The 70,643-nt window shown below is 53.7% G+C and overlaps 1 protein-coding gene, 1 long non-coding RNA gene and 1 other non-coding gene across 5 annotated transcripts; 1 reads left to right on the top strand and 2 right to left on the bottom strand.

Moving 5' to 3' along the window:
* Nucleotides 1-1,210: 1,210 nt before the first annotated feature.
* On the bottom strand, nt 1,211-1,287 carry LOC133086090 (small nucleolar RNA SNORD112). Its single transcript, XR_009699870.1, has one exon. It is a non-coding gene; the product is annotated as a small nucleolar RNA SNORD112 (small nucleolar RNA).
* Nucleotides 1,288-13,739: 12,452 nt separating this feature from the next.
* On the top strand, nt 13,740-17,765 carry RTL1 (retrotransposon Gag like 1). The gene has a single exon (XM_061182904.1). It carries the CDS (start codon nt 13,740-13,742, stop codon nt 17,763-17,765), a length of 4,026 nt encoding a protein of 1,341 aa, XP_061038887.1.
* A 15,155-nt stretch (nt 17,766-32,920) lies between these two features.
* On the bottom strand, nt 32,921-67,042 carry LOC133084520 (uncharacterized). 3 transcript variants are annotated; one of them, XR_009699452.1, is made up of 6 exons: nt 66,956-67,042; nt 64,335-64,440; nt 57,784-64,114; nt 57,541-57,690; nt 48,461-48,533; nt 32,921-33,279 (listed from the first exon to the last, which is right to left on the bottom strand). It is a non-coding gene; the product is annotated as an uncharacterized LOC133084520 (long non-coding RNA). The 3 variants fall into 3 exon arrangements; XR_009699450.1 differs by lacking the exon at nt 32,921-33,279 and adding an exon at nt 34,782-40,619; XR_009699451.1 differs by lacking the exon at nt 32,921-33,279 and adding an exon at nt 43,354-48,132.
* Nucleotides 67,043-70,643: the final 3,601 nt, after the last annotated feature.

Raw genomic sequence — 70,643 nt, 5'->3', positions numbered from 1 at the left:
ATGCCAGCCTGGCCCCCCGGGTGTGCATCTGCAGTGTGACAGCGTTCTGAGGACTCACCCAGCGCCACCGAGCATACGGCTCAGTCCTCTGAAGCTGCCCACGGGCCCGGGGGAATATGAGGCGGTTTTCAGTTAGGGGAAGTCGGATCCAGGCAACATGGGAGCCAAGGGCACTGGAAAGGGACAAAGGAAAGGGGGTGATTAACATGTGGCCAGTCTCATGAATTCGAGAAAAACGTAAAACGTTCTCCTAGACGAGGCAAACATGTCAATGAGTCATCACGATTCCACAGACTATGCTTTGCTGAACTTTAGCATGAGGTGTTGGGGGGCAGGGGTGCCTCTAAATTTGGGTTCACCCTAGGGGACATTTCAAGCCTTGTCTTAAGCGCCGAGGAGAAGCTGGCTGGGACGGCTTGGCCGGAGCCCTGAAGGGTAAAAGGCAGGGCACACGCAGAGAGGAGAAGGTAGCTGGTAGGGGCTGCCGTGTGCCTAGCACACGTGTGTGTGTGCATGTGTGTGTGTGTGTGTGTGTGTATGCATGGGGAGGGGGCACGAGGCTGGGGAGTTTCCAGCCAGACCCTGAAGGGTCTTACATGCCAGGCTAAGGCTCTTGGACCACGTCCCAGACACTCCGGGAAGTCAGATGGAGGATTTAAAGCAAGACAGCGACAAGGTCAAAATGGCATGTTAGAAAGATCACTCAGTGAAAATAAACTTTGCTGCAAACCATTTAATCTAGCTATCCCACCTCTAAGAAGCTGGACGAAAAGAACAGTCAGGGACGTGTTTACAGATTCAGCTACAAGAATGCTCACTGCAGGGTCGTTAGCAATAACAACAACAACAAAACTAAAACAGGACGGCTTAGATCTTTTTTAGCAGGCGTCAGTTCAGCAAAATCACATTAATTAAAACCTCGGTTCGTGACATGCTCTCCTCATTTATCTATGCCAGGACCTCTTTTATTTTATGTATCTTTCTTATTTATTTTCTTAAATAATATAATGAGCACACATGGACCCGTGACCCACCCCGATGACTAGGACTTTGACCAAAGCATCTATATGCTCACACTGGCCTACCCCAGCAGACTTCCAGCTGGGATTTTCAACAATAGAGGAAGCTCTAATCAACAATGGTGCAAACACACCCCGGAATATTAAACAGCTCTTAAAAAGAATGAAACAGCCAAGACCTATTGTCTTTTAATGGACCTCAGTATTTTGCGCAGAACTGGATTAATCATGATCCTTTGTTCACAAACACTTTCTCATCATTGGTCCAGGCATGTCCCGCTTTTATTTTGCTAATTTATGCATTCATATATTCATTTGTAATAATGTCATAAACACTTGTGAGCCCACTCCTCAAATCCAGACCTTGGCAATTACTTACACCTGCTTCCACAAGCCAGCCCCACCGGGTAAGGACCCGGAGCTTTACTGACAGCAGCGAGGTAGTTAACTCAACTTCGGTGTGTCCAGATTACAGGCTACTAAGGTGTTGTTACAAGGAATGGTGTTTATCTTTTATGATCTCCAAGCACATTCCTGAGTGAGGAAAAACAAGCTGTGCAAAAAGAAATGTACATGGTGATATAGTTTCCGTTAAAAAAAAAAAAAAAAGAATCATATACTGGAGAGGTCTATTTAGACACATATGCAAATGCACAGGAAAAAAAAAAAATCTGGAACCAGACACCTGACTCTGACAACAGGAGTTAAAATGGTGGTGATTGGGGGGTGGGGGGGAACTGGGATGGAGGAAGGAGTTGACGATGGCTTTAGCTTTTATCCGCAGTGTTTGATTTTCGGTAAAGAGTGTATTAATTATCAATGCATTTCTTGCATAACTAAAATAAACATTTTGTGTGTGGGTTTTGTTTTGTTTTGCTGTGTTTGTGTGTGGGGTTTCTGTTAGCTTTTAGCTTTTTTTTTTAACAAATACAAAAGGAAGAGCATTTTGACTGCTGGATCAGGAGTGGGCATATCTCCCCCAAACAAGTTCTGCAGACACGAGGGATTTATTGTATCTCCCAGAGCATTCTTTTCTGAATTTTCTATGTTCTAAAACTGGAGCCCTGGGCCTCCGCGTGGCGTGTCAGTGACATGAGGCCAGCAGGTGTGTGCCTGCTGGCTGTGACTGCACCACCCACAGGCCCCAAATCCCTCCAGAGCCACGGAGCGGGTGTCTGCAAGGCACCCATCGGAGAGGACTTTCCTTTCTGGTCTTTAAGAGGCCCGAAAGCTAATGCCCTGGCCCGTGTTCTCAGGGATTAGCTAACTAGAATGAGGACTCGGGAGAATGTGACACGAGACAGTCCTGGGCGAAGGGTACACGGGAGCCTCTGGGGAGCCCTGTAGCCCACGTGCACCGGCAGCCTCCCAGCCGGGCGGAACCCACAGCTGTCACATTGCCCACGCCCCAGTTCTAACCAGCAGGGTGTGTGGCTAACATGTCAGCTCCCTGAGAATGGGGTGCAGCCTTGCAGGCCCTTGCCTGCCCCCCTTCACGTCCCGGGTAGCACACCGCACCCCGACTTCCCATCAGAACCCCTTCTCTCCCCCAGGCACCCCAACCCCTGCTTGCACACTAAGCTTCAGACCCAGCTCCACAGGCCCCCTCCAGCTGTCGCAGGCACGGACTAATAAGTGTGCGACTGGGAAGACCCTTTATCCGCAGATAAAGACATCAAGGCTCGGAGAGCCCAAGAACACAAAACTAAGCCAACTTGAAACCCAAAGCAGCCTGAAATCAGGTTTTGTCCTGGCCTCCCTCTGCACAGATTAGTTAGCTGGTTAATGTCTCCCCCTCCCTAAGCTAACACAGGCAGAACCTTCTGGAGTTCTCTCCCCTCTGCCAGGCAGACACTTATTTCCAACCATGACTTTGGGCGGAAGAAATGTGAGCACAGGTTAGCCAGCCCTCTGCCGGCTCTTAATCACCTTTCCCGCACGTGAGCCTCTGCTATTTATTACGTGGTGTTTTATTTTGGACAGGGTTTGGTCCTGGTGAATGCTTTGAGATGCTCGTCATAGTTTTGCAGATACAAAAGATTTTTATGATAAATAAAAATAAAATACAGTACCCAGGTTACCTGTGTCTGCCTCCGGACCGGGGTAATTCCACCTGAAGACGTTCATTCCTCAGAAAGGCTACATAAATCCCACGATGCCAATAAAGGGACAGGGTTGACTCAAGAAAAGGCCCTCTGGACCCAACGCTGACCTGTCTAACCCTCCCTGTTCCCCTCTGGACTCTACAAAAATGAGAAGGGCTTTCAAAGGGACAGTTAGGGGACAGATCCACCTGAAATAAGAACCATTCTTGCATACGTTGAGCACCTACTATGTGCCAGGCATTTTATATTTTACTTCATTAAAAGCATCAAGGCGACACTTGAAGATGGCTGTCCCCATCCTACCAGAGCAGGCGAGGGGAATTACAGTCCAAGGCCACCCACCTCCTCCCAGGGGAGCCCACCCTCTCTGCCCCCCGAGCAGGCCCCTTAAGCCCCCATCACAGATACCCCAGTTGTAGGCATCCCTCTGTATTACAGTGAGAGATTTTTAACACCTCCCTGGGGGGATGTATAATGGACAGACAAGAGTAACAGTGTCGTTCTGGATTTTTAATTATATTACTATCTTAAGGTTGTGTGACACCCCCAGTCTTTGAGGGCCCTACCGCCCAAAGAGGCTGTCAGTGTGACAGAGCAGGGCATACGTACCTGGTCTGCATCAAGGTCAGCCTAGGAGGGCCTCATACTCCTCTGGGCAGGTGTGCCATCCTGGGGGCCAGGGCTGGGCCACACCCTGGCCTCAGGAACCCACCGACCCACTGCCCGCCGGGGGGCAGTGAGCCTCAGCTGCAGAACAAAGGGCTTGGGTTAGTTCCCTCCTGAGGACTCTACACGTTTACAAATTGTTCAAATGTACAAATCAGGGATTAAAAAAAATCATTTTTCAGACCTTTCTATTCGATCCTGGGCCAGGCATCTACTCCCTTCCTGGAGAAAGCCGCCATCTCACCTCTCCGCCACCTGGGAGGGGAGAAGAGAAAATGCCCACCAGGTCCCCTGGCAGAGGAGCAGGCCACCTCTCTGAGCCGCTGCCCCGGGCCTCACTTGCTGCCGGCAGCCCTACTCTACTGTGGGCTAAGGGGGAGGAGTGAAGGAAGGAGTAGCCAGTGCAGACTGACATCAGGGGCAGAACAAAACACCACAGGGGTCCAGCGAGAACAGGGGGCTTGCCGAGAGCTCAGGAGTCACAGAGCAAAGGCAGGACCCAAGTGCCGCCAGTGTGGACCTTAGCTGGGTTGACATGCGGGCCCTGAGACCGACGAGATGTGCGGCCTGGGTCAGTCCCAGTTACAGAAGTGAGATCGACCCATAGGGTCTGAGGTTTGTCTCTGGGCCTCAGGCTCCTCTTCTGCAAAATGGGGATAAAAACTAACACCTTCACAGGGTATTCTGAGGACTAAAGGAATGAACAGAGTGCCTGGCACATAGTAAGTACTCAAGAAATATCACGGAGGCACCCAAACGTAGCGATGGGGGGACTGTATCACATGACGTGATATAGTCCCATGGGAAAAGCAGGACAGAGGCTGGAGTGGACCGTGGTTGCTACTGTGGAGAGTGCATGCACCTCCCAAACCTAGGCTTTCATACTTAAAGAAACCCATTTATCCAATAACTTTCTAGAAAGAAGCGAAGTTCCAGTTGACGGGACAGGAGCAGAGCCACTGATCGCTTGCATCAAAGGTAAGACTTGGGGTGGGGATCTCATGCTGACCTCCCCCTGGGGGGCCTGGGCAATGAACGGGGCCTGGGCCAGCGCTCAGGAAGAGAGGTTAAAGGGTTTGCTTGCCTGCAAGAAAAAACCATGACATGGACGACTCAGTAGCTCTGCTCAAATACTTGAGCGGCTATAATTAGCAGGTCCTGGGCCAGCTGTCCTGTCCCTCTGCCCACAACCACGTTAGCCAAAATGAGTTGGGGATGACCGCGTGAGATTTTCGGGGAGACGGAGGGGAGACACTGAGGTCCCCATTCCTTTGGTCTGGGCTCCTGTCGGGCCATGAAATGAAAGGGGCCCCTCCAGTCCTCAGGGGCCCCAAATGGCCACTGCCCACTGCACCCAGGGCATCGGCTCCTGCCCCTCCGTCCACCAGTGGAGGGAAGAAAGCCTGAGCCTGGCTTTGAACACTGCCTCTGCCTCTTCCTTCCTGAACTGAGCTCTCTGAATCCCAGTTAAAGCTGTGAGACCAGAACATGCCTACTCCATAAGGAACAAAGTCAGTATTAGGGGCCCCGTGCCCAGGGTCGTGCCTGACACAGAGCAGACACTCGGGAAACATCCATTTTAATAAATGAGTGCTAATTACCCCCATCTGGAGGACACGTGCCTTCTGCACCCTACACCGCCCCCCCGCCCCCCATCCCTCACTAGCTCCAGTCACGGGCGGCTTATTGCTGGGGCTGTTCAATGGCCTGGATCCGAGCGCCTTCGTCACCGCTAATTACGGCTCCTGGGCAAGCCGCTTCACCCTCTGGACTCTGGTTCACTCACTCGCAAGGCAGGGCGTCATCACCTCACAGGGTTAATGGGAAAATTAAAGTTGACACCATGCGTGAAAACACTGTCTGAATCTGCCTGACCATTACAATTATAGCGGGTGTTCTAAAAGTAATAATCGTAAGAGTCCTAATGAAAATAACAGGCCCTGACTCGTTGGTAGCATTTCACAGTTTATAAAGGGCTTGCTGTGCCCACCTCCCCTGGGAAGGCCGTGCTCCTTCCATTGTGTAAATGCGGAGACTGAGGCCAGCCTCGGCCTCCCACTCCAGCCCAAGCTGCCCTGCATGTCCCCAGACTCCATGCTCCTAGGCCTGCAGCCACAGCACACCAGGCACAGAGGGAGCCCACCGGAGACACGAAAAAGTCCACCGAGACCCCTCCCAGCCCAGCTGTCAAACCTGAACCAACACTAGAAAAACCACCCAGCCTGTGTTCCCAACTGTGGAACTAGTACGAGAACCCCCAGTTTGTAAGAGTGGCTGGTGGAACTAACTTCCACCTGCTCAGCCAACCCCTCCCCTCACCCCTGCTCCCCAGGGTCACCCCTCGAGCCCCTCTCAGGACCCCAGAACTACAGGAGCCAAGTGAGAAGACCCCAGCCTGAGCCTCCCTGCAGATGTGGGGAAACTGAGGGCTCAGGGGAAGAAGGGCATGCTGAAAGTCAGCATGGGCCCCAGGCTGGCAGCTGGTATGGGCTCCTTCCCCCGCCCACTCGCCTTGAAAGGCAAGAGCAGCCTCAGGACCAGCTGATTGGCCCGGCCAATTGGGGCAGCCCAAAGAAGGAGGCCACTCTCCCCATGACCCTCTCCCGGCCCCGCCCGCAGGTGGCACTCTCCCCCTCCCCGGGTTATTCTGGGCAGAGCGATCCAGCTGCCCCCGGAGCTGCCAGTCAAGCGGTGGCAGGACAGGCACACTGCATCAGAGGGAACACTGCTGGGTCAGGGGCACTGCCCTCCACCTTGATGGCCTGGGGAGGCGAGGGGCTGCAGGGACCCTCTCCAGGAGACCTCCACCTAGCCCAGGATGGAGGTGGAGGTGAAGCCCAGGGGACAGCCCCAGCTCTGCCATAACTCGCTGTCTTCCTGAGTCACCGTTTCCCCCTTCTAGACACTCAGTGTCCCCAGTTATGTCTGAGGCCCGGTGGGGCCTGACCGTCAAGGACCTCTGTCCAGGCCCCAGGGGAAGAGAGGGGAGTAACAGAGACTAGCTGTTCTGGGTCAAGGTGAGAAGGGTCTCCTATCTGTAAGGCCCAAGGGGTCTTTAGCACAAGTCAGGGAGTTGAGTGCCAAGGCAGGGTCTCGGAAGGGAGGGACCCCCAACTTGAGCTCTGTCAGGCCAGCAGCCCCTGAAGGTCCCATGGTCCACTGGGACCTGGGACCCAACCCCAGCTCCTCTTGGGACCCTCGGGGAGCCACCCTCAGAAGTCCCACCACACTTCTCCTCTGCTCCCAACCAGCAAGCTGAATGCGGAGAGGGACCACGCCACTGGTCCACACCAGGGGAATCAAGAAGGACCCCCAGCCTCAGCCTGTCAAGGGCACAACTTGACCTTGACGTTAGTTTAACAGAATAACTAACAACAGCCTGTGGCCCTCCCAGTGCCCCTGTGCGCCCACCCGCATCGCGATGCTCCATTCCAGCCATGCCACCAGCAGGACTGGGGCAGTGGAGGGAGCAAGTGGAAGACACGCATTTCCAGACGACTGAGCCCCCAAGACCCGGCGGTTGTGTCCCTCGAACCCAAGTGGTTCTGAGCACAGCCTTGAGGCGGCGCAAGGCAGAGAGGGGTCTTCACCTGACAACAGCCCTGGTGCCCACCTGACGGCCCCAAAAGCCAGGGGGCTCCAGGTGTGACAGCCAGCGTCTGGGAGGCCAGAAACGGGGAACACGAGAAGCCCTCCTTCCCCTTCCCCCCTCACCCCTCCTCTTTCTCGCTGTCCTACCTTCTCAGCAACTTGGGCCTCCGCCCCCCTCCCCTGTCCTAACCTCTCCCCTAATTCCTCCACCTCCGCCCCCCGCCCCAGGCTCAACCCTGCTCCTAAACAGCCTCTCGTCTCCTCTTCCAAGCTCTATTTTTAAAATCAGATTTCCTTTACTGTGCAAGTGAGCTGACGGGGAGAGGTATTCGCTGAGGGACTGGCCCCCCCGGCTCCCCACACCCAGCCCTTCATAGACACACGTTGGCAGCCCTGACCCAATGGGCCACTTGCTCAGAGGCGAGCAAGGAGCTGACCTGACCGAGAAGGCTCCAGGCACTGAAGGTGGTGAGGCTGGGCTGTCTGGGTATGAGTGTCGGGAGGGGAAGAAAGAGGGTCCAAACCAAAGACCCCAAACCAGGTGCACTAAATCATCCTGGATTTTGGAGGGTTTTTTTTTTTTTTTTTTTTTTTTGGTAAGGTTAAGAATTTCCAAATCAGTAGACATTTCTGAAAGAAATTTTCGTGAGGCTTGAGACTTCAACCTGTATCCAGCTGCATTCGTAGGACTGAGAATGCTACTTCCAGAGAGCCCAGAGGAGAGGCAGGGGCAGCCCCTGGGCTGCATGGGGCTGTGGTGGGTGGGCCCGTGGAGGACAGGAGCCAGAAGGAAGCCCACAGTGGTTGCCCAAAGCGGTGCGTGGGTCTCCGATGATGCCCAAAGCTCTTGCAAAGGGGCAGGCAGCTGAGCCCAGCGGAGCCTCAAGGGGGATGCTCACCAGGAGTACAGGGAGACCCCAGCCCTGCCCCTCCAAGACCCCGAGCTCACCTCCAGCACAGTATTGAACACAAGGGCGTGGTCCTCATCTCTTTGCTGGTGATGTTCTTCAAGGTTGCCTCCATTCCTTTATCTCGGAGATCTAGCATAATGCCTGGTCCGGAAAAAAGAATCAGGACATGCTGCATGAATTAATGAATCATAGGTAGAGAGATGAGTTTTAAAAAAATAAAAGGACCTGGGACAATGAAATCAGATGTGTTTGGGGGGCAAGAAGTAAGAAACCCAGTCTTTGAGGACTGAAGGGTGAAAGGAATAAGAAACCGAAGCTAAGAATCGTAGATGGTGCAAAATGTTGGTTTCGTGCAAATTTAGGCTTTATACCCTAAGTACTAAAGAGCAATGTGAGGATTTTTCAGTATAACAAACACTTCGTCCAATTTGCATTTCACGCTCAGGCAATTGGATTGTATGTTATGGACATGCATGTGGAGGGTTTTAAACTGAGGAAACCATGATTAAATTTGAGAGCCATGCTAAGACAGGGAGACATTTTGTTAGTGATGAAAATTCATTAAAAAGATTTTAAGTGGGTGGTTTCATGAATAGATTTGGGGTTTGGGGGGAAGAAATCTGGACTTTATTTTGAGAAGTGACAGGATCAAACTTTTATAATCATGCTAAGGAGTTTGGATTCTTGCCAGTGGGTTTGAAGAAATGTGATGGGGAGATTTTTGCTTGTGGGAGGTAAGTCTGCAGAAAAACATAAAATATATTTTAAGGCTTTGGACTTTATATTACAGGCAATGAGGAAACATTGGAAAATTGTACAGAGAAAAGTAAGAGCCACACATTTAAGTATCATGCTAAAACATCTGGACTTTACATGTTGAAGGGTGCCAAAGTCTGACTTTCAGAGCACACCAAGGAGATCTGATTGATGCTGACAGTAAGGCTGAAAGACTTTGATCAGAGGAGTTACATGATCGACATTGGGAATACGCAAAGAAATGTGGAATTTATTTTGAGGCTCTGACATGATGAGATTTTTGCACGTGCCCAGGAATTTGATTTTAGTCAATAAAAAGTTCTAAGAGCGTGACATGCTGAGTTTTGTTGTATTCGATAAAGAGTATGCAGTGAAATTACAAAATAAAATTCACATTTGATGCTAAGATTTTGGATTTTTATTCCATAATTCCACAATCAAGAGACACTGTTAAGATTTTAAGTGCAGTGACAAGATCAAACTTTACTGACTGTGCTAGAAAGCGTGAACTTTATTTTAAGGGATGACAAGATCAAATTTTTATATCATGCTAATAAGTTTGGATTTAAGCCAATAAAGGGTTTCAAAGAATGACAGGGTGAGATGTGGGGATTTTTTTATAGACCAGTCCGAAGATAAATTACATGGTAAAACGCTGTATTTTACGATGAGTAGTTGGGACTTTATGTTATAGGCTATGAAGAAACCTTGAAAAGTTTTAAATTGGGGAGTTACACGATCAAATGTACACATTTCAGCAGAGCTACAAGAGTGGATTTTTATGGTAAAGATAATATGATCAGATTTTTATAACATGCCAAGGAGATGTGATTTTATGTGAGAGTTGAAGGCATTCAAGCATCTCTTTCGGGGGAGGGATATGATCTCAATTTTGAACCCTCATGCAGAGGCATTTGGATTTTAGCCAGTAAAGGGTCTTAAGGAGTGACTGATGAGAGTTTTGTCTCCAGGGGAATTAGCTGGTAAAATGTATTTTATGCTAAGGTGTCTGGATTTGATGAACCAGATAATGAAGGCACATCGACAGCTCAGGGGAGGCACCCCTTGGTACAAGCGCACACTGTCTCTGCTTTATGCTGAGGAATTGGAGCACTTATGGCAAGTAATATAGAGAGGCGGGGCAGGACTTTACACTTATACAGAGGTTATATGATTGAATTTGCGCAGCATGCTAAGAAGTTTGGACACTATTTTGAGGAACAACAGGATCACTTTTTTGTGTCGGGCTAAGGAATTTGGATGTCAGCCATTAAAGAGATTTTAAGAAAAATTTCTGTGTTTGATAAGAGCAGTCTGCAGAGAAATCGTATAGTAAAATGCGTATTTTATGCTAAGGAGTTTAGATCCTATCTCACAGGTGACTAGAGACATTATAAGATTTTAAGCAGAAGTTACAAGACCAAATTCATGCATCTTGCGAGGAAATGTGACCTTTTATGACATGGTCAAATTTTGATATCATGCCTAATTTAGAGGTTTGGAATTAAGCCAATAATAAGTTTACGAAGTGACCTGGTGAGATGTGGGGTTTTATATCCATGAGTTTGCAGATAAATTACATGATAAAAATTTTTATTTTATGCTAAGTGATTGGAACTTCATATTATAGGCAATGAAAAGAAAGTTTTGTAAGCTTTAAATAGAGAAGTTATGGATAACTTTTATGCCTCTTGCTAAAAGTTTAAACTTTGATGTTAAGGAGTAGGAAAAGCAGGTTTTCACAACATGCCAAGGATATTAGATTTTAGGCTGAAGTCGAGAAAGTTGAAGGATTTAATCAGGTACCTCATCAAATTTATAAATATGTTGAGAGTCTCGGCTTTTTTTTTTTTTTTTTTTTTTTTTTTTATTTAAACTAAGCGCCAGGTCTTAGTTGTAGCACGCAGGATCTTTAGTTGGGGCGTGCGGAATCTTTTAGTTGTGACATGCGGGCCCCTAGCTGCGGCATGCAGGATATAGTTCCCTGACCAGCGATCAAACCCGGGTCCCCTGCATTGGGAGCGCAGAGTCTTAACCGTTGGACCGCCAGGGAAGTCCCAAGAGTGCAGACTTTATATTAAGAAGGGGATAATCTAGTTTTTAAATCATCTTGCTAAGGTGTTCAGATTTTAGCTAATTAAGGGTTTTAAGAGACATACTGAGATTGTGTATTTTACATTTTAGTCAATTTAAATTTTTAAACTGTAAATTTTAGCCAATAAAGGATTTTAAGGGTAGTAAGAGACCTACTGAGATTTTATAGTTTAAATTTTAGCCAATTTAAAATTTTTAATTTTAAAATTCAAATTTTAGCCGATTTAATTTTTTTGGTTTTAAATTTTGGCCAGTAAAGCACTCTAAGGGTTTTTAAAGACATACTGAGATTTTATATTTCAAATTTTAGTCAGTTTTAAATTTTAGCCAATAAAGGGTTTTAAGGGTTGTAGGTGACATACTGAGATTTTATGTTCTAAAATTTAAATGTTAGCCGATTTAAATTTTTATTTGAAAATTCAAATTTTAGCCAATTTAATTTTTTAAATTTAAAATTTTAGCCACTAAAGTGTTTTAAGGGTTTTAAGAGACAACTGAGATTTTATATTTTAAATTTCAGCCAATTTAAAATTTTTAATTTTAAAATTCAAATTTTAACCAATTTAAATTTTTTATTTTAAATTTTAGCCAATAAATCATTTTAAGGGTTGTAAGAGACATACTGAGATTTTTGTTTTAAATTTTAGCCAATTTAAATTTTCAATTTTAGCCAGTAGAGGGGTTTAAGGGTTGTAAGAGACATACTGAGATTTTTATTTCTAATAGATGAGTCTGCAAATGAATTATTGTGTCAAATTTTGTATTTCAATTAGAGACTTGGAATTTTACAATAATACACAGTTAACAGGACTTTTATGAAGAGGAAATGAGTTAATTTATGCCATGTGCTATATACATATTCTCATAATGGAGATGATGGTGATGGTGATGGTGATGATTTTACCTAAAAAAATGTAATCTCTGCCTCGAGGGAATGACATGATCAGAATTTTCTATTATTCTAAGGCCTTAAATTTTAGCCAGAAAATGATTTCGGTGAGTTTATGTGTCAGGAATTTTTATGCTAACAGGTTTGGATTTAATATCGTAGACAGCAAATAAACAGCGAAAGGTTTTAATCAGAGGGACTGCAGGATCAAATTTAACTGTCATGCTAACAAGAATGTATTTAATTTTGAGAAACAGCAGATCAGAATTTCGTATCGTGTTGGCAAGTCTGGATTTTAGCCAATGAGGAGTTTTACACAAGGGAAGGCATTTTTTTTCTAATAGATTGGCCCGGTGGCTAAAAAGAAAACTGAGAAGCAACAAAAAGCGTTAAATGCATAAAGAGCAGTAACTGTAGAGCTAATTAATTGGATAGCCAGAACTCAACCTGCTCTGCCCCAACAGAGAAGTGTACAAATAACCCCAACCAAAACATCTCCGTAAATTCAGCTTTGGCCCACTAAAACCACCCATGATCAGATTTTCAAAAATCCATCCTAAGTCACTCAGATGTCAAAGTTATCTGATGCCCTCCCCACACCCCCGACCCCTTACTGAATATCCCAGCTCTACTAGATATACCCCGATGTTGGCGGGGAAACCAACCAGCAACAGAGAAGGGGCATCTGCTAGAGCAAAGAGATTGCAGGGGCGTACGAAGATTTTTGCACAAGCGGAATGGAGGCCAAATGTCTGACGTTCCTGAGCTCCCACGGACAGCAAGGGCAATCTCGGGAGAGTGTAGATTTTAGGAGGGGTGGGCAAATGATTTGCAGGTCTCCTCGACAGCTCAGAGCTGGGGAGAACGCTGCATTGCAAGTTGGTGAAAGACAGGAAATCAGCAAAAACTCCGAGTCAGAATCAAGTCACAAATGCACAAGTCTCTGGCACACAGTAGGTGTTTTATAAACGTTTCTGGAAAAAAAAGAAAAGCCAGAATCCAGATCACTACTTCTGCCTGCCCCCGATGTCTGCCTCGAACCTGGGAGAGGAAATAAGAGCTATTTTGGGCGTCTGAGCCAACCGATGGGATAGCAGCCAAGTGCCCATTTTCTCCTCTTGCCCTGAACTTGTTAAACAGTAGGCATCTCTGCCGGAGATCCCCACCTCACAAGCGAGGAGGCCCAGCCTGCCAGGGGCGGCTTTGGACGGCACTGAGATGTGACCTCTGTGACTTTCTGGTGACCAAGGAAGGGAAGGGAGGCTGACCAGGCCTGTGTGCCAGGGTTGAAATGAAGCGGCTAATGCACCCCGCCAGGTGCCTGCCTGCCTGCCACGGTGGCCGCTCCGGGCCCATCAACTCCACAGAATTTATGGGCTGTGAATTTCTTACAGCCACGGGGGAGTGGTCAGGCCAGACAGGCAGAGTAAGCCTGGGAGAGTAGGTGGGAAGGTCAGGGGTTTGCAGATTTTTCTCTCCATGGGATGCCCCAAGTTGGACCCAGGGAGGCTTTCCCCAGCTTCTCTCTGCTCTGCCAAGTTGGGCATCTGATTTGTCCTGGAGACCCTGACCTCATGAGACCCTAAACCACTGCCTTTCCTCGCACCCCCTCCCCACCCCCAGGTTCTGATCTCTGCCATCCCAGTCACTGACCGGACGCATCACAACCTTACCAGTCTTCAGAGAACACTCCTTCCCATCCGACGAAATGATAGAACCCTCTGAAGACTCATTTGAGACGATGATGGAGCGTAAGAATCCATCATCAAAACAAATGGAGTCCTCCGAGGGCTCATCCAACACCACCGTGGAGACACCAGGCAGCAGAGTGGAGGCGGCGGCAGCGGCGGCAGGGCTGGCCAGTGGCCTGGCCCAGGAAATGGAAGAGCTGCCCATTGATCTCCTCCAAGACATGGAGGAGCCATCCAGTGGCCCACATAGGGAAATAAAGGATCCACCCAATGACCTACTCCAAGACCTGGAGGAGTCACGCGATGGTTCACATCTGGAAGTGGTGGGTCCATTCAGTGGGGCTCCTGGTAGAATGGAAGAGGCATCAGTCAACCCATGGGGAGCCCAGGAAGAGCAAGACGACTACACTGACCTGGCGGGGTGGGAAGAGGAGGAGCGTCCCGAAGAGCCAACAGACAGCTCGACAGCAGAAACCATGGGCATGGTGAGGTCCATCATCTCTCTGTACTTCCGGATGCAAGACCTCCGAGAGCAGCAGAGGGTGGCGGAAGAGATCCTGATGAAAGGGATCAGCGCCGGCCAACTGCCGATCCCAGGCAAATTCTCGGGCGATCGCCGAGAATACCACGAGTTCATCGTGCTCTGCCAGCTGATCTTACAGAGCTACCCAAGAATGTTCTACAACGACCGCCTGCGAGTGGGCTACGTCATCTGCCACCTCTCGGGCTTGGCCTTGGAATGGGCCAAAGATCTGGTGGAGAGAGAAAGCCCTCTGATTGACGACTTCCCGGCCTTCCTGGAGGCCATGTCCGATACGTTCCAGTACCGCCAGGCCCTGCAGGTGGCGGAAGAGGCCATGTTCAACCTCAGGCAGGGGGATCGCGCCGCCGTCGAATACATCCACGAGTTCCAGGGCCTGGTACCCACCCTGGGCTGGCCAGACGAAGTCCTGCAGGCCCACCTGTGCCAGGGGCTCAAGGAGGAGATCAGGCACTACCTGTTCCGCGTCCCTCAGCCGGATTCGCTGGACAGTCTGATCGTCCTGGTCCTGCAGATAGAAGAGAAGCTGGCAGAGAGAAGGGCGATGCTCAGGCTGCCCCCGGAGGCCCGCCCGCGGAACCTGACCTGGATCGACTCACCTGCTCCAGAGAGGTGGATGGTTAGCAGCTGGCTGCCCTGCGAGGTCCGCCCCGCCATCAACCGTGACCACCTCTTCCTGCTGCTCATGGTGAGGGTGAACCCCTACCACAGCGTGGCCGTTCGGGCCCTGGTCGACTCGGGGGCGGGTGGCAACTTCATGGATGAGAGGTTCGCCCAAGAGCACTACGTCGAGCTCTACGAGAAGCCCCGCCCACCGTCGGTCCAGTCGGTGGACGGCTCGCTGGTCGGCCACGAGCCCGTCTGGCTCTACACCGAACCCCTGGTGTGCATCCACCAGAACCACCAGGAGTCCCTGGAATTCGACATCATTCCGTCTCCCAACTTCTCCGTGATACTAGGCGTCAGCTGGCTCCGAGTCCACGCCCCAGAGGTCGACTGGGTCAAAGGCCGCTGCACCTTCCACTCTCCCTACTGCCTGAAGAACTGCTTCCGCCCGCCCCCACCATGCATCGCTCTGGAAAGACATGCCATAAGCTTGCTGCCCGGATTGCCGCCCCTGTATTCCGACCTGGCCGACGTGTTTAACCCGAAGGAAGCAGATGAGGAGACTTCCGACCAGCCAAGCTCAGACGGATCCGATGATCTTTCTGAATCAGAGCCCTCTGAGCTTCAGCAGGCTGGAGACAGTGATCACAGCGAGACCTATTACGAGTGTCCCTCCGCCGCGCCGTGGGAACCTGTGGGAGCCGGGATGCAAGAAAGAGCCAGGCGGGAGGAATACTGGGACCCGCAGGACATGCTGACCAGCAGACACGACTACGTACAGATGATTCCAGAACTGTTCGACCAGTTACACGGAGCTACGTGGTTCACAAAGCTGGAGCTGCGCGGCACCGTCGTGGAGGAAAGCATGAACATACACCAAACAGAAGACGTATGGAAAGCAGCGTTCGGTTTGGAGCTTCAAGAGATGACGAGCTACCAGCCCTTCCTGATCTGCGCGGACCCTATCATCCCTCAGGGCGTGATTCACTTTATCCTAAAGGACATGCTCGGCTTCTTTGTCCTCTCGTACGGGCAGGACGTCCTGGTCTACTCAATGAGCCAGGAGGAGCACCTCCACCACGTCCGCCAAGTCCTGGTCCGCTTCCGCTACCACCACGTCTACTGCTCACTGGACGGAAGCCAGTTCCACCGACACACCGCCGAATTCCTGGGATTCGTCATGACCCCCAAAGGGGTGAAACTCAACAAGAGCATCGTGGGCACCGTAACAGGGTACCCCACCCCTGGCTCTAAGAAGTCCCTGCGAAACCTCATCGAATTCGCCTTCCCGTACCGGCACTTCGTGGAGCGCTTCGCCGTCATCACGGAGCCCCTGGTGCGGCAGCTCCTGACCGACCAGCCCTTCTACTGGGGGCACGAGGAGCAGGAGGCCTTCGAGTGCCTGAAGCGGGCTTTCCGCAAGGCGCCCCTCCTCCACCACCCCAAGCCCCAGAACCCGTTCTACTTGGAAACGGGCGTCACCAAGACGGCCCTGCACGCCTCCCTGATCCAAGTCGACGACCAGACCGGCAAGCGAGTCTGCTGCGCTTTCTATTCTCGAAACATCTCCCCGATCGAGGTCGAGGCCTCGCCAGCGGAGATGAAGATCCTTCCAGTACGGGCTGCCTTCATGGTGTGGTGCCGCTACCTGGAGAACACCGAGGAGCCCATCATGATCCTTCTCAACACAGAGGATCTGGCCTCTCTGAATAATGACAGGCTCACCGTACTTCTCCCCGGGCATTGGGTCTTCTTCTTCTCCCACTTCAACTTTGACGTCACGGAGCGGCCAGAACCAAAGGGCGGCCGGCCCCTGCCACCCGTGCGGAAACTTCTCCGGAGAAGGGCCTTCCAGCACCGCGCTGCCACCCGGCCAATGATGCTTTTCGCTATGGGAGGGTCCCCCGGGGATCAGTGCCCAGAATCGGGGGACGAAGAGGAGAATGAAGATGCCCTTCCTCAGGACGAGCCAAATGGGCAGAACCTCCAGCCCGAGTTCCTGGCTCTGATACCGGCTGACCAAATACTCAACAGCTTCCTTGCCCATTTCAGCACGGCCCAGATCAGGGCAGTCATTCTGCACTTCTTCCGAGGCCTCCTGTTCTGGAAGAACCTCCTGGCCGTGGCCGCCCTCCTGGTGCTGCTGAGGCTCAGAGGGCACCTCGCCCTGCTGCCCGCGCCCCCCTCGGACACGGCCCGGCCGCCGCCACGGCGCTCTCTGTGCCTGCTCCTAGACTCGTCCCTCGTCGCTGGCAGCGGCATCGCCCCCGCCATCGCCCAGCTGTTCACCCACATGCCCCCTCTCACGGGCGCCCACGCCACCCCAGCCGAGCAGCTGGCCGAGCTGTCCCCGGGCCCTGGCCAGTGGCAGCACAACGCCCTGCTTGGCCTGCGATTCACGCCCGAGTTCTGGCAGATGCTGTGCGAGCTCTTCGCCGTCAGAGTCGCCCCCCGTGAGGGGACCCACCCCCACCCGCGCCCGCACCGCTACCTGGAGCTGCACGTCGTCGACGCTGAGGATGTCGCCTTGCGAGAAGCCCTGCAAGACGACCTGCAACGTTACCGTCAGTGTGGCCTGCATGACGGCCTGCAAGACACCTCGCAGGACGAGCAGGAGAACGACGTGCAGGAGACCCTGAGCACCGACGCCTCGGGCGCCCTCGGGCCCCGCCAGCACCTCCCCGCCGACACCGACGCCCACCGCCTGCTCTACATCCGCAGCGCCCGAGGGGGCTCCATCCCGATCAACCGAGAGCTGGCAGCCAGGGCCCTGGCCCGCTTCCTGACCACCGTCTACACCCAGTCTACACCCACCCTCGCCGGGGTGAGCCCCCCCGGGGAAGGAGCCACGCTGCAGGAGCTGCCCAGCGGAGAGGAGGACGCGGACCTCGACTGAAAACGCCTCCTCTCCTCCGCCCCGCCGCCCCACGGGACCCCCCTCCAGCCTTCCCGTGCCTCAGCCGGCTTCGCTCGGACCCTGGGCCCCCTTCCTGCCACTCCTGACCCAAGGGGAAACACTTGAGAAGGGCAAACAATCAACTCATCAACCAGCAACAGTATCCGTGCCAACGGACTATCCAGTGGACTGTCCAACCATCAGAGACCCAGAGCCAGCTCAGGGCTACACAATTCCGTCTTAATTCTCCAGGTCCCAGGCCTGCAACTGGGCGTGAGATCCATGAGAGGAGAGAGCAGTGGTGAGCAGGAAATGACCCCATGACCCCAGGCCAGGTGAAGAAGCAGCACAGCGGACGCAGCCAAGCAAGCGGATGCCAGGGACCCACCCCCCTGGCGTGACGAGTGGCCACCTTGGGCCACCCTGGGACACTGACCTCGGGTGCTCCACTGACCTCTTCTACCTCCACCACCGGTGCTCCTGCCCCCCTGGGCCCGACCCCGACCTCCCCCGCCCCGCCTCCCTGCAAAGCTGTGCCCGCCCCCCCGTCTGGTCCAGCTCCCTCGACGCTGACTGTCTGACCCTGAGCTCTGGCTCTCACCTGGATGGTGCCGCTCCACAGAGGGTCCCGACGTGCCAGTACTTACCGGACTCGCAGCCTCAGGCGTCCCTGCGACTGTCCGGGACGCTGACGGGGTGACCTCGCCCGGGGGGTCTCCCTCACCCACCCCAACACTGACAGCACAGGGGCCTGAGGCCCGAGACAAGGGGAGGGGCTCCAAGAGAGACTGAGAGAGGCCCGAGACAGCCAAGTAGCTGAGAGGGCTCCTCCCAGACCACCGCTCTCTGCCACGGGGAGGAGACCCTTCCCGCCTTCCCCTCCTCACCACTTCCCACCCCCAAAATAAAGCGGAGTTAAAAGATGATCTGACTCTGTGGCTTGTTCTGAAGGTGGAGGGTGGGGGCAGGCAGGATGGAGGGCCAGCAGGTGGAGTGGGGGAGGGGCGGGGGTGGGGCTCCCCCGTCCCCCAGGCGCCTGGCACGCAAGCTGGGGGAGGCGGGGGAGGAGGGGAACACGGGGAGCTGCCTCTTCCAGAGGGTCCGGATCAGGGACCCCAGAAATCGAAGTCCCAATTCGTCCCACACGAGAAATGAGGGGTAGGCGGGCTGCGCCCTGCCCCCCTAACTCGGAGGGTCTTCGAACCAAGGAACCTCGGCTTCAGCAATTCCCCCACCACTACCCCTAGTGGAGAAGGCCAAGGTCACACATCCATAAACGTGGCAGAAAAGCTGTTCTGAGGGTGCACTGCCTTGGGAAGGCGGAGGGAGTCCCGGGGAGGGAGAACAGCGGTGACCGGCCACTCAGGGCTCACTCATCCCACAGCCCAGCCCACGCTGACCGAGGGCCCCTCTGCCTGGCCTCGGGGCCCACCCATCCGGCAGCGGCCTTGGACCTCCCAGGTCCGCCACCCCTCCACACTGGGACCACTCCTTGTGGGGGACCTAGAACCTCCACTTGGGGAGGGGCTCCAACACGGGGGTCCGTGCACGTGGGCCCTCACACACCATGTCATGGGCCTTAAGTCTGCCCTCTCAGCACAGAATCTGCCCCTGACAGTGGCACCATGAGATCACCAAGCAGATCTCAGGTTCAAAGGTCAGGGGCTCTGCAGGGGCCTGACTCCCCATCCCCCTCACAGGCCTGCCCCTCCCCATCCCTAAGGAAAGTCGTGTCCCTCCTGGACCCCGCAGAGTTCTGTGCCCTCTCCGGCCCCAGCCGGCGTTATGCCCGGCGCCCTCGCTGGTCCCCAGGAGCGACTGACTGTCGCTCACCACCCACCCATCTGTCTGAGGCGTCTACCCCTGGAGGCAGCACCGCGAGATCATGGTCAGGGTCCCCAGGTTCAAAGCCCGGGGCTCGGCGACACCTCTGGGCTTCTCGCCGCCGCCCGGCCCCCTGCTGACCGGCTGCACCCCCTCTCCCAGCCTCCTCCTCCTCCTCTGTCGCTCCGACCCATCGGAGCTCCTGTCACAAAGGAAGTCACACTCAGGGTCCCTGTCCTCCACCGCCCCCCATGTGTGGACTTCTTAGGCCGCTTATTCAGGAGAAACTTGGGAAACCAAGGCCCAGAGAGGGCAGTTGACCTGATGCTGGCTGAGAAGGGGTCAAGAACAGAGGCGGGACTGGGGTCCTCCCCGGTGGCCTCCGCCCTCTCACCCTGGGCCCCTCCATCACTGCCACGCCCTGCACACCTGCAGTCACGGACCCAGGAACGACACCCACAAACAGCCACCATCACCGAGGCCTCAGGAGCCAAGGGCACCCTACCTGTCTGTCTGTCCACCCCCTGACAGCAACTCCAAGAAGCCATGGGCAAGCCCCGTGGGTCAAGGTCAGGGGCTCATCTCCAAGAACCCCAAGACCCCCTTAGTGGCCCTGACTCCAACTTGTTGGGTGACCCTGGCTAGCAGCTGTCACCCTGCTGTCAGGGCTGTTTTCCTATCATCAAATGGGGGGTGTGGTTCGAGGGGAGGGGAGTCTCAGGGGCAACGAGACACAGTCTCCAAAGGCCTCTGATTCCTAAAATCCCCTCTGTTCCCAGAGGACGCTCTTCTGGGGGTTCCCGAATCCCTTGGCGTGAGCTCCCCTGGAGCAGAGCCTGGGGTCATGGTGGGGAGGCCACGCCCAGCACCGGCCCCTCGCCCAGTCCACCCTTGGGGGGTCCTAGAGGCTGAACCTCCAGGGCAAACCTGCTTGGTAGGGGCTGCCCTGGGCGATGGGATGGATGATGACCCCTCTCATCCCTGCAGCCCAGGACTTGCCAGGAGTGCCACTCTTTCCAGCCAGGACTGTGCAGGTAGAGGGGCAACGGGACGACCTCTCGGCTAAGGTCGAACAGAATTCGCCACCAAACAATCAGCCCTGCCCTACAGTGGGGAGTCCAGACGCCCACTAAGGTGCACACACTTATCCACGGTGACACGCCCGCACACTCACACACACGTAGAGCAGTGGGGCTGCCGGCACAGTAGTGCTGGCACAGCAGTCTGGACACAGTGGACGGCGGTGTACTGGTCTAACTGGGTCCCCCGCCCCAGTCCAGCCAGAAGGGGCTTTATCCCCATTTACAGACAAGAGAGGCAGCTCCCAGGCCAAGGAGGACAAACTACTGACAGAGCAAAAAAAACACTGGGTGATGGTGTCCCCACTTTCCTAGAAAAAGAGTTTAGAGAACACAATACAAACCTTTTTTCTCCTGAAAGCAAGAAAAAAGTTAGTATTGAATGACATGCTGGGTTATGACATCATGGCACCACAACAAAGGTGGACACTCAAGACAAAAGACAGGTTACACAACCGCCTGTGCCCAGGTCCCCCCCACCCTCCCCAAGACCACTGCCATCCAGTGAGCTCTGACAGCGTCCAGGGACACAGGGGAGCCCCGGATTCCAACCAGGTGAGGCTGCCAGCCTCTCTGCCACCTCCCTGCCCTTCCCAGCCCCCCCATCCTCCCCCCGCCAGCCCGCCCATGGCCAAGAGCTCCAGCCTCCAGGCCTGGTACACATGGGCCTGTTTCTGGAAACATGTAACAATACACACTCCCCGGCAGCTGATGGCTACTCACCACTCAGATCCTGATATGCCCATCCCTCCGGCGGGCAGCCGCAGATGCAGCCTCTGTCGGGCCCCCCGACACAGGCTCCCATGTTAGGGGGTGTGATAGGAGCTTGAAATCCCCTCCCTGCCCACCAGGGCGGTGCCCGCCTGCGCCCAAAGTAAGCAAGAAGCCAGCATCACACAGAGCCCATCCCCACATCCCAGCCCCCACTGCACGCATCCACCAAGCAGCACACGCTGTCCACTCCTCAGAGCTCTGGTTTCTATCCAAGGTCCTGAGCGGGAGGAGGCCTTTCCTTGCCCAACATCAAGGCCTCTCGCGATGGGACCTCAGTCTTCCCTGTGTCACATCTCGCTCCAACACACTGCACCTGACAAAGGCAAACATGACACTCCCACCACCACTTGAAGGCCCCGCCTTTGCTCAAGCGGTCCCCTGGCCAGGGGGGCCTTCCTGACCTCAACAAGGAGGTCCAGATGCTGCAAAGTGGGGAAAGATGCAAAGCCGGGCGGAGGCAGGGGAGGAGGAGGGTGGCGGAAGGCCCTCCTGTCCTGGCTGGGGGCTCCGTGCTGCGGGCTGCCTTGGCTGCCTCATGGGCAAACGACTCTAGTCGCACAGGGGCTTGGTGCGGTCTCCTCCCGCCACGCATGGGACCTAAGTTAGCGGGACAGCCAAAGTCAGCAGCCAGGGCCCAGGGGGACATGGGTCTAGCGCCCTCGGGCACCCAGCTTGGACAAAGAGAAGAAGGGGGCACCTGCTGACAGCTTCCAGCCGAGAGACATGGGACCCAGGGTTAGGAATAGCTGGGGAGCCAGGGATGTCTCCGCATGGGGTTTAAGGAGAGAGTAGGAGGCAGCCGCCTGTGAGGGGCCTCAGCCTCCTGGTCATGAAAGAGTCCTGGGCAGAGGCTAAGGCCCCTCGAGGAGACCCTCCTCCAGGGGCAGTAAGAAGGGGCAGGCCTGGGAAAAAAGGGCACTGTCTCTCCGACGTCCACCTGTCTGTCCTAGGAGCTGGGTCCTCTCAGAGGGCTCCCTACAGGAGAGCCCTGTCTCCACCTCTGGCCTGGGCCCACCCCTGGGGAGTGTCCCACCAGAGGCACAACCTTCCCCTCCAAGGAGGGGACCTCAGAGATGGCCCGGCCCTAGGCCCTCCCCTCCAGGAACTCGAGGACTGCAGACCAGAGAGAAGACCATGCCAGGAAGAGGCTGGTGGGGAGGCAACGAGCTTGAGGACACGCCCCCGTGCAGCCAGGGGCTCAGAGGATGGGTGGGGGATGGACTCCACAAAATACATGTGAGTGAGGGACTTAGCATGACACATGGGGGAGGGGCTCGCTGTAAAGCATGGGTGGAAGATGGGCTCCATGTCACACACGCGTGGGTGAGTAACTCAATCCGACACATGAAAGGGGCTCAGTGGGACACGAGAGGGGGAGGGGCTCAGTGGGACACATGTATGTTGCAGGCTCTCAGTGTAACGTACAGGTTGGGGAGGGACTGGTGTGACACATGAGTGAGGGAGTTTAGTGTGACACACAGGTGGAACAGAGCTGTACTGGCACAGGAGTGGAGAAGGGGCCTAGGTGACTCATAGCTGGGAGGAAAAGCTCAGGGTCCAGTGTCATACCTGAGGCAGGAAGGGACTCGGTGTCACACATGAGCAGGAGAGGGTCAGTGTGACTCAATAATGGGGGAAGGACTCAGTGTGACAATGAGTGGGGAGATTCAGTGTGACGTGTGGAGGAGGGGCTCCATGTGACAAATGGGAAGGGGAGGGGCTCAGCGTACACATGAAAGGGTTACGGGGCACAAAGCGACACACTGAATGGAGGAGCAATGTGACACAAGCGCATTAAGGGGCTTAATGTGACACATGAGTGGGGAAGGAGCTCTGTGTGACCTGAATGGTGGGAGGGAACCAATATGATACATGACTGGGGCAGGGCTGGTGTGATCAGAAGTGGAGAAGAGGCTCAGTGTGACACACAGCTGGGGTGACATCCGGGTGAAGAGGGGCTCCATGTGACTCATGAGCCGGAAGTGACTAGTGTGACACACACGTGGGGGAGGGGACCGGCATGACACAACAGTGGGCACTCACTGTTACACGCTGGTAGGGGAGAGATTCAATGTGACACGCTGGCAGAGGCTATACGTGACTCTGGTGGGGGAGGGTCCCGTGTGATGCATAAATAGGAGGGAGGCTCAGGGTCAGAGAAGTGGGGAGGGTGAGGTTTGACAAAGGGTCAAGAGTTACTCTGTGTGACACAAGAAGGGGCAGGGATTCCATATGACACTTAAGTGGGAGAGGAGCTCAAGGTGAAGCATAAATATGGGGCGGGGGCTCGGTGTGACATGTCAGTAGGCAGTGCCTAGTGTGACACATGGTGGGGAGGCGCTCACTATGACCGGTGGGAGTGGAGGAGCATTATGTGAAACATGAATGGGGTTTGGGGTCAGTGTGGCTTAAGGATGGAAGGGGGACACAAGTGTGACACTCGAGTGAGGGGGCTCCGTAAAACTTGTGGGAGGAAGAGGGGAAGGGTGTGACAAATGGGTCGGGGAGTAGCTCTGTGTTACACTTAAAAGAAGAATGGACACGTGTGACCTGTGAGCAGAGGTCAGCGTAACACATGGGAGAAGGAGGACTCCATAGGACAGATGAGCACGGAAGAGGCTCAGTGTGACACGTCAGTGGAGGAGGGGGTCTGTGTGACACCTGAGTGCAGACGGGGGTCTGTGTGACACCTGAAAGCAGGAGGGGGGTCTGCGTGACACATGAGTGGAGGAGGGGGTCCGCGTGACACCTGAGTGCAGGAGGGGGTCCGCGTGACACCTGAGTGCAGGAGGGGGTCCGCGTGACACCTGAGTGCAGGAGGGGGTCCGCGTGACACCTGAGTGCAGGAGGGGGTCCGTGTGACACCTGAGTGCAGGAGGGGGTCCGCGTGACACCTGAGTGCAGGAGGGGGTCTGCGTGACACCTGAGTGCAGGAGGGGGTCCGTGTGACTCCTGAGTGCAGGAGGGGGTCTTGTTACCCTGCGTGGGAACAGGCATAGCTGTTGCATGAACCTAGCAGTGCTTTTCAGCCTCCAACTGCCATGAAGTGCAGCCCCACCCGGCGAGAAGACGGACATTCTCGGGTCAAAGCGGGACCCCATGGGGCCACCTCATCCCTACAGACTCCCAGGCAGTATGCACCTGCCACACCAATTCTGATTCAGATTCAGAGTCTAATAGGCAATTTAACAATCCTGAAAGCTACAGAAGTTCCTTCACCAAGGGGAGAACTCCAAATAACCAAACCTAAAACATCTGATGACTGACACCCAAGGTCCCCTGAAACTGAGTCCACTCCAATACCTGAAGAGGACCTTGAAGACATCCGCCATCCCTCCCCACAAACCGGTGCCCCTCTCCCAGCACATCCACAGGGTCTTGGTGGACACTAGAGGGTCCCAGTTTCTGACTCTCCAAGACCTGGAAAATGCCCAGATGGATATCTGACAACCACCACCTGGCCAAGCAAAGACATTCAAGTCAATGGACCAAACCATCCTTGACCACCATGATTTGAGAGAACAGAAGTGCACTGTAACAGACCAAACTACAAGGACACAGCTCAGAATTTTACAATGAAATAAATTTTACTTTACAAGAAATTCACTGCCTTGTCCACCATTGTCTGGTTTTACCCTAACCTTAACCCTCCATCACAGACTTGGCTGCCCCTCCCTGACCCCCTGTGACTCCCCCTCCTCCAATGTGGTCTAACTCTGCCTTGAAACCACTCCAAGACTGAGAAGTCCACATCTTCCCCGCCACCCACCTCCTTTCTCTTACGTCATCAATTCATTCGTTCATTCATTCATTCATTTCAACTTTCGTAGAAAGAGCACAAAATTTAGTCCTTCACCCTCCGCCGAGTCCTGACATGTGACACTCGGGGAACCAGTCTGAGCATCAGTTTACCATCTAAAAAGGGGAAATATGTGACCAACATTGAAGGATCTGGGCAGGACTGGGTGATCCCCAACAAAGGGGACAGCAAGGAGGCGGAGCCAGAGAACAGGGTGCAGAGTGCAAGGAGCCCAGGCTGCCAGAGGGGCTGGACTTGTGCCTGGGGCCTGGGAGCAAGGACCCTGCAGGCAGGCTGGGAGGGCCTGGGCTCCTGGTGCCATTTCTGAGATGCCGGCCACCAGCAGGGAAGAGAGTGGGCACAGGTAGGCTCTCTTTGCAGACCTCACTCAGCAGGACCTGGGCTGAACCTCCCCACCGCCATGCAGTCAGACCCGCCCTTCTGTGCACCACGTCCCCAAGCCGCCCTGGCCCAGGCTCTGCGCCATCCGCCGGCTCTCGTGCGTCTCCCCGAGGTGTGCACTCCCACGGGCCACGTCCATTTACTTGCTGCCTGGCACAGGGCCTGGCACACAGTAGACCTTCACCGAATGTGCAAACGAATGAATGAAAGCCTACCATGTACAAGGCCCTGGGGGCCAGAGTGAGCCCCGAAGCGAGGATGATGGAGGTGAGGCAGATGATGGATGGGTGATGGCCAGGTCCACAGTGACAGAGGTGAGATGCTGTGCTCAGGATGACAGAGGCCAGGTGGAGGTGATGGGAGCCCGAGATGGCCAGCCCACGGGGAAGGATGGGCCAGGCCCTGGGACCCAGTAGTTGCAGGGTACAGTGAAGTGGTGATGGGTGCCAGGATGATGGAGCCCACAGTGACAGACATGCGTGAGATGGACCCCAAAGACTAGAGGGGGGTGGAGGAGGAACCCAGGACCCCACGAACTGGGCATGGAAACCTCTGAGGCTCAAGACCCGGGCGTCCTGCTCAACACCCCCGCCCACTTGCGTTAACAGAATAGCCATCGTGTGCAAAGCTCAGAGAGCAGCTACCAAGCTGACAGCCTTGCCAGTGAGGAACAGTGGATGCCCTAGACTGGGAGTCAGCAAACATTTTTGCTTGCAGACCCCATTAAGGAATTTTGAAAAACCGTCCCGCCTTCCCCGAGCCCCTTTTTAAATTGGCACCAAAGCTTTCATGCCAAGCTTACAGAGTTGCAGTGATATAACCTCCTGGGTATCACATACTAGATATGTAACATGTAGATATATGTCTGTCAAAAGCACAGAGCTCATTGGATTCATCCACTCTCAACCTCACTGGCAAACCAATCGGACAAAACAGACTTTCATCAGCAAGTCTGTCACTTTTAGCACTTTTCAATCCAGGCCAATGCGTTCTATGCATCGCGACGACAAACGTTGCCCCTCTGGATTCTGAGTCTCAGGTAGACGCGTCACCTGGGTGAGAAGGGGGTGGGGCACCGTGGGGCAGGCGGGAACTGACCTGGATGGTGCAGCATCTGGGCTGAGGGCCACGGGGGCGCAGGCATACTCCGGGTCCGAGGCTCTGTCGAGGGCGCAGTGCAGCAGCCGAGGTCTGGGAGGTCTGGGAGGTCTGGGTCCAGAGGTCCCGGCCAGCGCCCGTGGGTGGCAGCGGCTCCCAGGCGGCGGCCAGGGAGGCTGGGCAGGCTGCGGAGACCGGCACAAGACCCAGTGCACCTTGCTCAACCCATCCTTGCCCCTCCATCCAGGAGGCGGTTGAACGTGTCCTGCGAGCTGCCGGGGAAGCTGGGGTCTGGGACCTGGCATGGGGGAGCCAAGCAGAACCCCAGGTGGGTGGGGAGGAGCTGGGGGGCTGCGGGCGGGGCAGGCTCCACTCCGGCACACTGGGCAGAGCTGGTGGGTGGGTGTGTCAGCAACTTACCGGCGCAAGATCCCCCCCACCTGTGGGCGCATCGCCAAGGAGAGGCAATGCGGCGGGGGTGGGGGGGTCACAGAAGGGTAAGGGGTGAGGGCCGAGGCTGCCACTTTTCTGCTTGCTGTGGCTGCACTGGACGCACAGAGGGGCTGGTGGAAAGCTACAGGGGGCACGTGGCAGGGGTGGCTGCGGGGAGTGGGTCTGGAGGAGAGTGGACGTGGAATCCACAGTCAGGGCGTCTGGCGTTAGGGAGAGACCCACTGTCTCTCATCTCCAGTCACTCTCCAGCCTGTGTCTCTCTCACACGCATGTGCACGGGCGCACACACACACACACACACACACACACTCACACTCGCACATGCGCACACACACCCAGGCGCGCACAGCCGTGCACACACAGGCACACACAGGCAGGCTCAGGCTCACGTCTGTCCCCAACCCGGGCCAGGACCCCCCCTGCACCCTGAGCACCATCCCCCCGGGCTGGGACAGCACTTGAGCCTAACCTGGGGCAGCCACCCACTACCAACCGGGCACCTATCTGGCGCTGGGGGCAGTGCAGGAGCTGGGGTGAAGGGGTGCAGACTAATCCCTGGATCAGGGGTCCCAGGTTGCAGAAACCTCCGGAAGCAGCACCCGTGCAGGTGGCAGGAGCCCAGGCTGCATGGGAGGTTTGATAAGACCCTTTGGAGTCACAGTCAATTCTAAAGAGGCAAGTTCCAGCCTGGGTAATTAATCCCAGACGGCCAAGCAGGGGTGCCCTGGGGGCTTTCTTCCTAGCAGAGTGGCCTCTGATTGCTGTGCACTGAGGCCCCGGCCAGGACATCGCAGAAAAGGCCGCTCCTGGCCCCATCACCCTACGGACGCGTGAGTATCCTGTCTCTGAGCCCAAGGTCTCCACCGTGACATGGGGGGGCCCGGGGAGCACCCAGCCCCTGACAGGCACACATCCGTCCACTCCGTCCGCCATCAGCCGCCACCAAGCAAGCAGATAAAGTGCTTTGTGAAGTGCAGGTATATAGGTAACGTTCCACAACGCCCTGCCAGCCCCCCCGGACCCTCACCCAACCCCGCCCCGAGGGCACCTCGGAGTCCAGGGGAGCTCTGGCCTTGGAGGCTTCTCGGCCGCAGAAGACAGCTCGGGGACTGTGGGCTGTCTGGGAGGCACACAGCTATCAAATTAGCCTAAAAAATGTCTCCCTGGAGTAGGGGCTCCCCCTCCGTTGCTGCAGCATTTGGCTTGAATTTGGCCTGACTCTAGAACACTTGGCTGTTGTCCTACCCCTTACTGCCTGCCATCTGTCCTCCCAACCCACCTCCACCCACCCCCTGGGTGGGCCCAGCCTCTGCAGAGAGCTTTGGCCGCTACTGGGACGGGCTTCTCCAGAGGCCCGACGTGACGGCTGAGTGCAGGAGTAGGGGCAGAGCCCAGATTGTCTCCTGAGAAGTACAGGGAGGGCCCTGCCTCCCACCGGCCTGCATGGGAGAACACCCCGCCACGTGAAGGGAGCTGGAGAGAAAGCTTTCCACGGGCCGCCTGCCCCTGCCTCGCTCCGGCTCCCAGCTCCAAAACGATGGCCACCAGTGTGGATAAGAGGGGAAGATTACAATCCGCTGGGAGAAAACTGCAGCCCAAGGCATCTTCATTCCCTGCTTCCTCTAGAAGCTGAGCTGGGAGTGTCTGTGAAATCTGAGGCACGGCCCGACCCCTCCTGGGAAGGAAGAAGGCCATGATTTTCCTCTCCCTCTGTACTCGTCTGCCTCTTTGCCACGAAGCCGTTTCACCAAATGGCCACTACTCACAAAGCGGAAGTGGGAAATCCCACCAGAGAATGTCCCTCCAAAAAGCGGGAGGAGGACAGAGTGAGTGATGGGGAAACTAAAGCCCCGAGGGAGAGTCAGAGACAAACAGTGGCCGGGCCTGGCTCCCTAGGCTCCCGGACGGGGGTCCTCCTGTGCCATCCCCCCCACCCCCCAACCCCAAGCATCCTCACTCCCTCTGGCCTGGTCTTCCAGGATGGCGCTGGGGCTGGGCTCTTGGAGAACGGGTACACAGTCACTCCGGCGCCAAGCCTTCCTACTTCTCTCGATGGGTGTCTGTGGGCAATCCACTCAGCCTTCTGGGCTCTTGCTGAATCTCAGTACAATCAGAGGCAGCCTGGGGTAGGGAATGTTGACCTCCAGAGAGGTCTGGTCTTAATGGACATCAAGTAACCAATCTTTCTCTCAGCCTCAGTGTTCTCATCTGTAAAGTGGGAGCTGACTGGGAGACCACGATGGGCCATCCAGCCCTGACCAAAGGGCAGCCCTCTACACTGAGACCACAGCAGCAGTGGCACCTGGAATTTGGTCTTTTGCACTTGCAGGGCAGGGACTGAATCAAATTCATCTCTTCCTCCAGAGTCTCAGCACAATGCCTAGCATACTCCAGAAAATCTTAGAGTTCGACAACCTTCCTGGGAGGGGCTGTGTCATAATCTCTGGCCTATATTAAGTCAGGAGATCCAGAAGTTCCATCTGTCCTTATTTCCACTACTGTGGTTCTACTTTGAGCCTCGCCCCCTGAAGTTGATGATGTCATGGAGTGGTTTCACATTTTCTTCACAAACATTACAAGCCCGCTGGCTCACCCATTTTGCATTTGGCTTCAGAATTTGTTGTGGAAACTTCTAGGAAATCAGCAACGGGTGATCCTAATAATTGCTTGTTCTTGGAAATCTCCTAAAATAACTTGGCCAAATGGGGGGGGGCGGGGGGCAGGGCAGTCCTCTAAGAGGACATTTCTCCTCCATTCCATCCCAGGTCTCGAGTTCCAGTTACTCATAAAAGTTTTTGTGTGCATAGTTTCAAATTCGAATGAATTTCCAGGAAATATCACCAAAATGATGTTGGCATCGTTAGGATGTGTTTTTCAAGAACGCTTGCTAGCTGCTCCCTTTTCCTGCAGACTCCAACTGCAGAAAATAAGTCAGTTTCTGGGATATATTATTGTAGCTATGTCTGAATGGCATAAACGATGGTATCAGATTCTCAGAGCCTCCCAGTCTAAAGATTTCAAAGTCAGCACATCCAGAATCACACTCACCATTCCCTCCTCCCAATGTTGACACTTCTCATCACTTCAACCGTGTCAACCCACGACGTTCTTACGGTTTCGGAGCAAGGCAATGTTTTCAGCCTTATTTCATTAATTGCCATCTCTCTCCAGTTTAGTGGACCGTCTGGTGTCAACCCAATGTCTGAAGGGCCACAATGACCTTCAAGTTGCTCGGGGCAGGGTCCCAGCCCAAATTGCAGCTGCATCTGGGAAGCTGCCATCATGTCCCCGTGTATTTGGGGGCCTCCTTTGCTGTCCATGCCATCTGCACCACCCATCACGATGGCCTGGCCCCGTCTCAGTCCCAACCTCAGCGAACTTCCGTTGCTGGAAAGAGGCAACCAGATCTGACCAGCCCCGAGGTCGTGGCTTCACGCCGGGCTGGCGAGTGGGCGTTTAGCACCTTCCCCTGGGAGAGGAGCTAAGCCGCAGAAACGAGCTTGGGTTACATTCCAGGGTCCAGCCAACTTGGCAGCCCCGTGGGTCAAGTCTGGTGTGCAGCCAGCCATGAGTCCGGCACAACTAAAAGGCATAAAACGGCACTTTGCTGCCGAGATACACACTCACGGGCAGGCTCCGTCAGCAGGGCCCCGCCCACAATCCATGGCTTCTGCTGCCAGGCTCTTCCTAACACTCTTCCTCCGGCCAGCAGCCCCTGCTCCACATCTCTCCTTATGCATCTGGAACCCAACTTCCTGCGGGGTTCAGTACCTCCAGTGTTGCTAGCGAAGAGAGCTGCAGGCCATGCGTGGAGAGCAGAGTCTCCTCTGCCACCTCCGGTCAAGTCAAACCTTGGCCACACCCAGTCGTGCCCAGGCAAGCCCATGGCCTTGAGGCTTTCTCAGCAGTTCTGCACGTCTGAGCTTCATCAGAGGCTGCAGCTAGGGTCTCAGTTCTGAAATATCAAGGGGGCCCTCATTTTGGAGGCCCAAGGTTCACTGGAGGCCAGAGCTGGAGTCTCAGTTCTGCAACATCAATGGGGCCCCTCATCATGGGCATCTGAGCTTCATCAGAGGCTGGAGCTGGGGTCTCAGCTCTGGAACATCAAAGGGTCACTCATCATGGACACCTGAGCTTCATCAGAGGCTGAAGATGGGGTCTCAGCTCTGGAACATCACAGGGGCCCTCCCTCTGGATGCCCAAGGTTCACTGGAGGCTGGAGCTGGGGGTCTCAGCTCTGGAACATCAAGGGGTCACTCATCATGGACACCTGAGCTTCATCAGAGGCTGAAGATGGGGTCTCAGCTCTGGAACATCAGAGGGGCCCTCCCTCCGGATGCCCAAGGTTCACTGGAGGCTGGAGCTGGGGTCTCAGCTCTGGAACATCAAGGGGGCCCCTCATCATGGACATCTGAGCTTCATCAGAGGCTAGAGCTTGGGTCTCAGCTCTGGAACATCAAGGGGACTTTCATTTGGATGCACAAGCTTCATCAGAGGCTGGGGGCCCTGATGCAGGACTCTCCTGGACTCTCGGCTGCCCCTTGGCTGGCCGTGGACTCATCCAGGTGAGCACACTTGGAGACTGTCTTCTTCTCATCTCAGTGCTGCCTGGACCCTCACTCAGCACCATCCATGTCTCCATCTTGATCAGGGACTGGGGTCAAGTCTCCTTGGCTGAGATGTGGCCATGGTCCCCGAGGTGGTTCTTTCTCTCTGCAAAGGAGCCATGCTCAGCCCCATGCAATCATGGCTGGACTTGCCTGTAGTTCCCTTGAGGCACCTCCCTGTGGGGAGTGGAGGGGAGGAGGGAGGAAGAGGAGGAGGGAGAAGGAAGAAGGTAGAAGAAGAGGAAGAAGAAATGGGGAAGGAGGAGAAAGAGGAGGAGGAGGAGATGGCCGTAGTGGTGGTGGTTGTCACGGCTTTGGCGTTGACAATGGCATTGACGGTGGCAGTGGCAGCGGTCAGCCTCTCTTTCCCACTGGTTGCGTGTCCAGCTCATCTGCTCCAGCAAAGCCAGGTGTGCTGACCCCAGGACTCCTCGTGGACTCGAGTCCGACGCTCCCTCGCCCTTGCTCCCCTCTGTCCCCATTCGGCCCCAGCCACACACTGCCGGCCAACAGCCTGAGCTTCCTGAGCTGGGCGCCCCTGCCAGTGGGGCAGGGGCTGCATCTCGGGCTCTGCCTCTGCGGTGCCTCAGGGCCTGCTCAGTAGCCAGCTCGTGGGATGAGTGTTGGCCCTGGGTCGCAGCCAGGCTGGACCAGAACAAGCTCGGCCGTCCGCTCCCCTTTCGTTTAAGCAGGATGACTGCTCTACCAGGCCCCCCACCAGGGCCCTGGGAATATGTGAGGAGCGGGGGCGGGGGGAAGAGTCGCAGCCCTGGGGGCGGCCCCTCCGGGGCTCCAGGGACCAGCTCAGACTTCTTCCATGTCCTGTCTATATTCCTTTCTGGAAAGAAACCTGGCTTCCTAAAACCATTAGAAGAAGGGGGACCTGCCCGGGTTAGTTCATCCAAACATGCATCCATCTCAGGATCCCCCCAGGCCAGCTTTGCTTCTGGGCATCCCGTCACCCTTGAGTATCCAGTGGGTAGGGGACAGGTGGCTTCCTGGGACCGGAGCTGGCTCCCCTGCCCCTCCCATCAGACGGGCCCGAGAGGAGGAGAAGCCCCCAGCCAGATAGCATCCCAACATTCACCCCTCCTCAGATTAGTAGCACATCCATCACTGTTTTTGTTAAGGCAAGAAACACATTTATTGAGAGCACAACGGGGTGTGCCAAGCCCCCGGGAGGGCACTTTCCGACCGCGTCACATGCTCCTCACAACAGCCCTGTGAGGTAGGTGTCCGATCCCATTTCACAGGTGCGGACAGCGAGGCTCGGCGCTCCCCCAAGTCTCAGGGTTCATGAGGGGTGGGGAGGGGTCCAGCCCGCGTGTCTGACACTCAAATCAGTGAAGTCCATCAGTCAGAGGGCGGGGAGGCAGGGAGGACACGCCCCTCCATGCAGGGGAGTGGCCCGGGTCCAGAGTCTTTGGGTCCGGCCTGTCCCATGGGAACGCGTGCAGGTCTCCCCGTGGCTGTGGAGGCTGAGAGAGACACAGGTGCTGATGAAGGCCACCCGCTCCTGGGCTCACTGGCGGACAAGAGTTCTCATGCACACAGGCACGTGGGAGGCAAGGAGCAGAGAGAGGGTTAGGAGACGGGTCGCTCGGGGGCCTGGACCACATGGGGAGAGGGCCCTGGCCCCCAGCAGCCATGGGGGCGAGGTGAGCACCCAGCCACTATCCCCTGCACTCTGCCTGGTGCCCCTCAACTCTGGCATCCCACACCCGGTCTCCTCCTCCTGCAGAGATTTCCAGAAGCATCACACCCTCCTGCACCAGGAAGCTCTGATGGTCCTCACCTCATTCACCCAAATCTAGAACGCTTGGCCTTGCTAAAAACCACCCCAGCTCTCCTGTCCAACCTGTTGCCAATTAAACTTGGGCATTTTCTAAACTATCAGCTTCCTCCTCTTTCTAAAAATTCTCCCTGATCCTGCCCACTTGGACCTCAATCCCCTCCCCTCTGAACCTGCTACATCTCTGTATTGAAAAGCAAACCCTTCCTTCCCTCGCTGTCCCTCCAAAGCTGGCCGGGTGCTCCCCTGACGCCCTCCACTCCGCCCTGCAGCCCCCCTTTGGCAGTTCCAGAAAGCCCAGGGCTTCCGCAACCAGGGCCCACAGGCTGCAGGGTGCTGTGGCCAGCCCCCACTGGGAGGCCGGGTAACGAAGCATTTATTTTCACATGAACAATCTCATTGAATCCGACAATAACCACGCCAGGTAGATGTGACTATTTCCAGATTACAGGTGATCAAACTCATCCAGGCCACATACACATAAAGGTGCTTAGGTGGCTTCGAGCCCCAGACCTTGATCTCAGAGCCAGTATATACGGAGTGCAGCAAGGCACTATGCCAGCAACCCCGGAGCGGACACTGTCATTATGTACCCATTCTACAGGGGTGGAAACCAAGGCTCGGGGTGGTCCAAGTAACCCTCCCAAGGCCACTACGCTGGCAAATGGTGATGCCAGAACCAGAACTCAAATGGGTAAGTGCCCCGCCCCTCAGCTTGAGGGGGTGGGGAGGAGGGCGAGAGGAGAAGAAAGGAATCAAGGTCTGGGGTCCGATCCCCCCCTCATTTGCTGGCTGACCAGGGCTGCATCCCAGACTGGGCATGTGCCTTACAGGTTAATGCTGATTGTCACCAATGGTGAGGACAAAGACTTTTCAGGTAAAAGACCTCCCCTCCCCAAGGGCGAGGGCTCCTGAGGCCCAGAGAGGGCGTGGGCGGGACCAGGACACCTCTGCCACTTGGGAATTGCCAAATGCCACGTCATCAAAATCACTTGGACCACCTACTGTATATAGCACAGGGAACTATAGTCAATATCCTGTGACAAACCATAATGGAAAAGAATATGAAAAAATATATATATGTATAAGTGAGTTACTTTGCTGTACAGAAGAAATGAACACAGTATTGTAAATCGACTATACTTAATAAAAAAAAAAATCACTTGGACCACTACACATAGGAGTACATTTTAGCCCAAATAAAGTTTTATTCTAGATATAAATATTTCCAACAATGTTCAGAAGACAGCTATTTCCATCAGGAGGGTCCGTCCGGCGGCCGCCCTCTGGGCTGCACCCCCTGGGGTGAGCCCCCAGCGCAGACAAAGACCCTCAGGATTTGCCCTGAAGAGTCTTTGCCAAGAAAACACACCTTTTTCTCTTACAGAAACGCATGCAGATTCAACACGTACGTCAGCCAACAGTCAATTCAGCTTTTCACATCCACTAAAACCTGCCCTATCAGTCAGCGAGCGCCTAGTCGGCACCTACTAGTGTAGACAGCAGGGCTGTGAGGGTCAGAGAAGCATAGGTCTCAGAGTCAGGGAGGGGGTCTAAGAGCTGCTTAGGCATGACCTCACTGAGCTTCGACTTTCTATCTGCCCTCCAGAGAGAGGCGGGGACCCAGGCCTGCCCCCCTCAAGAGGACGAGGCCCTGAAAACACCAGGCACCTGAGAAAGTCCTTCCCCCTGGGTCACACAGGACCGAGGTCCATCAGGGAGCAGACACCCACACACAGACCCACAGTCTACCGGGAGGGGGACCCTATCAACCTGTCCCTAGCGTGGGGCCCGCCCCTCGGGAGCTTCAGACACGTTCTCAGGGACATGGGGTGGCCATGGTGCAGACACAGCCCACTGCAGCTGTGAAAGGCAGAGGCCAAACCAGGAGGGTGGTGAGGCTTCCACAGAGGGAGGGGCCAGGAGGGAGGGACTCAACGAGATCCCCAGCTCAAGCCCACCTGGAATGGAATCTGGTTCCATTCTAGCAGAACACTGATGTCCCACACATGTGAGACAAGGGCCAGGAAAGGAATTCCGTGGTCACGTGGAGACCCCCGATCCAAAATGACCCCTGCAGGGGTGTCTCCTGGGACTTCATCCAGAGCAGGGCAGTATCTAATTCGGCCAAGTTTCCAGGTCCCACTGAGCTCTGGAGAACGTGACCTGCACGGGAGCACTGCCAGGCGTGTGGTGGGGACAGAGACACACTGGGGCACATTTGGGCTGGCAGAGGCTGGCCACGGTAACTGGGAGGGCTTGTTTGGCCAAGTGGAAAGAGTGCCCCCCGGCTTTTCATGGCAGACTGTTCAGTCCTGGCTCTGACACTCCGCGGTCCCTGATTCTCAACTTCCTCATCTGTAAAATGGGCCCACACGCCAATCAAGCAGGGAGCTTGTGGGCGTGGAACAGCCCCAAGTTTGGTTCCAGGCCCATGGAGGGGGCTGAAGACTCATTTATTTACCTTACAGTCAGGGAAAGAAGGAAGCGGGCGGAGGAAATTAGGAGCACCGGCCTTTCCCTTAAAAGGCAGAAGAAGGTGTTTTAGTCCCTAAAGATGTTACCCAGAAACCCTGCTCGGGCTCTCTCGAAACTGTCCCCCTGCCTTCCTCCCTAAGAAACACCCCGGGGCACCCACAGACGTCTGCAGAAGCCCCTCCACAGGCCAGGCAGCGACAGGTAGGACAAACCCAAAGCAGTCACCCTGCACGCAACAAGCAGCAGCCCAGGATGCGAGGGGAGAGGAAGGGAGGCTCCGAGGAAGGGAAAAAGCCATCACTCATTAACCAAACCAATATTTACCCTGGGCCCACATCGCTAAACGCTTGCAGACTGCTGGGCCTCTGCCTTACACATCCCACTGACTGTTGGAAATACAATCTTAGCATAAGGTCAAGGCTGACTTTTTATTCTCTTGGAACTAGGAAAGGCATCCCTGTTCCCTTCCAGACAGCCCCCAACACGCGACCGTTCTCAGTGACAGCCAGCATTTCATTAGCAGCCCTGGGCCCTCACAACAACCCTGTGAGGTAAGCTTTCTGGTGACCCACAGCTTAGAGAAAAGGAGACCGAGGGTCAGAGAGGAAGGAGAAGGGACTTGCCCAACACCACACAGTTAGTTAAGCGCCCCCCCGGATTCTCATTTCTAACACAAAACACTGACTCGTTAATCGGACAGCGAAAGTTCCATCAAGTGACACCCGAAGCAAGAGTCCTGGTTTTCGAACAACACACATCATACAAAGGTCCATAAGATACAACAACTGTTAACAGGTTAATTAGGAACAAAATACAATCTCTTAGTAAAGGTTATAAACAACCGTCGCTTGCATTGGGTTACAATTTTGTTATTTGACCATCTACCTGTCCATCCTTTCAATGGAAATGGAAGGTGACCCCCCTACCACTGGCCTGGTACTGTGTTAGGCACCCAGGCTGCTGACATTTGAGCCCAAATGTTGTGAATGGGGAGAGGGGACATTAGTGGGGAGAGGTGTAATGTCTTTGACAGCTGGTGCCTAATATTTTGGGGGGAGGACACTGCTGGGAGGGGTCTCTCGTGGAGGATAAGCGCCGCCCACAGGCCAGACACAGCGGTAGGCAAGACACAGATGGGGCCTTCCAACCGATTCCGATTCCGGAGACAGGTGTGAACGCGTACCCCAGGGGGTCCAGGGCATTGCCCAAAGGGGTCATCATTACCCAGCACGAAGGTTCCTGCCAAAATTACAACTGCCTAACCTTCGAACGCCATACAAATTTAGCATTCGTTCCCACAATACCCACTGCGTGTTTGACAAAATGATTTCCCGCTAACCTGCCCAAATCGGGCTGCCCCTCCCGGCCTGTCATCCCGCCCCCAGCCCACCCCTGGGGGCACGCGCACACCCTTTCAGAATCACAGTTCAAAATCCTGGTTACATCAATCCTCACAACAGCCCTGCGAGGTGGGTGCCATGATCTCCCCAGGAGACAGACTCAAGCTGTCACCGTCAGTTTAAACCACACGTTTGTCCAGCTCCAGGGTCCTGGCTTTGTCGACCACCCCCACTGTCCAAGGCAATAAATCAAATACAGAATTCTCAGTAGAGCCCCTAGATCTACGCCTTGTCCCAAGCAGGTAGCAGTGAGCTAAGTTGGAGATGGGGGGGGCGGTGGTGGATGCCACCTGGCCTGGGACCTGCATCCAGGGTTCGCCAAGCGCTGTGTGCCTCGGATGCCCTGTTGTGCCAGTAGATTGTTCTGTGCAGACCCTGCATGGGGCACGATCCTTGCCATCCAAGCAAGCAATCATCTTCCCCAATTTTTTCTAAATAGAGCCCAGAGTTAGCAAATCTCAAAGGGGCAGGAATGACTCTAAGTTCCCCTTTGTGCAAGATCAGGGTGTTCTAATGACTTGAAAGCCTGCTCACGGCCAGAATCAGCCTTTCGTTTCAGACCCCCCAGCTCTCATTCTGGCCTCTTGAGGCTACGGGCTATGATTTCTGAGCACCAAGGAACACAGTTTGCTGATTACTAATCAACTTAGTTTGGGGAGGAACAAAGTCGGAGAGGGCTATCAAACTTTCCACAGAACTCGGGTCTAGGGGTGGGAGCTAAATCAAGGGTCCCGCCTTGTTACTGACACACAAACATGGCCCCTGGCAAACATGCCCGTCTTTTCCTTCGAAAGGGGACGGTCGGAATGCGTCCCGTGAGCCAGCTCTAGTATAGCACCGGCGGATCTTTTCAAATGTTTGTGGACTGAGTGAACGAATGAAGGGATGAAAGAATGAAGGGATGAGTTACAACCACTGCCATCTGGTGGGAGGAAGCTGAAAGGCTGAGGGCAAAGCTCATGGCAGGGACCATGCACCAGGCAGGGTGGCCTGGGGGGACATCTCTGCTCACGGGCGGGGGAGGGGGGGCCGCTCTCGGACCCTGGCCCTGGTTCCCTCACGGTGTGTGATGCATGGGAAAGCGCCATGGGGAAGGAAGCCGTGTGGGTGACGGTGGCGGATGACATCCAGCTGGGACGTGCTCAGAGCAGTGACCCCGGAGGAAGAAGCCACAAATAAGGGCGTTCACTTCATAACCACAGCCCATGGCACTACACAGCCTGCCCAAGAGGAAAAGGTTTGCTTTCAGGAAAGGGAAAGGCCAAAGCACCAGGTCAAGAGATGTAGGCCAAATGCACGGATGGATGGATGGATCAAAATAATGTTGGGACTCATCACTGGCCTCCCAAGCTTCGATGCTGGGGCAAACACGTGGGTGAGAAATTCCGATGCAGGCAAACAGCACTCGGTGCTATAGTAGAGGGTCAGTGGGAAGATGCGGCCCTCGGCTGAGAGCAGAGGGTGTTCTGGAAAGCAGGGGCAAGCCCTCCTTGGGTCACGTGCCCTCCCCGAATGGCCACGGTGACCTTTGAGCCCCAGCTAGCCTTGGGGCGGACCATGAGGGGAAGCCCGAGGAGAACATGGGGTCCATTCTGCTCCTTGGCTCACGGAATTGAACTGTCCCATTTCTGAAGGAGGATTCACTATCAGACCTGATCCGACATGTCCCCTTAATCAATTAAACCCCAAAGACCAACACGCAGGCCTAGGGGACATTTGCTCACAGGACCCCTGGAACGTAAACGGCAGCTGATCGCCTCAGCTGATTGCGCTGAGAGGTGGCAAATGGAGGTGCAGGGGCCCGTCCTCCTCAAGGTGAAATGGGGAAGGGGGGCGGGTGGGAAGTCCACCACTTAACTCTACAAGATGGTAGCACAGTTGTCTGGACCCTGGAGGATCAAAGAGATAGTCCTGCCCCACAAGAGTTATAGAGGGTGAGGTTAGAGTTTGTAAATCACTAATGCACAAGCCCACCAGGGGGATGTGGCCTTAGATACTGCTGGGTTGACAAAGGGAAGATGCCCATTTCCCAGGAAGAAGCAAAATCCTAAGGTCAAATGAAGGGTCATCTAGGCCAACCCCACTCCCACTAATTGAATCTCCTTAAAGCCACCCTCACCGCGTATCTGCCTGGCCTGCCCCTCGAATGCCTCCAGTGAGGAAGGGCTCACTACGTCCTGAGGACACTCGTTCCATCCTTCAGTCTCATCACAAAGCCATGACCCGGTGGACTTGGACAAACAGTTCACAGAAGATAAAATGCAATTTTTTAACAAACACATGTGAAAATGTTCAACCGTCATTAGTAATCAAAGCAATGCAAGTTAAAATGACAGAAAAACACTTTTTAACAGAGATAAACTAGCAACATCATAACAAAATGCTAATACATCGCTGGACATTATAAAATGCTGTAAGCTTTCTGCTATTAGTCAATATTCATACAAAAATTCCTGGCCCTTCATTCAAGAAACTCAACCCTAAGAAGTTCATTTGTTCATTCACCAATCCTTTTATTCACCCATCCTTCCCTCCTCTCCTCTAACAGCCAACCAACCATGCACTCACTCACATCATCATCCATCCTCAATCCTCTCCTCCTCAGCCAACCACTGACCTGCTCCCTCACATCTTCAACCATCCTTCCATCCTCTCCTCTAACAGCCAACCAACCACTGACCCACTCACTCACATCATCATCCATCCTTCAATCCTCTCCTCTTCAGCCAACCACTGACCTGCTCACTCACATCTCCATCCATCCTTCCATCCTCTCCTCCTCAGCCAACCAACCACTCACTCACATCTTCATCCATCCTTCCATCCTCTCATCTAACATTTAGCATCGACAACATTTCAGGCATTAGAGATACAAAGATCAATTCAACAAGCTTCTTGCCCTTAAGGGGCTCACAGCCTAGCAGGAGAAACTGACATACCATGAAACAACAATCATTTCTAGGTGTGGGAAAATAATTCGTAAGAATGAAAAAAAAAAAGTGGGTGTGCTAAGCCATTAGCTGTGGCATAATTTGTAACATTAAAAAAAAAGAGGAATTATGCATAGCAATAGTAACAATAGCAGGTTGATGTGGTGAATGACTGACATAGCCGCTCAATGAGACACAAGGCAGTGACGTGATGAAGTCTATGGAAGAAAGAAAAATGTTGACGACAGAATATTAAGTGGAAAAGGCAAGATGTAAAAAAAAGAAAAAAAAGTGTATGTGGTGAAGAATGGCAATTAGGTTTAAAAAATGAACGCTCATTTAAAAAAATTAGATGTCCATTTTAAAAAAGTGTGCTCATAAACAGGAATTTGAAGGGAAGAAATAAAGATGGGTTACATGTCGAATGATGGGTGATCTCCTGCTCTAGGTCATGTGCTATCCACACCATTTACATTAGGATCACAAGGGAGCCCTTGGTCCATCTGCCCCAGAGGCCCAGCCTCCGTCCTCCGCCCTCTGGAAGGCCAGCCCCGAGGCCAAGCTTCCTGAGGAGGGAGTTGGGAGTTGTACAGAAATCCAAGGAGACTTGCAGCTCCTGGTGTCACCAGGGGAAGGATTTGTGCAAGGGGTGCATGCAAAGGTCAAAGTCAACAGACAAAATTTGTCTTTTTTTAAAAAAGTGAGAAGAAAAAACACACACTTGAGATAAGCCCTGATCAGAGAGGAGTGCTGAGATCCCATCTTGGACCTCACGGATCGGGCATGGACAGAACTAGATGGGGGCCCATGTGGAAATTCCACCCCCAGCTTCTACAGCCCTCAGAGCCCTGTCCTGAAATTCAGCATCTCAGAACTGGAGACCCTTAGAATGCTGGATCCCAAACTCTTAAGAGCTCTGACCCGATGACCCTCAGGCCCTCAACATTCCTAAACAGACAGAACTCATCCAATCCCAACCCACCCTCGCCCCTGGGCATTCTCCCACCAGCCCATTTCCATCCATGTGACCCCTCGACAGCCCCTCGGACCTGGGGAGAAGGCTCCCCGAGAGGTTTGCTCTTGTCCCTCCCTATTTCCTCTGTGCACATGGCCGTGGCCCCCCACTTCTCCCCAATACTTTCTAAGTCTTCTTGACCCTCAGCTGACTTTTAAAACCACACAAGGTTTCTTCAGAAAGACTCTCCCAGGCTCTCCCTGCCCCAAGCCCCTCCCACCCCCACTCTGGTCCACACGATGACACCTGGGCTGTTTGGGGGGCTCTCTGGAGACCCTCTCTGAGCAGGTGTCTTCAGGGTTAATAAGTGTGCAGAGCCCTGAAGCCCCAGCGCCACCTCAGGCCCACGAGGCCCTGCTCACGTGACCCAGACACGTGATTCCGTGTCCTCCATCTTCTAGATGCCGTCTGTCTGCATCCATTCAGGGCCCGCCTTCAAAGCATGGAGGCTGCCCCCGGTCCCCCTCCCTCCCTCCCTCCCCACATCCTGTCCGCAAACCCTGCAGCTTTGATTCCTGTGCCTCCAGCTCGCTGCCCTCACAGCGCACCTGCATCATCACTGGCCTGGAGTAGAGCTACGCCCCGCCCCAAGCCTGTGGCTGGCCACTCCCTGTCCCCACCTGGGGTCCAAAGCCGCTCCGAGTGGAGTGTAACCCCCTTGCCACGAACCATCCCCTCACCTCCCACCCACCAGGCGAAACACTAGCCCCAGCTGCACCCGACCCCCCTGGGCGCCCCACTCCCCCAGCCTCGGATCCTGGGTCCAGCCAAGCGGCCTCCTCCTGCTCAGGGCACTTGCTAGGAATCCAATTTTTTTTTTTAATGTCCCAGATAGGAATCGAGAAGTCCAGAGGGACTCTGGTCCTCATTTTTAGAGACAAACACAGGCACACAACACACAAGTGCACAAATCCTGTCCGGTACAGAGAAAGGAGACTGCACAGAACCAGGGCGTCCCTGGGGTCGGAAGCGCCAGTACAAACAGCCCCCAACCCCGGCGGGGGGGCGGGGGGGTGTGCGGGGGAAGGCAGGTCAGGAGGGGAGAGGACAAGTTCAACAACACACAGCGCAAACGCGCTTTCCGCCGAAATACAGAGAGTACATCGGAAAACAGTCGAGAAGACAGCAAGGCCTTGAAACGGGCTCTGGGGATGCCAGGGCGAGGGGGCCGGGATCCTGCGACCACTTCTGCAAACCCCGGGCTGAGAGGCACCTGCCCCGGGACCCCCTGACTTGAGAAGGGAAGGCAGCCCACCCCGTAGAAGACCCTGGGGGCTGGAGGGCTCCCGGGCACATTTCGGAAAGTTGCGGGAACACGATTTCTGGTGATCTGGCCCCTACTGGCCCCTTCCCAAGCCACCTGCACAGGCCCTGGATGTGAGTGGCGCCCCTCCCAGGACAGCGCAGCAGGCGGGGCCCACACAGCCCCCAGGGCCTCCTGCTCCCTGACCCTCTGCTGCCCCCTGGCGGGAAAAGCCTCCCTCGCAGGTGACCCACGCCCAGTTCCCACAACCTTCGGCAGGGCCCGGGGCCTGAGCCCTTCCGCCTCTCCAGGGCTCTCGACGGGGCACTGCCAACACGCAGGACAGCATTTGCCCCACGATCCATCCAAGCGGGCAGCGGATGCCATTCCGAGTTTACAGATGGGGAAACTGAGAATGAGAGCAATGAAGTGAAATGGCCCCCACAGCCAGGGTGTGACAGTGGCGCTCCAAGGCAAGGGTCCTCCTGGGCCACCTCCTCCCCGCCAAGAAAGTGCAGGTAACAAGCACACAACATGCCAAGAGCCACCCCTCCCTGGTACCCACTCCCTTCAGCTGGCGGGAACCCAGGGACCCCAAACTGGAAGAGTCCTCCCTCCCTCTCTGCCTACTATCTCTTCCTTCCTTTTTCCTTCTTTCCCTCCTTCCCTCCCTCCTTCCTTCCTCTCTCCCTCGCTCCCTCACTTCCTTCCATTCATCCATTTCTTCCAGTCACTCATTCGTTCATTCATTTAGATTTGACGCCTTTATTTACCGACTTCAATAGCATGACTTTCAATTAATCATAGCCCCTCGTTCGTGAACCTCTCCCTTCTCCTATTTATTCGTTTATACAGTATTTTTATTCCTTATTCCTTTCTTTCGTATTTCTCCCTTTCTCTCACTCTTCCTTCCGTTCCTTCATTCTTACAAACTCAGGTGCACAGAAGGATGATGAATCAGGCTCCCGCGTGCGACATCCTACTGTCCCTGGTCCAGGCAGCACCACCTCTCATTCATTCACTCATTCATTCATTTATGCACTCATGCATTTGCCCTTCCTTTCTTTCTTATTTTGGGTATTCTTTTACTTATCAGTCTCCAGGGAAGTAATTGTATTAGTCAAAACTCCATGTGCAAAATAACCATCATTGGCCCATGTGTTTATTTGCCTTTGCTATCTTTCTTCCCTGCCTTTAGTCGCCTTTTACACTTTACTATTTATTCTTTTATTTATGGACCTCAATTGCATATATTTTATTACATAAAGATGATAAAAGGCTGGAAGGTGCAGCCTTGTGTTTGGGTCGGGTATTTCCTCTATTTTTCATTTACTCTTGGAAAGGTGTGATGTATTTATCTATTTAAGGAGTACGTATGTAAACTAATTATAATCCCTGTTAAGACAACCTCTCTTAACTAACCATTTATCAGCTTGGTTGTGGGTTTATCATCCTTCCTTTCTCCTTTTTTCACTTCTTTTTTTTTTTTAATCTCTCCATCCTCCCTTGTCCTAGAAAAGGGGATTGGATGATCTCATCCATCATTAGGATTGATGACCTCATCCCTAATCCTAACACATCCTTCTCTCAGACACACCCACGTCTTCATTAGCTTTTTATTAGTCCCTCCCCAACCCCGCCTTTCTCTTTCACTTAGTTTCACTTTGCCTTCCCTCATCTCTTTCTTTGACTCCCTGATGGCTTTTTTTTTTTCTTGCATCTTTTCACTCTTAGGAACCTCAGGTGTCCGGAGTGAGATGAGTGACAATCCCATGGGCGACACGCTCCTGGCCGTTCCAGGCATTTCCATTTCTAATTCAGTTGTTCATGGGTCCATTCATTCTTTCTGTCACTCTTTTATTTCAATATTTATTCTTTTATTTATGGACCTCAGGTGCACAGAATTGGATTAACCATAATCTGTGGTTCCCGGAGCCTTCTCAGCACCGGTCCATGTGGGGCCCGCTTTTGTTTGTTAATTCCTCATACTGGTGATTTGGTTGAGGATTTATTTAACTATCTCAAGAGCCCAGTTTTGAATCAGTCATAATTCCTGGCTCGCGGTGCCTTCTCGTTTTTTTGTTCTAACATGGCCCTCTCTCTCGTAGATTTATGTACGTATTGATTTATTCCTTCAATATGTTTTTATTGCTAATATCCATCCTGTCATAATTGTCTACACCCCTCCTTCACCGCTCTCTTTTTTGCATTCTTTTATTCTCGTGAGCCTCGGGTGCAGACGTGAATTAATCAAAATCATCTTTCTCATTCATTTGTTCACACAACCATCCCTCTACTTATTCTTTCTTTACGATGAACCTCAGCTCTTACTAGTGATTGTATTTAATGAATAATATTTGTTTATTATATGTAAGTACTTATCCAGGAAGTGCCTCTTCTTCCATAGGTCTATTTTCTTTTCTTTTCCTACATCTTTCTTTCTCCCAGTCCCTCCTACAATTTTTCAAACTTTTTCTCACATTCTCAGGGAATGTGTGAATTTATTCCTTCAGGCATTTATTTATGTGATTGTTTTCATTATTTATCAACTTCGGGGCCAGAGATTTGAATTAATGTGGATGCTCTGTGCTAAACCAGTCCCTTCTCACAGACTTCACTGTATGACTTATTACCTTCTTTACTCCTTTTTTAAATTGTTTTATTTTTTTCTCCAATCTCAATTGTTTTTTTCTACCAGTCTTTCAGCCTTTTTTTTTTTTAGTGCCTTTCCTTCTCTTGGAGATTAGGCACCAGGGACTGGATGAATCCTAACACCCCCTGCAAGACCGGCCTCCTTGGTCACTGCAAATCTTTTTTCTCATTCACTCTTTCATTCATGCATTCATGCATCCATTCAGGTTTTCTTTCTTTTTGATGATTGTTTTTACACTTCTAGCTGGCAGGGGCACCTAATTGGATACATGATAATCTACAAGCAGTGGGCCCTCCCCTCCCTGGCCTCACTGAGGTCCTCCCTTATGTATTTCATCTTTGAACTGCCTCCTGGTTGGGTGGGCGGCAGCCCATCTCAGAAGCCCAGATGTGAATTCATCACTGTGCTTGGTTCAGGCCCCCCTCTCATTCTTATTCCTAGAACTGCTCTCTCCTATATATGTATTTATCTATCTGTCTGTTACTATATTACCTTTCTCCTTTTTTCCTTTTTCATTTCTAATTTGATCTCTGATTTGTCATTCCTCTCCCATTTTCACTGTTTCTCTCTTTCACTCTCTCACTCTTTCTGTCTTGCATTCTTTCATTCTTCGGAGCTCAGGTGCCACTAACTGATAAATCCTAATGTTACCTGCAAACGGCATCCTGGGGCCCTGCAGCTCCATGTCTCATTCCTTCCTTCCTTCCTTCATTCATTCATACCATTCTTCCTTCCTGCTGTTTTTTTCTTCTTATTAGGTATATACTCCTCTACTAATGGAATGGGTGCCCAGATTTTGACCCATTGTGATCTACTGTTTGGGCTGGCCCCTTATTATCACTCCTAGCCTAACCCTCTTCCAAGAATATACCCATTTATCACCTCTTAACTCTTTCTTTCTCTCTTTTGTTGCAGCTTTCCAAATCTCCTCCTTTCTCACTTTTTCTCATCTGTCTTCTTTCATTCTCCTGGATCTTTGGTGCCCAGACAGTGGGGGGGGATTAATTACAACCTTCCAACAGGCCCCTCAGGAGTGCCTGTGGCCATGGCCCCTCCCCGCCTCACGCCATCATGTCTTTGTTTCTTTAGATACTCATTCACTTGTTTATGGAGATACTTATTATTTTTTGATAGTACTGTGGCTTTTAGAATTGGACTAACCATAACCCTTGATTCATGACAGTCTATTACTCGACTCCTAGCATTGCCTTCTTTTATATGTTTATTTATTCACCCACTAATGTATTCCTGGACTGAACACTTGTTACTTTTTCTTCCATATTTCTTGATTCTTATTTAGATGTTTTATTTTATTCTCTCTCTCTTTTAATCCTTTCGTGGAACAGACCTCAGGTCCCAGGACTGTATGACTCAAAACCCCTCCTGCCATGCTCCCATCTGGGTCCACGGATGTCCACCGCTCATTCATTCATCCCATCCTTTCCTTTTTTCTTTTTTCTTTTTTTTTTTTTTTGGCTTTCTTTCATTTCAGTGTTTATTTATTTATGTGTGCCCAGAGTGTGAAAAATTTGGTTAAAGTTAACTCTCATCTCTGGCCCCCTGGGTCCTTTTTCGGTTTTAACTATCTTTTAAACTCTTCCTCTGTTGTTTATCTTTTTTTCTATGGCTGGAGCATGTATTTGGACTAATCCTAATGCTTGGCTTATAATAACCTGACATAGTCCTCCTTATATATTTTCTCACCCCCTACTTTTAAAAGTTATCTTCCTTCTTATTTATTATTTTGCGTCTTTCCATTTTTCTTCTTCCTTTCAATCATTTGTGCCCTTTCTCTTGTATCTTTTCACTTTGATGGGCCGCATAATCTCACCCTCACCACTGGTTTATGCATCTCGACTTCTTATTCATTCTTTCATCTAGGTTTTATTCTTTTATGGACAAACTTTAGGTGCTATATACTTGAATTGCACGTGTTCCTTAGTCCACGATGACCTGACATTGGTTCCTGTGTGGCGCTATTTATATATTGATTCAATGCTTTATTGACTTATCTATTGATCTCCTGTGCATCAAACTGGATCTCCTTCAGGGTACACTTCCTTACCTATTTATTAGTTTCTTCACTCTTTCATGCCTTCATTCATTTATTCATCCATTCACTTACTTGGACCAGGTAACAGAGCCCAGCAAAATGACCTCCCAACCAGAACAATAGAACATTCACAATATCTTTGACCTTCCAGCTTCTTCCCATCAAGTTAACCACCAAGGTGCGCACAACCCACAGTCCTTGACACATATGCATGGCAGATGCAGGCACAGGCAGAGTACATGTTAGTGCAGCCAAAACACCCCCCACCCCCCGGGGCTCACATCCTACACAGACGAGGGTCAGAGTCCCCAGGCCCCCTTGGCGGGGCAGGTGCTTCCCCGTGGACCCCTGTGAATGGCCATCCCCATGAGAAACCTGTTTCAAGACCCGAGAGTGCACAGAGACACACACGGTATACACGATCTCCCCGGTGGGAAACGACGGACATAGAGTTCATCTTAAAACAGACGGCTTTGTCTGTAGCCATATAAAAATATTTTGGCCTTTCAAGGCAAATACAAAAGGAACTACCCATTACCATTGCTGAGTGTCTCAGTCCCAAACAATAAAGAACTTGAAGAGGTTTAGCCGGAAACTTTGAAGACAGAAAATCTGTCCATTCCGTTTTCCAGACATTTCAAGGGGGGGAAGGTAAGTGAAGGTCATTGGAGCTCGAAGCCCGATTGAGAGGCTGGTCTCTTGGCCCGCGTTTTCTCCTTGGCCCTTTGAAGGGCCCCCCAGCTAGGCCACTTCCATCCTAGTCTGCCCTGCGGCACAAGAGCCAAAGGGAGACTCAGCAATGAAAGGGCCATTCATTTAGAGGAGAGAAAGAGGAAAAATTCTTTGGGGGTCCGGCACTTGAAGCCGCCTATAGAATTCTTTTGCCACAGAGACGACACGAGGAGGCTGGGGGGTCCTGCCTCCGAACACAAGCCCCCCAGGTCCACGCTCAACTGGGCTCACTGGGCACCCCTCTCCCCGTGAGCGGACCACGGACCAGTGCTCACCAGTCCCTCCCATGAGGCTGCTCTGGGTGGCAGCCGGCCCCCCTTGGTGACCAACCACAGAGGTGCTCCCCACGGCCCAGCAACTTACGATTTTGGAGCTGGAGGGTAATGGGGTGGCGTGTCCACGGTCATGTCCCACGGAGGATTCGAGACGGCTTCAGCTGGAAGGAGAAAGCACTGGGTCACTGAAATAGAATCTCGCCCGACGGAAGCAGGGACGCCCCAGCTTCTAGCAAGCGTGGAATTGGTAAAACCAAGCATTTCGCTTTTCATTGCACTGGCTCGCTCTCTCACCCGCCAAACTCCCCACCACAACTTCCGGGGGTATTTGAAGCCAATGGGGCGGGTGTGGCGGTGTGGACACGGCTCTCAACCCAAGAGGCCTTGGGTTGGTTGGTGCCACCCATGATGCTAAGTGCCCTTTTATGGAACCCAAAGGCTCAGGGCCATTTCATGAGTGAGAGCTGAGCTGGACACACCCAAAGGCTGGCTAGAAGGCTTCCTGGCAGGGCATTCCACCATGAGGGAAGGGCACTGCGGGGCACAGCCAAGCCAGCGTTAGCATGTGTTCAGGCATGATGGGAGTGCGGTCAGCTGGGCGCCTGGCCCTGGATGAGACCAGGGAAGTGGGCTGTGGACCACACCAGGGTTGTGGAGTCTTGAATGGGCAGTGTGTCCTAAAACCATGGGACGGAAGATGAAGGATGATGCTGCCTGGACAGACATCTTCACTTTAACAATTACATACAAATTTTCATCAGCACCATACAAAAGCCCTGACCAGTTACATCAAGTCTTTGACTTCAAGTATTTGCCTTAAAGTTTTTTTAAAAAGCGTTGAATAATGATAGACACATGTCATTATATACCTGTCAAAACCCACAGACTGTAGGACACAAAGAATGACCCCGAACGATATAAACCATGAACTTCAGTGAATAACTATGTTATCAAGGTCGGCTCCTCAGTGGTAACAAATGTGCCACATTAATGCCAGATGTTAACATCAGGGGAAATGGGGGGGGGGAGGCGGGGTATGGGACGTCTCTGTACTTGCCACTCACTTTTTCTGTAAATCTAAAACTGCTCAGAAGAAGGAAAAAAAAAAGAGGCTGTTCATTTTTTTTAAATATTTTGAGGGACTTGATTTTGAACATACATTCAGTAGGCTCTAGTGAAGGTGGGCAGGTGTGGCTGACAGATGGTCTGTGATGGCTGAGGTCTGAACAGCTCTGTAAGGTGAGGGGGGAAGCCAAAGACTGGGCGAGAATGATAATAAAACCTAGAGAAAAAGAAGAATGGAAAAGGAGTGCCCCATGGTCCTCCAAGGAACCCCGAGGAAAGAAGAGACCCTCTTGCCCTGACTTAAGCCATTTGGGTACCGCCCCCCCGGCTGCCATTGCCCCCCTATTCCCAGTGGTTCACTCACTGGGGCGCCCAAGACCTGGCTTGGCACAGAGGGCTCACCTCTTGCTTCCAATCCCTGTAAGAATTCCTTCCCTGGCCTTGAGCTTCCCAAACACTGTTTTCCCCTAATTGGTTGCTTTTATAACCAAGAAACAGAAAGTCTTTTTAAAAAATCAGTGTTAATCAAGCAGTCATCAGCCCATGGGTACCCGAGGGTAGACTGGTTTTCTAAGGGCTCTCTGGGTGCCCGTGTTGTGCTGGACGCCCCCGGGAGAGTTTCCAGCCCTCCCCAGGAGCCTGTGAGCGCCCGGGGTGGCCATCTGATCATCACCACGGTCCTAAGATGACAATCGGACTCTAGTCCCCGAACATGCAGCAAGACCACAGCCACTGCCTCTTCCCGTGGGACAAAGAAACGCGGGAAAGGGCTTTGGTGAGTCATTTCGGTTTGGTTCTCTTTGGTGTCTTTTAATAGGACCAGGGAAACCAAAAGCAGCTCAGAGCATCTGGGTTTTTTCCTGCTTCTGCCCAGGGGCCCCAGGAACCCTTAGAGTTCCTGATTGTCCGTAATTAACTTTCGTGCAGACCCCAGGCTGCTCCTTGAAGACGCAGCCCCAGCAAAGTCGTGCCTTGGTTTCCGAGCTGCGTGTCCCAGCCCTGGGTTTGCCATGATGTATTAGCACCGCGGTGCCAGGCTGAAATCGTAACAGATGGAGACACTGCAGAGATGAGTCAGTGTCTGGAATCAAAGGAAAACACAAGGCCTCCTTAGAGGGTCCAGAGGCACAATTGTCGCAAGCGACTGATCGAAGACCTCATGAATGCGTGTGCTGCGCTCATAATCCACGCAGGAAGCACTGCTCTTACACCGAAAACACCCTCTGGGGCTTGAGAGGATTAGACAATTCTAGCTCTGCCTCTCAAAATTTTTAAAGTTCCTCTTTTCTGAGGGCAAATGGGGCCTCATTGATCTAGCATGTCTTTGGTACAAATCATCTGTGGAGGTTGAGAGCAGGGAAAGATGGAAAAGGATGATTTTTAATAAAACGGTGATTCCCAGAAATAGAGCCTGCAGTTTATACAAACAGCCAGGCGCCTCGCCTCGGATCTCACGCTCCCTACCTGTTGAGTGAAGAGTACACTCTTACAACTTTCCCCGACAAATGCAAGCTCTTTGCAGAGCTAATTTCCTGTACCTTTGTGAAGGCCAGGGCCCTGGACATTATGGGCTCATTTATGAAAATGGGAGAGGTAATTGGGATAGCTTTTGAAATCATGTCCCCCTCTCTCTTGCTGGCCCCCATCAGCCCTCTAATTTCAGTTGGCCGGGCTATGGAGGATGTTTACATATGCCTCTTCCTGGAATTTCACTCTTTGCTTCAGGAGTGGGCAATTAGAGAGAATTAAGGCCTATTTGGCGTATGTTTACCGTTAATGGATAGAGTGGCAGAGGAAGCCTTGGGAAAGGCAGTCTGCCGGTCTAATTGAAGCTGGCAATTTTTCGATCCCTCATTTCGGCTTGCAGGTATTGTAGCAACCAAGGTCACAAAACAAAGGCTGCAGCCCACCGTGGTAATCACCGGGTGCAGGCCTGACCGAGGGTTTTGTGAGCTCTTTATGACCGCACTCTGAAGCACAAAGAGACAGCTAGAGACGTTTGCGAAACGGAGTCTGAGATGGGCAGCCGGGGCAGGCCCGGCGACTGATCACTTTTCCAGAACTTGCCTCCCTGATGGCTTTTTCAGGAAGTTCTCAGCTGAGCGAGCCGGAGCACCAGAAGGTCCAGGGCGAGCCACACGGGATGGTGCGGCCAGGCCCGCCCTCCCGGGACTGCAGCCACGGGGCCAGGCTCATTACACAGCCCAGAAAGGTGTTCCAGGCCTGGCCGGCAGCCCACCTGTGTGGAAGAATGTTCCATAAATGCAATCCCTGCACCGCAGCACGCAGGCAGCCCCTTGGAGCTGCTTTGGAGTGTGAGTCCTATTAGATCTGTGTTCACAAGAAGCTGACCATGGGGACTGGCTGATGACTGCTCCCCCACTACCTGGCCATGGGCGGTGGGCTTCACATCCACAGCCTGCCACCCCGGCCCTCTCGGGTCTCTGGTTTCCTCGTCTCTAAAGTAGAGGGGGGTTGTGGGACTTCCCGGGCGGTCCAGTGGTTAAGACTCTGCCTTCCACTGCAGGGGGCCAGGGTTCAATCCCTGGTCAGGGAACTACGATCCCACATGACGCTCAGCACGGCCAAAAAACAATTAAAAATTTTAAAAAATAACAATAAAGTAGAGGGGGGTTGGAAGGCAAAGGACCAGTGATCTCCAGCCCTCTGATTCTAAAGACCTAGCAAACAAGCCACCCACAGATGACCACTGAGCAACTGGAAGGAATCCAGAGCCCCAAAGACCCTCAGATGACCTCAAGCCTGCACTGTCCCATTTCATAGATGGGAAAACTGAGGCCCAGAGGGCTGGAGACAGGGGTCAAGGTCACACCCACAGTGTGAGCTGAACATAGGCTGGAACCAGGTCCCAGAGGGCCAATTCAGGGCCGCTGCCTGACTCTCAGGTGCCCGAAGCACCCGATTTGAACTCTCTCCTCTGACTGACAAGGCCTGAGTAGCAGGGATGTGCCCTGCTCTCAGCCAGGAGGCCAGTGGGGGCCCAATCTGGACACCTGAGGGCCCTCCCTCCCCTCCTCTGGGGAAAGGGCCCTTGCCTTTCTAGCGCTGACATCCCATGCTTCTTCTGCCTCATAGAATACAGAGAACTGACAGGCTACTGCCTCATTTTACAGATGGGGAAACTGAGACCCAGCAGCCAGCAGTAACAAAGATACTGGCCAAGACTGAGACCCGGGACTCCTTCCCCTCATGGCAGGGACTTTGCCCCTGGTTCCTCCAGAGGGGCCTGAGCCCTCGGGGCAATTTGGGGCAGTGGTGGTGCAAACTGTTTTCCCTCCACCTCAGAGGGTCCCCTTGCTCAGGGCTGCCCCCGATCCCGTGGGCCCTGCCGACTCCCCCTCCCTTACCCCTTCTAACTGCAAACACCAGCCCCGTGATCTCCGAGCCCCAAAACCCCCAATTTCTCAACCCGGTAGGAATGCCTCTATCCCCACCCACAGGACAGCACCGAGAAAGGGCTGGGAAGGCAGAAGGACCAGCACAGCCGTGGTCCCGGATGACCAGCACAGCCGTGGTCCCGGATGACCAGCACAGCCGTGGTCCTGGATGACCAGCACAGCCGTGGTCCTGGATGGCCAGCACAGCCGTGGTCCTGGATGACCAGCACAGCCGTGGTCCTGGATGGCCAGCACAGACGTGCAGTCAGTCTCTGGCCCCCTGACTGGCCTCCTGCCCCAACTTTCCACCCTAGAGTTCCGTCTCCTTGGCTGTCTCTTGGGCATCAGGTCTGGTTTCATCAGCTTCTTGTTTACAGGCACAGCTACCCCGATGCCTCCTCCTGAGAAACTCGCAAAAAGAAAGCCCTAGAACGGGGGAGCACAGGCATGTCCAGGGTCGCGCCGACGGGGTGGCTGGTTAGACGTGCATCGTGTCACCTCTCGCCTGCGCGCCTCGGAGCTCCCGACACACACACAAGGGCGCACACACAAGGGCGAGGGGCCCTCAGCAGCGCCCCGGCTCCCCCCACCAAGAGGGAACACACACACTCTGTTTCAGGGGAAGGTAATTGAGGTTTCCTTCTTTTCATGGGAAGAAAAGGCACCTTCTATTGAGAGAATGTATTCACAGAACCTGGGAAAACTCATCTGCACTCAGCCTCCCAATTATCCCCAGGTGGCTGTTCTCCATGGGGGGCTCCCCACATTCCTTTCTGCTGGGCCTTTGTTTCCATCTGCACCGCCCTGGGAGCTCCCAGGCTAAGTCTCCTCCTTAAGCCCCTGCCAAAGACCCCTATTCACTCCGCAAAGAGACGTCAGGCAAAAGGTGGTGGGCAGCCTTCCTCCCCCGCTACCCCGGCCCCCCGACTCCCAGGAAGGAGGACTTAAGAACTCTCCATCTGGATTTTTTTCTGAAGCCCAAAGAAATTGGAGAGCAATTAAGAGAGTCATGACTACACCCTCCACCACCCTCCTCCCCCATAATTAATTCCTCTCTCACACACCCTTCCCCCAAGTCAGGGCCTACCCCGGCCTCGGCTACCCGGCACCTGCTCTGCTCTGGACCGCCAAAGCTCTCAGTTAGTTCCCCGAAGCGTGGCTGCAATGAAGACTGGGATAAGGGACCAAGTGTCTAAAATCTGGAAAGCACTAGGAATTCCAGGCTGTGTGGGAATCCCAAAGATAGGCCTCTCGGGCACTTCTCTGTGCTCACCTGGGCACAGAGAAGGGGACCCTCCACCTCTGCTGGATCCAAATGAACTCGGGACCTCTCCCACTGGCGTTGCAGGGTGTGGGGATGCCTGGGAGGCTATACCGTCGGAGGCCGGCCTCCTCCCAGTGGATTCCCAAGGGCACCCTCGTCCCCTCCTCTCCTGGCTCCGAAACACTGACTCACTCCATACCCGGGAGGAGAGGCTACCTCTGCAACACCCCTTCCTTCAGACCCCTCCCCCCCAAAAGGGCCTGGCTTCTTGAAGACACACTCAGGCAGCTGGGACTTGGGACTGCCCACTGGAACTGGGCACCAGAGCAAAAAGCCTCCCCTCCTTCCCTACCCATACTGGCCTCTCCCTTTCAAAATGGGGACCCCACGCTTGAGATGGCCTCATTTGGAAAGATACAACTCTTTTCCAGAATTTTCCATCTGCTCAAACCAGGGATGGGAGATCAGGCTGGACTCAACTCCCTTAGCTCCTTGAGGACAGGGGACAGGGCTCAAAGACGCAGAAGGAAAAGGGAACCAGTTCTTGGGACTCATTTGCAACTTGTTAAATGTCAGTCTTCTTAAAAGAAAATGCTCCCAGTGCCCCAGAGCCTTCCTGATTCAGCTGACAATGCCGGATTGGACATTGTCCACCTGCCCTTTAACCCTTTGGGGCCTTAATTTGTCTCCCTCCACACCCCCTTCTGTGTAAAGCCGCCTTCCTCTTTTCAAGGAAAAATTCATTAGCAAGCTCATTAAAGACGGGTGATTTTTTTTTTTTTTCTTTCTGGAAGTCAGACTGCTCATAAAAAAAACCCACATTTAAGTTCCTTCATGTAAATGAATGAATAAGAAACACATGCATCCTGTTGCCCTTAAGTCTTGCCAGTTTTTGACATTATTTGGAGAAATGTGCTTGGAAGTACATTTGGGGTTTGAATCACAAGTCAGGAGGCTCTAGGTCAGGGGCCCTGAAAGCTGCAATCAGCCCCACAAGCAACCTGCAGGTGGGCAATTGGAGGGTGAGAGAGGGGCATTTTCTTCCTTTCCGGGAGCGCAGAGGCTGAGCTACACTCTCGGCCCCCTTTCTCATCCACCTGGGGGGAAGCAGGTGGGACCCGAGGGCCAGCTTTCGGGCAAGACCACCAATCTCTTCCCTGATACCTGTGCCCACGCGGAAGCATTCAGCTAGAGGTGGCCCCGGGGACCAGCTCAACACAAAGACAAATGGCCAGAGAACCCCTCGTGCCAAGAGGACAGGGTCCTCTGCCTGTCTGACCGGCCAGGGTATCATTCCACCCCTTACTGCTCAGGGATGGGCCAACCCATCAAAAAGGAATTTTCCTGAAAATGATCATTTCTTTCAACACTTGATAACGGCCTTTCTGCAATTCTTGGGCTGATCGGCTGCGAAGCTGATGGATGATGTTACGTTTCAACTTCTTTAATGGAGAACTTGACCTATTTTTCTCTGTTTTCTGCGTAATAACACACAAAACCCAGAATATGTGTTTACCTGAGACTAAGCATTCACAAGTGTCTCTAAAATACAACACACCCCAAACACAGGCCACCCCAAATGCTGAGGGCGATGAGGGGCGGGGGGCTGGCAAAGTCTGGGACTGGCTGGGGACCTGCCTCCACCTTGACTCTGCCCCTCGGCCCAGCCCACCTTGAGGGGGTCCCGAGACATCCCTGAGGGAGAGTCCAGGAGCCGTGGGCATTTGGCTCCGTCCAATGAGCTACACGGATCTTTCTGGTAAGCTCTGGATATGACACCCCAGAGCCCTCGTCCTGCCCTTTGTAAAGCTCCCCTCCCGGGCCTCTCTTCCACGTCACTGTGTTTGCAGATGGCAAATGCCAGCTGCGGAGTAAATGTCACGGGGCAGAGTCTGCCCGGTGCCCCTTTTCCTGGAGTTAGACCTGGGCACACCCTCTCCACCTCTCTGCAGCCTGATGGGCTCTCCGGGGAGTGAAAACAAGCAAAGGCATCAGCCCCCGGGTTTGGCTATCTCTACCCCTCTTTACCTGCACTGCTGGGTGTTATTAAAAAATACCATCCCTACCCCATTTCCAATTCAGGGGAGAAGGGCAGGGCTACAGAAGAGCTGTCTCCAAAATCTGGTTGATGAAAGAGCCTTATGGAAGCTGCGCTGGAAACCGGAGACCCTCAGGGAGTGCAGGGGGTCCAGCCGCTCTGCCCACTGGGCAGCAGGTCACACACAGGCGGGCGCACCCCGAGGCAGGGCCCCTGGCTCTGACGTGAGCCCCGTTCATCACCTTCCCTGTCACAGAGACAGACGCCGTGTATGAGCATCAGGGTGGTTTTGCGGGGGTGTTGGCATCGGGACCAGGACAGTGCTGGGCCCGCTGGAGCCTCCATAAACACCTGGGGAGTTGAGTCAACTTCGCCCCCCATCATCCAGGCCTTTTCCATCTCCCCCCTGGACCACCCCGGCCGTCTAAGCGCCCCAGTAGCTACCCCGAATGTCTCAGATGCGGGGCACAGAGCCAGCCACACTCCACTGGGGCTGCTGGCTCTGAAAACACCCCCAGGCCCCTCCGTGAGCCCTGCCATGGGCTCAGTCGCCCGGACCCCAGAAAGCAAGGTGCCCTCGGCGGAGCCCCCTCTCTCCCTGTCCGCCTTGCTTAGCTGCCACACAAGCCACGTCACCACATGGGACCTCCCGGGGCACCCGATTAGACCCTCTAGTCCTTAAGGCAAAGCTGGTCTTGGGCGCCCAGAGAAGAGTCCCAACCCTGGGCCTCCCGGGGCTCCATTAACACATCTTGAATAAGTGAACCCCAGACAAACAAATAAGGAGTCCCTGAGTGAATCGTGGGGCTGTAATCCCCTGCTTTCTTCTGCTCTACCATTACTGATTTTATTTAAACAAACAAAACATTCCCATCTCATTGCAATTTCAGGGGTGAGGAGAAGAGACCAAGAGAAGAACTCACTCAAAAAACCACTATTTGATTAAAAGACATTATCAAGGCCTCATGTGTGAGAAACCAGCTTTCTCACAGCGACTGACGTTACCATGGCTTGTGGGGAGAAATGTTTTTCCAGCTACAGAGCAAACAAGCATTCCTGTTTCCACATCTCCAAAGCAGCCCACTAGCCTGGATTAGGAGGGCAAATGCACCATTATTCGTTTCATTAACATGCTCAGTAAAGCTTTGTGAGGACCTACTATGTGCCCGGCCCGAGCTGGTTCTCAGGGGCCCAGACCTGAAGGGGATGCTCCCCACTTACCGTGCTGGCCCACAAGGGTCTCAGCTCTAGGCAGCTTCCAGAACCCCAGCCCCATGTTTGGTGTAGAAGAGGACTTGCCCTTGGAAGTGACCCCTCCCAGGTTAAATGTGTACATCCTTGAACCGAGAGATGCGAGCTGAACCTAATGAAATCGTAGTGACCCAAAAAAGCAAGAAACTCACCCCAAACCAGGAGGGAGTCGCGAGGCACCAGGTGGGCATGAGATGCCAGGTGACCGTCCTGAAGGAGCGCTGGTCCAGGGCAACTCTTCTGCCTCTTCCATCCAGTTCTTCAGCCGACTGTCGCCGCCAGGGTGTCGAGGACAGGCTGACCTTGGGGAGGGGCAGAAAGTTAGAACGACCGGCAAGGCGAGCCCCCAGAAAAGCCACACACACCCCCAGAAAACACACGGAGCCCAGTCTCACCTGCAGCCTGGTTTTCGGTGGAGGGAGGTGGCTCGTAGGGATGGCAATGACAGGAAAAGGTGCAAGAAGCAAAGCGACAGGCCAGGTGGCAGCCCCCAGACCGGCCATGAGGCCGCGGGCAAGGCAGAGCCTGGGACTCGCGGGTACAGGACGGCCGTACAGGCAGGCCCGGTAGGACATGATGACAAGGGGTCTGGGGGGATTGGGGTGGGGGGAAGGGAGCAGGACAAAGGTCTGGCTGCAGCCCATGGGCACTCAGAGCCTGGGAGGCCAGGCCCATGGGAGGAGGCCTCTGAGGATGGTAGGGGAGGTGGTTTGCCAGCGGGGCTTGTGCCATGAGCACTGGAGACCAACTGGAAACTTGGGAGACCCCGAGGGGGAGGGCCTCCTTGCTCTGGGGGAGAGGCAGGCAAAAGGCAAGCAGGTGGGAGGTGGGCGGGGCAGCAGGCAGGGCCAGGTAACCACAGGTGTGGGCTCAGCGAGGAAAACCAACCCGTTAGGCAGAGGGCTGGATGGGTGAGACCCAGAGGGTCCCAAGCCCAGTGACTGGGGCACAGAGAAGGGGAAATGGGTCAGGTCGGGCAAGCAGAGCCCCAGGTGGGCAGTCAACCTAGCAAGGGGTGGGGGGGGAGCCAGGGGAGGAGCCGCCAGGGAGAGCAGAGCAGGTGGGCAGCCAGGCAGAGGCGGAGCCTGCAGTGCTCCCTGGAGGTTCCCGGCCAGGGGCCCTCGACATTGGACATGGCCCAGCCCACAAGTGGGGGGCAAAGGAGCTGGATTTAGCCCCAGGGGGAGGAAGGCATCATGGAAGGAGGGGTCCAGCTCACGGACCCCAACTCAAGAGGGAGACCTGTGTGGCCAGAGCCCAAGGGGACATACACCACAGCTGCCCCTGTGCCACCACCTCAGTCCTGAACTTCAGGTGTGGGGGTCCAGATCAGCCATGAGCACTCAGCTACGGGATGGGGTGGGAGGCCAAGAGGGCCGGAGGGGCTGACTGGGACCTGCGGCCGAGCCCTGGAGAAGGGCAGGTTCGCGGCCAGCGCCCGCCCCCCGGGGTGTGAATTAAAAGGGGGCCAAGCGGCCAAACCAGGCCCGCCCCTCGCACCCCACCCCGCCTGCCTTGCCTGCAGAGCGGGAGTCCGCTGCTCCCGCGCCCGGGAGCCACGAGGCCACCCTGGGCAGAAGCAACCCCCTGGCCCGCCACCCCCCGGGGACGCAGAGGCCATCAAGGGATGCGCTAGGGTGGCAGGTGCCCAGCCCGGGGCCGGGCCGTGGGCTTGTTCAGTAAGGATCAACTGTTGGATGACGGGATGGACGCATGAGTGAACGAAGGGGTGAGACTGGTGAGGCCCCCACTCAAATGGGGCTGGGGGTGGGGCAACGCCCACTCCTCTGGGTAAAAGGACATCCACCCTCCACCCTTTTGACCTAAAACTTTTTGCATCCTCAACAACTCCCGCCTAGCAGCTCAAGTATGGCAGTCAAGTTCCTTCATTGACTCACCTGTCCAAACATACATCCCACATACTCTTACTGAACCCCACTTTGTGCCAGGCTGGTGCTGGGACACCCAAAGGAGGAGTGGCTCGCCTAGGACACCCCCAGAGGCCCAGATGAGGAAATGGTGATGGAGTTGAGAAGAAAAGGTAGATGGAGAAAAGAAGGGGGCAATAAAAGCAGAAAAAAAAGAAAATCACAAGAATTGGTGTCGAGGGGATCTCCTGAGCCTCTGGGATTGACTTAATGGTGGCTGCTGAGACCAGTGGGCCCTGGGAGTCACGGGGCCCACTCAGGAAGCCTGACAGGACCTCTGGGCTGGAAGAGTGGGGCACAGGGGTCCCGTGTGCATAGGCAGCTGGGAAGTTTCCAACTCAGGCACACTTGCTCTAAAAACATTACTGGGGGACTTCCCTGGTGGTCCAGTGGTTAAGACTCCGCACTTCCAATGCAGGGGGTACGGGTTCGATCCCTGGTCGGGGAACTAAGATGTCACATGCCGCAGGGTGCGGCCAAAAAAAAGGTAATAACAATTAAAAATAAAGACATTCATGGGCTCCTGGGAGTCCAAGAATCAGGACAGAAAGGGAGAATTTGGGGGCGGGGCCTGCAGGACATATGGGAGCGGCACATTTAGGGGGTAAAAGGAGTGACTACAGGTTCTGGTGCTGGATGAGTGGTCCTGACAAATAGCTGGCCCTCTCACCCCTCTCATCCTATGTGGGGGCCAAATGTGAGCCCCAACCGTGCCCTTCCCTTGGTGGGGGGACTGGGGTACCAATACCCATCCATTTCCTGACCTGGAAGGCGCATTCCACGGGCACTGACCCTGCGATCATTCTACGGGGTCTACGCCTAAGCCTTGACTTTTCTACCATTTGGGGATCTTAAAGACTCAACACCAGTGAGTCCTAAAAACAAGTCTGGTGTGAGGCAGAGTTGGAAACATGCACCCCCATCTCTCTGCTTTTGGAAAACGGATCCCAGAGGCCTGAAACGCCCTGGCCCATTGCTGGTCTGCGTGTAGGGTCGAACAAAGGAACTTTCTGCAAAGCAGCCCTATCTGTGGCCCAAAGCTGCCTGCAACTTTCCACCCCGCTCAATGGATTGCGAGCTGGGACAGAGGCAGAGACTTAAATGGGAAGCAAAATGAATCCTGGGCTCCAGCACCAAAATTAGAAGTGTGGCTTCAGACCCACGTAGCCCGTGCCCTGCGGCCGCGGCCCTGCGGCACTTATTATGATAATCAGTGTGTTTTTCCTTCCCAGACAAAGAAGGCTCCTTATGAGGCGAATATTGGAATCCAGCAGCTACCTCATTAACGTCTGCGGCCTCTTCCTTGACAAGGCCCAAGATTAGCCCTGTGTTCATTAACGGAAAAGGGCGGAAAGTGGAATAAAACTGAAAAACACAGCTGGGGGGAGGGGGAGGGCTCTTTCTGTTGGCCATTCATTCATTGAAAGACTCCGTGTAGCTTCGGGATTTAATCACCAGCCGAGGGGGCTGAGGAGCGTTTAACCAGGATGCAGGAGGTAAAGAGGTTAAACCTGATAGAAGGAGTTAAAAACCCAAAATGGGGCAATTTGATTTGAAAGCTTCCTGGGATTTGTCACTGGGATAATCAATTTTAAACCTTTTTCCTGTTTACTTTCTTTTTGCCTAACCCAAGAAGAAACCTCTTTCTCTGGATGTGGTTTTTTTTTTTTTTTTTTTTTTTTTTGGTGGGTTTTCATATTTTCTGAGTCTCCCTTTCCTACTTTTTTGTCTTTGGTGCCTTTTTCTATTCTTTGCTTCTTTCTCTCCCACTGCCCCCTCCCCCTACTTCTTTCTTCTCTCTTTGGTCCTCCCTGTGGGAACTTAACCTACAAGAAAATCTGATGATGACCCCAATTGTATTTTCTCGTGAACACTTTATTGAACTTATTTCAAGTCCCTCAAATAGTGGGACTTAAAATCTTACCTGCAAGACGGCCCACCTGACCTGCCAGGTAAAGACACCTTATTCTGCAACTGAGAAAAAGGTGGCTTGGAAAAACTGACCTACCCCAAGGCCTCAGCTCTAGGTGGTTTAGACTCCAACCCAGGGTGAGATGCTAAGAGGCAGGTTCTAGAAGGTGAGGGGTCTGGATACTCCAGTTCCTAGGAGAAACTAAGAAGGAGGAAGGCCAGGAGCAGGTGACTCTGTGAAGTCTACAGGGGCGTGTCTGTCAATAGAAGTGACTGGAGCTGGAAAATGTGAGAGAAACACTGGATACGTGTCTGTGTGTCATGTGCCCATGAGCCGGAAACGTGTCCAGGGTTAACCTCCAGAAAAGTCATTACCTTAGTGACAGCCGATCAGCGGAGTAGAAGAGGTCAGGAAGCAGTGGGTTGGAGAGGAAATTGGAGGTGAGGAAGGAAGACAGCGAGTGTAGACAGGCCTTTCGAGAAGCTTGGCTGCGAAAGGAAAGAGAGAGTGGCTAGAAAGCAGGGCAGGAGGGGCCCGGAGGCTCAGAGCTGCCGACAGAGCAAAGTTAGGAATTCGGAGGGAATCGCTGCTGGCCGGGAAGGCCAGGTCTGAGACAGGAGGGGCCAGGGCAGGGGACGCCTCTCCCTTTACTATGTCAGATGCCTCAGATGCCCTAATCTGAAGGCCGCTTGACGGCCTCTTCCCCTAGGAGGCTCAGGCCAGCCCCGGGTCAGGACAGGGAGTTGTGAGGTTCAAATGAATTGATGGTTGCAAAAAGGCCTTTGCCAACTGCAAAGGGAGACATAAATGCTCCCTGTAATTACTCACTGGTAGCAGGACGCTCAATTTTACAGCCCACTCAAATCTCGCTGGGGCCTGGGTTTTCACTGACCATAAACTATGCGTCCTTACATTAAGGATGTAAAACCCAGTGGTAAAAGCTCCTGCCAGCCTCTGGAAGACAAAAGGTCCCTCCTAATAGCCTGGATTAACTCACAGCAGATCTCCGCCCACTTCATTTGTCACCTTCCAAGTCATCCTTCCACCTTCATTTGCCACATAATCCAATCAGCCCCTTTCAGAAGCCCGGGAGCTATTGTCTACACCAAGCCGGGTTTCTCTAAAGCAGCCCAAGTTGTTTTTGTCTCGTCCGGACAAAACTGGTTGGCTTAAAAGGGGACGAAAGAAAGTGCTGGTCAAACGAGGACCCCAATTAGCTTCCAAGAGACTGTTTTCATCATCTTTGTATCACATACCAGGCCTGGTGTGCGGGGCATATTGTAGGCGGTCCAGAAAATGTTTGTTGAATTAATTCTGTTTTTATTTCTTCTGGAATTTATTTATTGAGCGCAAACACAGCACCTAGTGGGTGCTAGCTGTTATTAACTGAGGGGGGACAGGGCTGGGCATGCGATAATCAGGGACAGCTTCCTGGTGTTAAGTATCTCGCAATTTCCACAGCAATTTACAAAGCACTTTCATAGTGGTTACATCATTTGGCCTTCAAAAGCGCCCTGTGGGGTAGATAAATGCGGGTGTTTTATTGTGTTGCTTTTTTTTTTTTTTTTTTTTTTTTCCCCTAATCCCCATTTAGGCCATGAAAAGAACTGAGACTTGGAGAAGTTAAGCAACATATTTAAGGTCACACCGTTATTGAGAGGTGAGGCCAGCACATGGTACCAGCATTGGGGCCACCCAAGACCCCCAAGACCACCCTGGGCAGCTGGGATTTCAAACAGGCTGCCCCATTGTCAAACATTTGATTGGAAATCAAAGGGCTCTTAGTATAACTCTGGGGCAGGGGGTAAGGGGCAGCCACAAATGGCACCCAGGGTCCAACTCTGACCCCTTCTCTTGCCAGCAACGTGACAAAATGCTTACGCTCCTCCAGCCTCAGTGACCTCACTGTAAGTGTGAATCAGTCCCGTCCCCTAGGCAGGGGCACTCTGTTCAAATATGTCTTCTTGCTCTCCATCTTTTAGAATTACTCAAATCGATGCCAAATTCATTCTCACCTGTAAACGAGGTGGCCTCACTCACATGGACATCGGACATAGAAATAACATAGGCACAGAACATCGAAAGTGCTCTGGAAATGACCACATGCACCATGCATGTCCTTACTCAAGTCAGCCCAGCACCCATCTGGGTGCAGCCCCTACCTGGTGCAGGGAGAGCCCCGTGGACTAGGGCTGTCCGGAGCGCTGTGGGAGAATAAATAAGAGGTGTAAGACAGGTGAGAGGGGTAGGGATGGACTGGCCAACCAAACTGTTTCAACAAACATTTGTTGACTGCCTCCTCTATGCCTGGCCCTACCCGAGGCTGCTTGGACTCATTCAATACTCACAACACCCTGGGAGGTTGCTCTTCTCAACCCCGTTCCCCAGAAAGGACAGGGTGATCTCAAAGGTGGTGGGGATGCCCTTGGCAGTTCAGTAGCATGGCGTGGGGCACATGCTCATTCCAGAAGCCCACCCTGGGCCTTGGAATTGCCAGTGAGATGCTGGTCAAGCCCTTGGCCCAGGTCCCCCTCCTGAGAAGTTCCCAAAGGGACTCTTCCATTCAGAACATCACGGGGGTAACAACAGGGTGGACTGAGAAAGACTGACACCTCCCTGGGGTTGGAAACCCTCCAGGTCGCTGACATGTTAACACAAGCAGAGACACATAGAAAAGCAGTCATAGCATCAAGGCAGAAGCATAGCAAAGGTCCGGCGTTAATGACCAATGCCCCCTCACTAGGGCATTGGTTTAAGCCGTTAGCCAAGAGGGACAGCTGGTCAGTTCTGGTCCTCTTCATCCTTCGTCGTCCTGGTCCTGGGGGTCACTGCCAGTGGCTGCTTTGTATGCTGGTGGCATCCAGGAATCCATGCTCCTAGCATGCTCTGCAATAGATCAAAGGTTAGAGGACCCACTGACAAGCCCAAGTCTCAGTATTAATTAAACTTTAAATGAATTAATTACAACTAAAACTAATTAGTTAAAATTTTAAATTGCTAATTTTAACTGCTAATGGGTCTGGGGGTGGTGCAAGGAGGGTGGCAGGGGTGAGGGATTCTGCCCACCATGTTGTGTGTAAATTGCCACAAGGAGGGGTCGAAGTACCATGAGGTGGAGGTGAGCAGCAAGAACCTTGGCATCAACTTGGCATCCAGAGGTGGTCCTTGAAGACAGGGAGGCAAACGGATGATGTCATCCTTGAAGAGAGACCCTACGGCAGGGAGGGGGTGGGATTAGAAACCATCTTGATGACCTCTAATGGCCAGCACAGGAACAGCAGAGGGAGGGAGGCGGCAGTCAGAGGGAGAGGCAGGGGGTAGTGAGAAAGAGGAGGAAGGAGGGGGGAAGAGGGAGAGGTGGAAGGGGAGAGGAGGGAGGAGGGAATGGGAGAGAGGAAGGGGACGGGAAAGGAGGAAGGACGAAAATGGGAGGGGAGGTGGGGGAAGAGGAGAAAAGGGAGGGGGAGGAGGGAGAGAAGAGCAAAGGGGAGGAGGGAGAGAAATGGGAGGGGGTAAGGAAGATTTGATTGACAGGGCACAAGTGTTCGCTGTGTGCGCATGCGCAACCTGAAGCCCGGTTTAGCGGGCCGAGAACCATTTTCAGACACAGACCGCTAGGGGGCGCGCGGCCAGCACCCAGAGCCCAAGGGCACAGACACCTGCGGCGTGCGCGCGGGAGACAACTTCTGCGCCGCCACCCGCGCCTGGCCCGCAGCTGCCAGGGGCACATATGGCATAAGATGGGGGGGCCCAACAGGTCTCAGGCTAGGAAGGGGGACAGGGGCCACCCCAGCTCATCGCGCAGGGCCGCTGTGTCCCCTAAACGTCACGCCTGCCATCACCAGCCAGAATCCACCTGTGGACATCAGGCAGCAACGCCCCCATACATGTCCTGGGGTCCTTCTGCGCCCCCCTACTGTCATCTTGCACCAGAGAGATATGAGGATTTCAAGGAGACAGTCGCCATAAGGGTCTTTCCAGAACAAGATTCCACTTTTAATAGGTAAAAACACAGAAATCTTGGCTCCAACCTCCAGAAAATGCAATTAAATATAAATTAATTAAAATTATAAAGGTCCAGTTCTCAATACAGTATTTTCACTCACTTATGATCTCTGGACTCATGCTACAAAATATGGTACCACTAGAAAATAATATAAAGGCGACCAAAACCGCCTAAAATTATCCAGACCACCATCGAGCCCCCCACCCCAAATCTCGCCTCCCTTCTACGTCACAGTAAGAATTTCAAGACCCCCGCACGATGGCGCCTAATGAACCATTTTAGAGCCTCTACATCCTACTCAAATCAGCCACATCTTCCTAAGACCCTCAAAACCAAAACCGACCGAAAATAAACTAGTCTGTGTCCACGCTCTTCCACGACACCCTAGGTCATGCAACCAGTGCCGATCACGGCATCTCTGCCCAGCGCGAATCCTGCAACCGCTCCCCAGTGAACCCGGGGGTCTTAAAACATTTCCCCCTTAGGTAAATGAATTCAGAATTCTCCAGTAAATCCCACGCCCGACCCCCTCCAGCAGGAGAACAAAGGCCACCTCCCCTTCCCACCCCGCCCCCCAAAATTCCGCAGTGCCACCAGCGCCCTCTGGCGGCCAGCAAGAAAACCTTCCAGAAACCTGCCACGTAGCAACCCTCTCACGCTCCCCCTCCCCAAGCCCGCCGGCTCAGAGTGGGGAGGGGGCGACGTGGGGGGGGGGGGGCTTGACAGGGACAAAGGAAATGGCAAAAGGCGACTTTATCAAAAGTCAAAAGCACACAACATGTCAGAATCTTCCAGCGACCATCACGCAACACTGAAAAGACCCCCGACCCCCAATTCTCAGCTCCCAGTGCCCAGACCCCCCCAACACGCCCCATATTCTGTATTTCTCTCTTCCCTCTTAATTAACCTCTCCCAGACCCAAGGACACAGCCTTATCTCCACCCCAGCCCACCCCCTGCTTCTATTCTGCCTTCGCCCCCAATTACTTGACCCTCCCCCCAGCCGCCCTTCTCTACCGAACTCATCCTAGGGGGGCTTCTGGTAGGTTTGCACTTGGGCGCCACGTCTCCACTATTTAAATAAAACAGATGATACCAGGTAGCAATTTTACTGTTTATATTTTGACTGGAGTAGGCTTTGCACTAACCTGTGTACTTGGGTTCAGAATCCCTAGCGGATAAGTACCTCTACTCCTCACGCCTACGGCCACCAAGAACCTGGCCAAAAACTAGCGGGAAGATATGCCCAGGAGACTCGTGTTTTCGGTTGCTCTCCCCCCTAATTCTACGGCATGCAGAATACATCCGCTGCCATACCTCCCACCACTCGTGATTCTAAAGGTGGCTTCAAACACAGAAAATCTGGGTTTTGGACCCCAGGGACTGCGGCACACTGGCCTCTGACAGGGCTTTGATCAGATTCCTCCCACTCATCCTCACTGAAGCTCCTACCACCCAGCCTTCCCTCAAGGACCGCACTGGAAAGTGGCCCTGTGATTCTCCGCCCCCGCCCCCCCCCCCCCCCAGGAAAATGTGCCTCGAGATTTTCCTTCCTGACAGAATTTCATTGCCGATGCTCGGGGACAAGGCGAAGTGGCCGCCTTCAGGAGAAGGTCCCGGCATCTATCTTGCGGCATGTCCAGGAGGACGGAGCCCAGCCCAGAAGGGGGTGTCGTCTTCCTTTTGCACATCCTTTCGGGCAAAGGATGGCCAACCACTCACCAGGTAGGGAGGTTCTCGCGCGGGCGCCCCGGCTCTCCCGAGGAGCTGCGGCCAAGGCCAGCGGGCCACGGCGCGCTCCATCCCAGCTCTCCGCCGTCTGCGCTAGGGGCTGGCTGGGTGGGGTTTATATCGAGGCGCAGAAGGGGTGGTCTCTGACGTCAGCGCATTCTGCTGCAATGCGCTCATTTCTCCAAAAGTGATTGGCCGGAAAAATGAGCCCCCCAGATTCTATGACAAATTGCTCTAGCCGCACCCAGATTGCAGCAAAGAAGGGAGGAAAAAATTCTGCCGCAGTGCCCCTCGCCGCCATGACCAACACCCTGAGCTCGCTGGTGCTTTTTCCTACATGAGCCCCGCGCGCCAGGCGGGCAGATTTCTGTGCACAATTTGCTGGGAGAACTGGACAAGGGGTGGTTATCCTCAGGCGGGCCGAGGGTAAAGCTGGGGCACCGGGGGCAGCAGATCACACACCTGGCTATTTCGGAACCTCCATCAGAGGATGCGGCTTAGGAAAAGAAAATGATGCTTTCTGCCTCCTGTCCTGGGAAATAAAATGCCCCGGGCAAGATAAGCGGTACCCAAATGTAAGTCAGCGTCTGTCACCCCCCTCTTAGCCCACCCGTCCATTTCCGACTGGGAGACTCGATATTGCATCTCCGAGTCAGAAAAACTGGCTTTTGAGTCCCCAGCTCTGCCGCTTACAACCTGCGTGCCCTGAACCCTGCAATGCCCCCTCCTCTGCCAGGGGGTCCGCTTCCTCCACGTTAACAAGGGGGTACCCCCTAACCAGGGTTGTAATAATCTAGACACCAGCCGTGTCCCTATAGGGAAAGTACTTTTGGAGGGAGACTGTGTCCCACAAGGAGATGCACAGGGTGCCCCCCAAATGTGAGATGATGTCCGCACACATACACTTTGAAAAGCCCCCCACACACACCGCCCCCGGGGAAACAGGCAGCGACACATGTGGCGGCAGAGCATAGCTGCACGGCCTCGTGCTCCAGGACTTGGCACATGAGATTTAATCCTTAACAGGTGGCGCCTTCGGCAGCTCTGCCGGGCACTGAGTGGCAAAGCGGGCAGAACCGTCAATCAAATGTCCTCTCGCAAAGGTCAAAATGCTGTTGAAAGGGACTAAGGATCTATCTTAGGGCGACAGGTGGGTGGCAGCCGGGAGGGCAAGGATGAAGCGCCTAGTGACAGAAGAGGGGTGAGGATGAGTGATGAGTCCCAAAGGGGAAAGGCGGAGGGGCCCCGCGGGGGTATCAAGTTAGAACAGTTCCACCGCACTTCTCAGGGGCTTTCAAAGCAGCGGCTTCAGAGTGAGCCCCCCATGCCCAGCGATCCTGTTGGTAACTATAGCCCGGTCGGGAGATTCCAGGGCTGAAAAGAAGGGACAGGTCTATTTGTAAGCGCACGGCTAGCGACAGGGAGGTGAAAATGGGCCACCAGGTTGCACGAGACACCGAGCCTTGGTGGGAGGGCTCATTTGTAGATGAGCAGGCGGGCTATTGGGGAGATGAAGATAAAGTGGCCTTTGGAGGCCATGGCGGGGAGCTACCTTAAAGTGTCAGATAACGTAAAGGGGGGAGAGAACCCCATTTACAGCCTGCGGAGCATGCACGGCGCCCCAGAGACCAGAGCCGCAGCAGCAGGACTTGCGAAACAGAAAGGCCCGCACCAACCGCGGATGTCAAGAAAGCTTCAAAAAATCATGGCTCCGAGCATCCTAGTCAACAGGAGAGCGTTTATTAGCCACGGTATTAATAGCTAGGAAACAGCCGGAGCCAGCGGGGACCAATCAGCGGCCAGGAGCCCCTGTCGTCAAGCCGGCGCGGCCAATCAGACACCCGCAGGCCCGGTTGCTAGCCTCTCGGGGGCAGAGGCGAGGGGTGCGCATTGTCATGGGGGCGCCAGCTCGCCCTCCGCGCGTGGGAGGCCTGCGTGGAAGCCTAGGCGGCCACCAGAGAGGCTCGGTAGTCACGCACGCGGGGTCCCTGGAGGCTGTCCTAGAGACAGTGCCTCCTGGCGTCATCCCTGCAGCCCCAAAAGGACATGAGTGATGCTCTGGGAGGAGCCCCCGGCTGTTTGGGGTGCCTCTGAGAGGCCCTGGAAGGAGAAACTCCAGATGGCCAATGCGCATCTCTGTCCTCAAGGCCTGGCCCCCGGGAGGAGAGGTGGGCCTCCCAGCGCAAAGGCCGCCTCTCTGCTTTTTTTTTTCTGGGCTCCCTGACTTCTCAGCCCGCTGCTCAGAGTATAACGGTAAATCCCACTCCTCTTTTTCAAGGTCTCACCGACAGGCCAAGGTAAAAGACCCTGGAAATTCTATGTCTCTGACAAAAGCACCGCGGGTTTGAATCCCAGCTCTCCTCCCTCCTAACTGGGAGGCTGCTGTCCAGGCCCTTCACTCTGGGCCCCTATTTCCTCATCTGGAAAAAGGAAAGAGTTGGACAAGATGGTCCCCAAGGAGCCCTCCAGTCCTGCTTTGCTTGATTTGAATGTATACATCAGGCGAGTCAAATGTCTTCCAGAACATTCTGCATGACAGTAATTAGTATCAGGTGTATCCTGCCGTCCATGTGGTTACTTCATCATGCTGCTTTTCTTTCCATTGTATTTTATTTTAAACAGAACTCCATGGCAACATGTTTATCCTTCTGGCTTCCTAAAAGAAAGAAAGAAAGAAAAAGATAGGGGGGAAAAAAAGGCAAAGAGAGAAAGACAGACTGCTGTAAACTAATCTCTACTGAGCATGGTTTAACCACACACACACACACACACACACACACACAAAATCCATATGTTTAAATGTTTTCGTTGGCTTTTCTGGAGCTCAGAACCGAACTTTTTAAATATTTGTTGGTCCAAAGCAAAAAAAAGCAATAACTTGAAAGAGCTAAATCTATGGTAATATTTGGACCCGAACTGTTTCTCAATGTGAACAATGCCGTGCATGCTTTACTTGCTCGAAAAGGACATTTGAGGGCTCAGATTCATATCTATAGGGCAAAACAGACAAGGAAATCCAGGTTTGAGAAACGGCTCCCTTTCTTTCTGTACATGCTGAAACCCAACTCTCCTGAAGAACCCTGGAGGAGAGCCAGTGTCCCAGGCGCAGGCGCAGGGCTTAGCCTGCTGCCTCTTTTTTTTTTTTTTTTTTTTTTTCACGTAGATCTAATTCAAAGCATACATTTTTCTTCTTTTTTTTTAATTCATACTTGGGAACCCTCAAAAGCCGTGTGAGCAGTCTCCTATCCACATGTACATACTTGTGGGCAAGCATACAAACGTCCTAAGATTCAGCCAGGAAATGAAGACAAGCTTCTCCTATAGCCATCTTCCAGGCGTGGGTAAATGGACTCTCTCCTCAAAAACAATACTCAGGCTCTTACTGAACAGCGACCCCTGAGTGCCTGCCCCTCTAAGCAGGCCTTCCCAGCCTTCCAGGTAAAATGCTCGTGTTCCCCAGAGATCTCTCCTGCAGGCCCTCTTCCACACATCCCGAGGGTGGCTACAGTGATAGCCGATGCTCCTGCCTTCCTGATCCCTAGCTCCAGTACCAGCCTCTGTCAATTCAAACCACCCAAGATCACACGTCCCTGAACCACCCCCAGCACCCTTAGACCTCATCCCAAGTCAGAGAAGCAGAAGGACACGCAGAGGGTCTTCTTATGAAGCTGCTTTGGAG

Source organism: Eubalaena glacialis, chromosome 2 (assembly GCF_028564815.1).
Source record: "Eubalaena glacialis isolate mEubGla1 chromosome 2, mEubGla1.1.hap2.+ XY, whole genome shotgun sequence".
NCBI classification, from domain to species: Eukaryota; Metazoa; Chordata; class Mammalia; order Artiodactyla; family Balaenidae; genus Eubalaena; species Eubalaena glacialis.
This window is presented reverse-complemented; position numbering and strand designations above follow the sequence as displayed.

Excerpts from the sequence above, each read along its gene's own strand:
- RTL1 (XM_061182904.1), top strand. The coding sequence starts at position 13,740 with ATGATAGAACCCTCTGAAGACTCATTTGAGACGATGATGGAGCGTAAG.